The 72,089-nt window shown below is 43.2% G+C and overlaps 2 protein-coding genes across 3 annotated transcripts in view; both read right to left on the reverse strand.

Moving 5' to 3' along the window:
• Positions 1-3,823, reverse strand: part of CLYBL (citramalyl-CoA lyase) — a 197,536-nt gene extending 193,713 nt beyond the window's left edge. Inside the window, exon 1 of one of the 2 annotated variants that reach the window (XM_074562200.1) lies at positions 3,736-3,818. In XM_074562200.1, coding sequence (XP_074418301.1) covers positions 3,736-3,794 — 59 coding nt within the window. In that variant the 5' untranslated portion in view covers positions 3,795-3,818. Of the gene's footprint in view, positions 1-3,735 lie in introns of both variants that reach the window. The other variant, XM_074562209.1, reaches the window with a different exon arrangement.
• A 23,662-nt stretch (positions 3,824-27,485) lies between these two features.
• Positions 27,486-56,085, reverse strand: TM9SF2 (transmembrane 9 superfamily member 2). Its single transcript, XM_074562287.1, has 17 exons — positions 55,756-56,085; positions 51,638-51,705; positions 50,422-50,515; positions 49,694-49,821; positions 45,510-45,639; positions 43,807-43,931; positions 42,807-42,918; positions 40,193-40,272; positions 39,986-40,094; positions 39,730-39,862; positions 39,360-39,479; positions 37,127-37,184; positions 36,312-36,471; positions 34,636-34,787; positions 33,516-33,627; positions 32,745-32,916; positions 27,486-28,675 (listed from the first exon to the last, which is right to left on the reverse strand). The coding sequence occupies exons 1-17, from the start codon at positions 55,885-55,887 to the stop codon at positions 28,608-28,610; spliced, it is 1,953 nt and encodes a 650-aa protein (XP_074418388.1). The 5' UTR covers positions 55,888-56,085; the 3' UTR covers positions 27,486-28,607.
• Between the last annotated feature and the right edge of the window lie 16,004 nt (positions 56,086-72,089).

The raw sequence follows: 72,089 nt of genomic DNA on the forward strand, positions 1-72,089 counted from the left end.
AGTCCCTGAAGATCTGATACAGGGTTATTACTGATTCTGTATTATCTCCTGTGCAGAGGTTCGTCAGGCCTCACCACACCACGAAAATCTGGTGTGCCCATTTTGGTGACAGAGCCACAAGAAGCAGCACTCTGCCGGCAGCTCTTCTCAAGCTCTTGTGTTCATAGCAGACGTGCTGGTGTCTGCACCTTTGGCACGACAGGCTCTATGTGCCCACATGGTATATTCTGTACTCTGCAGCACTCCGCTGAGATGTGAGCTTAACAATGCTGCTTTTGATTGATTTGGTGTGGGCATGTGGGTATACCTCTGCTGGAATACACCATGGAAAAGAAATACACATAAAAAAATCCCTCATACTTGCATGAAGCACTTGGGTAGCTGAGGGCACACAGGTGATCATGCTTACATGTGCTATGCTCTTCTCTCACACTAAAAACATCAAGCAAAGGGCCCTTCATAAAGATCTGTCATCAAGAAAGTTTTTATCATCGATGCTTTACTGCAACATTGTCTTTAAAAGAACATTTGAAGCTCTTAAGAGCAACAACAACAGAAAGAACAGTTGTATTTGTTATTAAAAAACAGCTGGAAGGAGTTCTTTTGAACTTTTTCCAACAAGACAAAAATTTTTCCCAGGCAGCAAAAGCCCAAAAGGCTCTGGAATGTCACAAGTGAGCAAAACCAGCTCTGGATACCGTAGGTTTCGCCTGCTTGCTAACAACACAAATACTCCATCCACATTCTCATGGCAGCACTGCACAGCGGCTTCGCAGGGGCAGCAACATCCTCATGAGGAGAAGATGTCAGCAGCTGGAAAGGCAGCCACACCGCATCGGAGGTACCTGCTGTAATTAGGGTCCCAGCCCAACAGCATGGCAACAAGCACTGTGGGACCCAGGCATCAGGGTCCGGACCCCAGCAGGACCTGTCAACTCCTGCAACAGACCTGGGAGCTGCTAATTAAATCCAACCAACACATGCATCCATTAGTGACATCTGAAGTCATCCCTGTATTTTCCCTCCCCACTGCACCCAGCTACACGGCTGCCCAGTTCCAAGGTGAGCAAGGGCTCCTCATGCCTCAACCGGATGTGGTCTGTGATCGCTTTGATGCCCCAAATTCTGCAGTCTCCACCTGTGTGATGGCCTCTCAGGCTCCACAGCAGCACTGATGACAAGGGGCAGACAGTTCGCACTGCAGGGAGGCCATCACATCTCCTGGGAGTCAAGCGAGCGGGCTGCGGTATTCGGCGGCCACGTCCCATCCCATGGCAGCACCAGCCAAGGAAGCCCCATCTGACCATGGCTGGAAGAGAGCAGCCTCACCGCAGGCATGCGGTCAGCCTTCTCTCCCAGCTCTGAAGGCTGCTATGCACATATAAATGTGATCATCTGATTGCTGTCATGCTGTATAGACTCCTCTTCTCCCCACAGTATAAATATTCGAAATTCCTCATGACCAGAAATACCATAGCATTTGTGATTCGGCACCAATATGGAGGTAAGGTGGGGGTGGGGTTGGGGGGAAGGCATGTATATGTGTGCATTTTCTCCAGAAACAGGCTGTAAAAGTAAGCTGAAGGAGGTAGGCTGGAAAAATGACCCTGAGTGCTATGCAGGACAGTGTTACCGTGGGCAAGAAAGACTGACGTGAATTTTATGAGCTCTTCACACTGCCTCTAGCACAGCACAAACCAGTCCAGCTGTCCCTGAGGTTCCCCTAGAACACCAGCATCAATATTGCGTGTTCACAGTAACAACTATGTTACAGTTATTACCAACTGCATACTCTTGTCAGCCAACTATAAAATATTTACAGTATCATGGTCTCAGCAGAGACTGCAAGAATTTAAAGCTTTAAATATTAAAATGAATTAACACTTGATTGTCTGCTTAATATCAGTACTAAAAAAATTTGCTTGAAAACCTTCCTTAATTCAGCACAGACTCAACAATCAACCATCTGGCAGAAGTAATTCTCTGCCCATGGGTAATATGCGAGCACATACCTGCAGGCGGAAAGCCAGGCATCAAAACCACCCAGATCTCCAGAAGAAAGGTGTGGTGGAGCCCTCATCTTACATAGCCTATGTCACTCAGAGCCTGATCCTGCAAACTGGCCTGCATGGGTATTGAGTATGTACAGCGGAGCCTCTCCTAGCACCCCACCCAAAGTCCATGCCCTGACAACTATTTGGCCACCGGTGGGAAAGCGCCTGGTGATCTTCGTCCCTTTACAAGTGCATGCACGTTGCCTACATAACCCTCCCACAGCAGGGGTATGGGGACACAACACCCCTCTGGTCTCACAAGGGCCTCCCCAAGCCCAGGACAAGGGATGGTGATGGGACTGCTGATGGCCCCACTTCTGCCCACATCATGACCCACGCTTAGCTCCACTGCTCGGCTCCATCCAGGGTGGTTTATCAATGGAGGAGGCAACACAGTATTCCCTTGAAGAAAGGAAGGCCCACGGTGTGGATCCAGCACCCCTTGCCCCCCTGCCCCAATTTCCCCCTGCAGGAGATGGGGCATGGGGGCCATGAGGAGCCTGCTCAGTCAGGGGTTCAGTGCAGGCATTGGAAAGACCCAGGTCACAGAATCAGAGAATGGTTTGGGTTGGAAGGGACCTCAAAGATCATCTAGTTCCAAACCCCCTGCCATGGGCAGGGACACCTCCCACTAGACCAGGCTGCTCAAAGCCCCATCCAGCCTGGCCTTGAACACTTCCAGGCATGGGGCACCCACAACTTCTCTGCGCAACCTGTTCCACTGCCTCAACACCCTCACAGTAAAGAATTTCTTCTTAATATCTAACCTAAATCTTTCCGTTTAAATCTGTTACCCCTTGTCCTACTGTAACAGGCCCTGAGGAAAAGTCTATCCCCATCTTTCTTATAAGCCCCCTTTAGGTACTGGAAGGCCGCTATAAGGTCTCCCCAGAGCCTTCTCTTATCCAGGCTGAACAACCCCAGCTCTCTCAGCCTGTCCTCACAGGAGAGGTTCTCCAGCCCTCTGATCATCTCCATGGCCCTCCTCTGGACCCGCTCCAACAGGTCCATGTCCTTCCTGTGCTGAGGGCTCCAGAGCTGGACGCAGTACTGCAGGTGGGGTCTCACTAGAGCGGAGCAGAGGGGCAGAATCCCCTCCCTCGCCCTGCTGGCCACGGTGCCTTTGATGCAGCCCAGGACACAGTTGACCTTCTGGGCTGCACTCTTCTGATCCCCCCTGGTGCAGCAGCTGTACCAAAGCCGGCAACCGGCCAAGGGCAATTTTGGGGTAAACTGGGAGAAACTCATTTCTATTTTCACGTTCCTCGCGTGCCCGAGCGCGGCCGCCACCAGCGCCCCTCACGGGGAGGCACCGGGCGGGGGCTGCCCGAAGGCGGGGAGGAAAGGCCGGTGCTCGCCCTTCCGAGGCTCACCGGGCTGCTGCCCGGCGCAGCAGCGGCCGACCCCGGCAGCCGCCGCTTCCCCCCGGCGCTGGCGTACGGCGTAGGCGCGCGGGCCCGGCCCGGCCCCCTCAGCCCCTCCCGCCGGGCCCACCCCAGCTCCGCCGCTCCGCCTGCGGGGCTCCTCCCCGCCACCCCCCCGCGGCCCGGGGAAGGGCGGGGGAGCGTGAGACCCTCCGAGCGCCGTTACCAGCGGGGCGGAGGGGGGGGGGCAGGGGCGGCGCCGGGGGTCTGTTGGTCCCGCCCCTCCCCCCCCCCCGCGCGGCACTGGCGTCACTCACAGTCTCCGCCTCCCCAGGCGCAGCCCAGCCCGCCAGGACATCCACGCCGCCGCCGCCATGATCGTCGCCTCGGCTCCGCCCACCGCCGCAGCCCATTGGCTAGCGCGTTCCCCGCCGCCGCGCCCCTCCTTCCCGCCCTGATGATTGGTCAGAAGAGGGGGAAGGAGGCGTGCCCCGCGCCACGCCCGCCACGTGCCCGAGCTGGGCGGGGCGGGGGGAGGAGCGTTGCGTCAGCGGAGGGGACGGGCGCGCGCCCCCCGCTGCCGTTACCGGCCGTTAGGTGGGGCGCGTGCCCGGGGACAGCCGTTGGGCGTCCGTTGCCCCGGGCGGGGAGGCCTCGGTCCGGGTGTCCGTTCCCTTCCCCCGCTGCCCCGGGGCGGGCGCCGCTCCTCCGCCAGGCCCCACCGGGCCAGCGGGCCTGGGCTTGGCTGCCTCAGCCTGCCTGAAACCCGTCCGGGACGGTGCGTGTGAGGGCGTCGGCGGCTCCTCGGCCAAAATCACCCCCGCCGGTGTCGCCTGTTCCCCTTCCCGGGACAGCCGTTGTGGTAGCGCAACTTCAGCCGGCGGGGTGCTGCTGTACGCATTGGTACGGCACAGAGGCGTGGCAAAACTTACTCCGCTGGGATGTGTTTGGTGTGAGGCTGCCGGAGTCGGCACATACCTGGGGAAATGCTCAACCTTAGCGGTGGGCCAGGCCCGCTGCTGCAGCAGAGGGTTTTGGCACAGGCGTCTCCAGCTTCAGGGGCTGGTTCTGGCTGGGTATGCTTCTGCTCTGTGCATCTCTGTGTGGAAATAAGTGCCAGGAAGGGAAATGGCTCGTTCTTTCAAGAGGAGGTTAACGAGTTGTTATGGTTTGAGAAACCCACAACAATTTATTGTCGTTTAGACAATTATTCTATCACCCGATGACCCCTCCCAACATGGGAAGAGGAATCAGGGACAAACAAGGAAACATGAGGGTGGAAATAGAAACAGATTTAATAGAATAAGACTAAAAAATTAACATTAATAATGTTAAAGAACCAATATTGATCCTGATACCAATATAAAATACACAAGGATTACACTCAGCCAATGCTGTCAGCAGGAAGCTGTGCACTCCCAGCAGGGGACAGCAAATGTCGGACAGTGTGAGCGCTATGGCTTTGGGAGGAAGGGAAGGGATCAGGGGTCTGGCACCGGGGCAAGACGTTCTCTGGACCACCATCATCGAGACAGAGAGAGAACTGCTCAGCAAACTTTCTAATTTATATTGAATGTTCATGGTATGAAGTAATCCTGTTGGCCAGCTTGGGCCAAGTGCCCAGGTCTCGCTGCTCCTCGTCTCTGTACCTGGTGAGCTCAAAAACACTGAGACCTTGAATCCCACATACCATAGCTGGCTATAAAGTAAATATTTTCACCAATTCAGACACTGGAGTCTTCTGAAAGTGCAGTTTTCCCAAGCATTAGAAGAGAAATTAGTCCCGTGTCGCTCAAACCAGGACAAGAGTCAAGACCAAAGGTAACATAAGAAGTAGCAGGGGAGGGGGCTGGAGAGAAACTAAATAAAAAAGGAAAGGGTCCTTAAAATGGGGCAGGGCTTCTGCCCATCTTCTTCAGTCCACAGTTAGACTGAGAACATATTTTTCCTTGCTGTGCTGCTCGAATGTGCTGGAGTGGCCACAAAGCATAATCCCAGCAAGCTCCTCCAACAATGTGGATATTCCAGCCAGGTCCTTTCTGAAGGACAGGAACTTGGATTGTGCCACCGGTCTGTCCCGTCATCTCCCATCCCTATCCTCCCACAGCTGCTGAAAAATGTTGCCCATTTTGGACCAAGTCTGGCCATGAGGGAGAGATCCCCGAGACACTCGGTTTCAACAGTTTTATAAAAACAGAAGTATAATAAAACCGCAAACCAACGCCCCAGCTCCTCGGAAGGCCCGGGCTTGATCCATGCAAATCAAGCTCAGGTCCTCATGGAAAAGCTTTTTTATTTTCTGGTGTCGTTCAGTTTTGCCATATAATTTTGTCCTTTCCCTAGTAATGAGCCTAGGGACAAAGGGCCAAGGATGGGGTGAAATCAGTAGCCCAGCTCAAGTGCATCTACACGAATGCACGTAGCATGGACAACAAACAGGATGAGCTGGAAGCCGTTGTGCAGCAGGACAGCTATGATGTAGTCGCCATCATGGAAACACAGTGGGATGACTCTCACGACTGGAATGCTGCGATGAAAAGCTATAAGCTCTTCAGAAGGGACAGGCAAGGAAGGAGAGGCTGGGGTGTGGCTCTGTACATTAGGGAATGTTTTGATTGTATAGAGCTAGAGTCCAGTGATGACAAAGTCGAGTGTTTTTGGGTAAGGATGAAGGGGAAGGGAAATAAGGGAGATGTTGTGCTGGGAGTACGCTACAGACCACCCGGCCAGGATGAGGAGACAGATGAAGTATTCTATAAGCGGCTGGCTGACGTCTCGCAATCGCCAGCCCTTGTTCTGGTTGGGGACTTCAACTTGCCGGGTATCTGCTGGAAATATAACACAGCAGAGAGCAGGCAGGCTAGGAGGTTCCTCGAGTGCATGGAAGATAACTTCCTGACACAACTGGTAGAGGAACCTACCAGGGGAAGTGCCTTGCTAGACCTACTGCTCACAAACAGAGAAGGACTAGTGGGAGATGTGGTGGTCGGAGGTTGTCTTGGGTTTAGTGACCCTGAAATGGTCAAGTTTTCAATTCGCACTGATGTAAGGAGGGGGGTTAGCAAAACCTCCGCCTTGGACTTCCGGAGGGCAAACTTTGACTTGTTCAGGACACTGGTTGTGAGAGTCCCTTGGGAGACAGTCCTGAAGGGCAAAGAGGTCCAGGAAGGCTGGATGCTCTTCAAGAAGGAAATCTTAAAGGCCCAGGAGCAGGCCGTCCCGAAGTGTTGCAAGTCTAAAGGGCGGGGAAAATGGCCAGTCTGGATGAATAAGGAACTTCTGATGGGACTTAGGAATAAAAGGAGGGTTTACCACCTTTGGAAGAAGGGACAGGCAACTCAGGAGGAGTACAGAGATCTCGTTAGGTTATACAGAGAGAAAATTAGGAAGGCAAAAGCCCAGCTGGAGCTCAACTTGGCCACTAACATTAAGGACAACAAAAAAAGTTTTTATAAATACACCAACAAAAAGAGAGCCAGGGGGAGTCTCCATCCCTTACTGGATGTGGGGGGGAAAGATGCAACCAAGGACGAGGAGAAGGCTGAGATACTGAATGCCTTCTTTGCCTCCATCTTCAATAGTCAGACCAGCTATCCCCAGGGTGCTCAGCCTCCTGAGCTGGAAGATAAGGATGGAGAGCAGAACAACCCACCCATAATCCAGGAGGAAGTAGTCAATGATCTGCTTCTGCACCTAGACGTACATAAGTCTATGGGGCCGGATGGGATTCACCCAAGAGTACTCAGGGAGCTGGCGGGAGAGCTCACCAAGCCTCTCTCCATCATTTATCAACAATCCTGGTCAACAGGGCAGGTGCCAGATGACTGGAGGGTGGCTAATGTGACACCCATCTACAAGAAGAGTCGGAAGGAGGATCCGGGGAACTACAGGCCTGTCAGCCTGACCTCGGTACCAGGAAAGATCATGGAGAGGATCATCTTGAGTGAGCTCTCACGGCAAGTGCAGGGCGGCCAAGGGATCAGGGTTGGCCAGCATGGGTTTAGGAAAGGGAGGTCCTGCTTAACCAACCTGATCTCTTTCTATGACCATGTGACCTGCTTTCTGGATGCGGGGAAGGCTGTGGACGTTGTCTGTCTGGACTTTGGTAAGGCCTTTGACACCGTCCCCCACAGCATTCTCCTGGAGAAGCTGGCGAATCATGGCATAGACAAGTGTACTCTTCGCTGGGTTAAAAACTGGCTGGATGGCCGTGCCCAGAGAGTTGTGATTAATGGGGTGAAATCCTCTTGGCGGCCGGTCACCAGTGGTGTCCCTGAGGGCTCAGTTTTGGGGCCAGTTTTGTTTAATATCTTTATCAATGATCTGGATGAGGGGATTGAGTGCACCCTCAGTAAGTTTGCAGATGACACCAAACTAGGTGGGAGTGTTGATCTGCTTGAGGGTAGGAAGGCTCTACAGGGGGACCTGGACAGGCTGGATCGATGGGTCAAGGCCAACAGTATGAGGTTTAATAAGGCCAAGTGCCGGGTCCTGCTTTTCGGTCACAACAACCCCAAGCAACGCTACAGGCTTGGGGAAGAGTGTCTGGAAAGCTGCCCAGCAGAAAAGGACCTGGGGGTGCTGGTGGACGGCCAGCTTAACAGGAGCCAGCAGTGTGCCCAGGTGGCCAAGAAGGCCAACAGCATTCTGGCTAGTATCAGGAATAGCGTGGCCAGCAGGAGTAGGGAAGTGATCGTGCCTCTGTACTCGGCACTGGTGAGGCCTCACCTCAAGTATTGTGTTCAGTTCTGGGCCCCGCTGTGCAAGAGGGACATAGAAGTGCTGGAGCGTGTCCAGAGGAGAGCTACCAGGCTGGTGAGGGGTCTGGAGACCAAGTCATATGAGGAGAGGCTGAGGGAGCTGGGCATGTTTAGCTTGGAGAAGAGGAGGCTGAGGGGAGACCTCATTGCCCTCTACAACTACCTGAAAGGAGGTTGTAGAGAGGTGGGTGTTGGCCTCTTCTCCCAGGTGAATAATGACAGGACCAGAGGAAATGGTCTGAAGTTGCGGCAGGGGAGGCTTAGGTTAGATATTAGGAAGAATTACTTTACTGAAAGAGTGGTCAGGCACTGGAACAGCCTGCCCAGGGAGGTGGTTGAGTCACCATCCCTAGAGGTATTTAAGAAACATCTAGATGTGGCACTTCAGGGCATGCTCTAGTGGCAGAGATTGTAGGTTGTTTGTTTGTGGGTGGGGGGTTTTTTGGGGTTTTTTTTTTGGTGTGTGTTTGGTTGGACTTGATGATCTCAAAGGTCCTTTCCAACCGTGAAGATTCTATGATTCTATGCCCTATTTGATTTTCTTTGTCAGAGGGCCATGTAGAAATTTTCCGGTCTGGCTTAGTGTCGCTGTACTGGGGAAGCAGTGTCAGCGAGTGTGAGTTTCCCCTCCTAGCAAAATGAAATATGCTGTTTTGAAGAGCTGTGCTGAAGCATGAAAGTGACCCGCGCTCAACTCCCCTCCCCTCTGCAATCTTGCGTGCTAGTTGTGGGTGATACCACTTGAATCTGACATAACCTGATAACAAAGAAACATTTCCTGCTATCACCCGTAGCGTGATAGCGTTAACCCTTTTCAGCGTAGGCCTGCTGAACTGTGTGTGGCAGAGGCTCTTCATTCTCCCTCCCATCACTAACGCCTCCCTCCCTTCGCTGTCTCCTCCTGCTACTCTTACCTCCATGGGGAGCTCTTCATCATGAGGGATGAAATGGCAGGAGGTGGTGAAGGAGAGCCTGGGGCTTGGTCTCCTGCCCCTCTCTTACCTCCGTAGGGACAGGGGATTCCCTTCCTGTAACCTCTCTTGCCTTTTCCCTTTATGACTCCAAGACTCCCAGGTGCACAAAATGCTCTCCTTCCCCGCTTTGCTGTGACGAGGCCATCCAGCAGCGGGGAAGAAAAGAGATGCATGGCCGCTGCTGGACACTCTTGGCTGTTGTCTCTCAGTGGCTCCCCATGCCAGCTTGGGGAGGATGAGAGCAGGGGTACAGCCAGGGGCAGATCCCCCCAAAAGGTGGATCTCCCTTGCAGCAACGGCATTTAGTGCTGCAACGTCAGGTGGAGGCAGGACAGTGTGGTGACAGCAGATCAGCTGTCACCACTGTGTGCAGAGCAGCTTGCAGGTTCTGTCAGAAGTCCAAACACCCTTTTGTCAGCACTAGTAGCTGAGCATGGGTTTTGCATAAACCAGTGTTGGAAAGCCTTGGGTAGCCCGGCCTGCTCGTTTCCAAATGACATATGCCCCTTCAACTTGTAAACGACCATAGCAACACAGGGAGGTCAATTAAATCTCATTACCGTCTTTTCCCTTCTGTATTCTGGGAAAAATGCTGTTCATCTGTCTTGCGCTTTTAAAACTGGAAGCCTTTTAAAGATGCTGTGTTTTCCATGAATTGGATTAAGCCAGTGTAACATTTTCCAGGATGTCCTGAAGGTATTTATGAGCCTAACTCCCACTGACATCCTCCAGAGTTAGGCACCCAGGTGCTTATGAGGGTGTGAGTATTATAGCAGCAGTGTCTTTGGGGCTAAGACCCTGGGGCCATATGTACACCAAGAGTATGTGGAAAAAAGGGTCTCTGAGCTCCGCTGGGGCTGGTAGTCAGTATTATGATATCTCTGTCAGTGCTACTGGGTTTTGTGTCCCCTTGCAAAACCTCCTCTGCATAAATGCTTCAGCTGAGCTTGTGGTAACTACACTGGGAATTCATCTGAGAGCACAATCCTGCAACTTCTCAGATAGAAAACAAGTTATGAAGATCAAATGACTCAGAGACTGCGCTGTTGAAAATAATTTTGCAATTTTAACAGACTAGGCAAAATAGTCTAATAAAAGATAACTGCCTACCAGTCTTCCTTCCCTTATTTCAATAAAGCATCACAGCAACCACAGTGCATTTCATGTACACATTTTTTTTAATTGTTGTATTTCAAATACCTTTTCTGCAATGGTGGTCTAATATCTTCTGAGGTGTTGAAAGCATAAGGTTGCTATGAAAGAGCAAACCAAATATTCTGGAAGAATTTGTGGTTGTCATTGGTCTACGCTAATTTTCTAATACTTTAATGATCTCTTAACAGTATTATTAGCAACTAAAGCAGGTATTTTTTCATGAGAAAGGTAAAAGAAGCCATGTAAAATGGAAATACTGTAGAACTATTAATGACCCATCCTGATAAAAATAAATAATCTTTTATTTGAGCCTGTGTGGAGTCAGGGTAGAAAAAAGACCTGTGTTGCTGCCTGAAGCTGTTGCACATCAGTATCCTCTTGACACTCACGTACTTGGATTTTCAAGAGAGAAATGAGCATCGCGACAGCCAAGGAATGATGTGCCTTCCTGTTGGTATTGTGAACACAAAGGGATATCCTCCTCACCTTGTTGTGCAAAAATGGGAAAGAAATAACTGCCGGCACCAATCTCACTGAGATTTCTGTGCCTCTCTCCGAGGGGGACATTCATTTTTGCTGGCCAGCAGTGTTGAAGTGTTTCTGTGGTGAACATACTGCTTTGGGCCCGGTCTCCTATCTGGCCGAGTGTTTGTGGGGGTCTCTGAGCACCTCCACTGCTTCCTGGCTCCCCCTCGGTGAGAGCACTTGGTACCTGGTGGGACCCCTCTCCTACTGTGCCTCCTGTGACACCAAACAGCTCACGGCTTTCCCTCAAGATACATATTCTTATCTTGTACTTTCCAGCTCTAGCTTAACGACACAGAGAAATCGAAGGAGCATTGTCAGTCTTTTATCCAGACTCTGGCTGTTAGCAATGGGCAGTGTCTGGTCTCCCCTACAAACCATTTGTGTTTCCAGGCTTGCATAATGAAGGTGCTAAACCTCTGTTCCCCACCACCAGCACCCCAGGAAGCCCTTGCTGGCCTCCTGCTTGCCCCCTGCCCACGCAGACACCAGCCACGAGAGGCCTCTCACTCCTTCTGGCTCGGGCTGGCACCAGCCCTGCAAGCACAGAGCACACCCCTGCACCCCCAGCCCCTTCTGCAGGGTACACCAAGCCCCTTTTGCAGTGTGCAGCCCCTTGCGGTGCCAGCCATCCATCCCTGGGTCTCCTGCAAGAGCAGGGTTGGAGGATGTGCTCCCTTCCAGTCACTGCCACGTGGCCATCCCTGAGGCTGGTGGGACACTGAAGATCTCTTCGAGCACCTGCAACAGGAGCACACCTGCCAGCTGGTGTCCTGATTCTTGAAGAAGAACACTGCCTTCACCATCTTCGGTTTTATGTGGCCCTCTCATACCCAGCAGCAGCCAGGAGGCCAGCACCTCCACAGCACTGCCATGGATCATCTAGCCATCAAGAAACTGCCTTCAACCTCACAGCACAGTGACATCTCCTAAGGGACCTTGTTGGGACCTTGCTGGCTTTTCTGGAAGAGTTGTGGGGTTGACTTGGCCTAGGCAGTGGGTTAAGGAGATAATAGAAAAGGCGATAAAAAATATAAGTGGTTAAGCAAGGGCAAGGAAAGGAAGAGAAATTATTTTGAGCCAGAAGAAAGGTGGATGGGTGAGGAAGGAGTAGTGGGGTCACCAAGTGCTGAGGACAAGCAGTCAAAGGCTAATAGGGAGGCACACTTGTCCCATATATAGTGCAAGAACTTTTTCAGGATGCTCCATGAGTTCCTGATGGTGCAAGAGCAATGTCCTGTTGGCACATTTGTGTTAGGAGACCTCATGATGGTGCCGCTCATCCCTACCCTAGACCCTGGAATCCCCAGCAGGCACTGGAGCACAGCTTCTAGCTTAGTTTCCTTCAAAAGGTATCCAAATCCTGAACTTCACAGATACTTTGCGAACCAACCCAGGGCACAATAAATGTAGTGATGGATTTCACTTTGAAGCCACACTACTGCTTTGGACCTACTGTTAGTGTAGACACAGCCTGAGACAGCAAACACTTCCTTGGGTCTAGGCTGGACATCACACAAGGTGTGACATCTAAGTCCTTAAGTCCCATGTGAGACATCTGCACCAGGCATCAGATACGTCAGAGGTCTCAGACCCTTCTTGAGCCCCAGCATCTGTTCAAGATGCACCAGGAGCATCTCAGGTAGCACTGGACATCTACAGGCAGGCCACCGAATGGAGCCCATGGTACTGACAGCCTCCTTGCCTGAGACCTCGTATTTCTTACCCGTAGTCTGGAAAGCTGAGATGGACTCTGTGTTCCTGTTCCCATGCCAGGCAGGATGCCCATCCTCCACCGCTGCTGAGGCTGTGAGGTGCATGGTAGCACCTGGCTCCCTGGTGGAGCAGGTGCCAGGGCCATGTGTGCTCAGCCTGATGTTGCCTGGAGTTCCTGGCTGTCTCAGGTGCACCCACCTCCTGGGAGAACTGTCCTGTCCCACTGCTCCACACCAGAGGCAACAGTGTGCCCATGCGCAGGGATGCAGCTGGTCCCAGGGAGCTGCTGGGCTGCTGGGCCAAATTGGATCCTCCTGTAGGGGGAGGAGAGCCCAAGGAAGAGCCCTCACCAAAATGGTATTGATAAGATAGAGATAAGCCAGCAAACACTGAATAGCTTTCATGGGTGAAAAATGAATTTTCCACTGTCTGTTCGTTGCACCATTATGTTTAACTAAATTGCAGTGTAGGTCACAACCCAGCAGTGCATAGTGTTTTAATCCACCATAAATCCATCATCCAGAGCCTATGCATTAGGCGGGATGGAAAGTGGATTTTGGTGAAAATGGATTGAATAGCCCTGGTATATCGAGACAGGATCATTTTGTCAAGAAAAGCTCTCTCTGCTGAAGGGCCGGAAGCACCCCAGCTCCCCTTTCATAACCACCTCAAAAGCACAGCTTGTGCAGCCGCTTTCTCCCCCTGGGGAGGGCAGAGAGCCCCTGATACCACCATCCTATTGAACCAGGGGAAATCCACAGCTTTATGTGTGTGGATCCTTCCCAGGAAGCTCCTCAGGAAATGCAAAGACCCCTTGCCTGTCCCAATCTCCTTGCCAGAGATGCTGCTCAGAGGTTCCTTGTCCAAGTTCAGTTCTCTGCCTTTGAAATCAAACCTTTCCTTTCCCCAAGTGAGCTGTGGGTGAACATCACCAACAGGTGGAACAGGAAAGTCAAAAAAGGGAGAAAGATCTGGAAAAAAAGAAGGGCCAGGTAAAGGGCATAGAAACTACAAGAACAGGTTCAACCATAAATCAAAGAAAATACTCAATAAATGATATCAAGTACGGGAGGCGTGGTTTCAGACATCAGGAGAACATTACACTGAATACTTGTTGCCATCCAATTCAGACGCTGTTACATACTGGGCAGCTCTGGGAGAAGATTACTGAGAAGTGTCTGTGTTGGGTCACTGGTGTCGTGGTTTTGGTACCTCAAACCAGGACAACCGGAATTCAGGCAAGTCAAAATATTTCCATGCTGGGAAGCAGCACACACCCTATGTGCTCTATACACTAGTTAGGAGAAATTAGAAGGGGGAAAAAAAAGGGGAGACAACTGGGAGACAGAGTTTGTAAGAGGGTTTGAAGCAGAGAGATGTGCTTGCCAGTACTCCAGGAGGGAGCAGGTGATCGATCACAAAAAGTGGTGTGGTTTCAGTATTGTTTTTCTTCTTCACTCCTCGTACATCCCCAGGGTTCGTTTGGTGCTATACATTGAGCAGATGTTTTCATGGGACTGAAGCAGGGCTGTTTCCTGAATGTTAGCCGGTCACTTCATGATGAACGACACACGGGAATGGTTCAAGATGCTCTCCCCTACGTGTGTCACCTTGGGCTTGCTAACGTGGTGCGCACTGTGCTGCTGGGGAGGGGGAATCTCAGCCCTGTCCCCCAGAGCGGGGCCTGCCAGCGGTGCCGATGCTGCTCCCGGGGGATGCGGTGCTGTACATGCGCACTGACTCCAGCCTGACGGGGCTCATCCCACTAGACACCTTCCACACTCAAGGGGAGGGACTCCGAGCGATGACGACTCCTTCCTGAACTGCCTTCTGCAGGAGCGTGTCCCTTCCCTGACTACAGGCAAAGCTCGGGAAAAATAACCTTAAACATTCAGCGTGGATACCGGTGAAGGTGGGTGGGCGGGACAATTCCCTACCTTACATGGTGCTGGAGAGCCTCTGCTGCCAGCGCGCCGGTGATTTTATTTAACCAGACGCAGGCCATACTAGAGTTCAGAAGCAGGAATATAACAGACATGGAGCTATTTGGAGCAAATTTATAAAAAAAAAATTAATAAAATCCATCATTCTGGGTTTCCGACATGAAATACTGTCAAGCTGTAGGGGGGAAACGAGGATGCTGGGAGAAAAGTGTGATGCTTTCTTAATGCTGTTATTTTGACAGATTTGGAAACTCGAAACGTTCTGTATATCTTATAGCTGACTATTATGAACACTTGTTGGTATTTATATACTCTACGCTTTTACTTCAGAGTCCTCTCTCCTCGTACATTTGATAGTGTTTTCACCTTGATGGAGGTTCATTAAACTCGCTTTGCTGCAGGATGCTCTGAAAGCCAGCAGATAATCTGCAGGCTGCTGACACCGTAATACCGCGATGGTTGGCACGCCATTAAAATGGATCACAGAAATGTTCATCTATAGAACCTGAACTCAATACGTTGTGTCAGTATACAGTATAGATCCCTTAATCCATAGACTATTATTAACATAGTGGATTAAGGCATTGTTTGGGATCAGAGCATGCTGTATATGTAACAAAACAGTTTAGCTGAGATTAGTATTTATTGAAATTGATTGAAGGATTCATAGATGCTGATAATATCACAGTTGGTATTTGATCGCTAAATGACTGTTTTTTTGCCATACGAGTTCTTGTTAAGACCTGAGAATAAAACGTTCACTTTGTGTGAAAAGGTAAAAACTGAATAACTGACATAAATCTGTTGTTAATTAAAATATTTTAACTCCATACTAATATAAAATATTGTATATAGACAGTTTAAAGTGCACTGTATGAGAACGTGCATGAAAAGGACATTCGGACTTCCAATATAATGACTTCTCAATTTATATTTTTTTTTTAAAAAAGATTTCACAAGCTGTTATACGGATCAGCGTCAATTTAGTCTAACCCAGAGCAAACTGGAAGCCAGATGCATTTTTTCCATAGATTTTTTCTTCTGTTAACAGTCTTTCGGAATTTGTCAGAAGGGGAAGTTTTATTCAACCGTGCGGTAAAGTTGAACTGAGTAAGATAGTGGCAGTTTTACAGACTTATCTTTAATGCAGCAGAAGGTTGTCAACAAGCCTTTTCGGTGACATCTCCACATGAGCACGGCGAGCAGATGATTTGAGGATTACCAGGCTGCTGCCCAGGTCAGCTGGCATCTTCAAAATCTCTTCTGTAGAGGACCAAATCTGCAGCCAGAAGCTGTTTACTGGCTGGAAAGGGGGAGGGAAAGGGGGTTTGTTTAAAAGGCAGAGACCCTCGGGTTGGTTTGTTTGTGTGCCTGCCACAGCTTGCTGTCTTTAAAGCTCGCTCTGTGTACTGGAGAGCTGAACTCTGGTTGACACTTGTTTTCAAGCGAACTAGTAGGCAAAGTAAAATTTCAGTAGCGAAGTGCCAACATGAAAAGAAAAAAATTGTGTATAGACATTATGTGATATTTACTAAAAGGTTAAGTAGAGCAAAGCCATTTTTTTCCACTATGGAATGTGTTTGTACCAAATTTCAGTTATACTGCAAGTCATATTGAAATAATTGCTTCTAATCCCAGTTTTACATTTGCGGTTTGTTTTTTTTTTTAAATCCTGTTGCTGCTAGTCCAGCTCCCTGTTGTACTTTACAGAAGAGTTTGGATATTTCTGAATGGAGCTTCAGGTGCTTCCATATCAAGCAAGTTAAACTCCTTCTGCAAGCGTGACTGTGCAGGAGATTTCTCTTCCACGGACTATCCGTCAGCTGATGGTATCTGTTAGTTTTCAGGTCCGCTTCCTACCTCTGTACAGCCCCTGGACATACGATGCTGTGGTTTGTAAGAAGCTTATGAAACCCCACGCAGGAGGGCACAGCAAATGGAGTCGGCACAAGGCATCCACAGAGGCATCGCTTCAGGAGCAAGCGTGAGTTGCATGTAGGGAAGACTATTGTACTGGTAGGCAATGATGCTTGTGCCCAGGGTAGTGTGGTGGTGACCGGGAAACCTTCAGATTCTGAAAAGTGTCACCTGAATTGGTGTGAAAGAAAAGAAAGACCTTTGGCAGGCTTTCAGTGCAGCTCCAAAAGACCACTTGTGGCCAAAGTGAATCGGCACTGGGAAACCGGAGGGGAAAATCATAGAATCATAGAAGGGTTCAGGTTGGAAGGGACCTTAAAGATCATTTGTTCCACCCCCCTGCCATGGGCAGGGACCCCTCCCACTAGACCAGGCTGCTCAAAGCCCCATCCAGCCTGGCCCTGAACACTTCCAGGGATGGGGCATCCACAACTTCCCTGGGCAACTTGTTCCAGTGCCTCACCACCCTCACAGGGAGAAATTTCTTCCTAAATATCTAGAATAGAGCTGGTGAGATCTGATGAATCAATTTCCCTTCACAGCTCTCTGTGAGGCAACGTTTAAGGAGTGTCCATTTTTTTATCTAATCCTAAACTAAAGGTTTGTACAACTTAGCTTGTATTTCTCCTTAGTTAAAAAGTCTTTTATAACTTAGCCCTGTGGTACTAGCAATTAGGATTAGATTGCTGCTAGCTTCAGAAGTTATGCTCCACTATAATAATAAATGAAAGAAACACTTAAAAAGTCTTAGAGAAGTTAAATCTTGCCTACCTACCTACCACTTTAACAGACTTTCCATCATTTTTTAAATGTTTCTGAAGTCCCTATATAAAAGACCGTACGTAGTGCGTTATCATTTAATGCCAAAAAGGAAAAAAAAAAGTAGAAAAAGAAAACCAGAAAACAGAGCTTTCACTGATTTCCAGTAAGATTGTCTCAACCAGTAAATTTGTTGAGATCAAAAGGTAAGAATATGTGTTCTAAATACAGTGCATACTCTGAATGTTTTATTCTGTTTATAGTCTCTGAAACATCGAGATGCTACTGCTTTCTGTCATGTCAGAAAGCAGCGTATCTCAAAATAAAAGTTTTCAAAAGACCCTTAAACATCCAAAGGCTACTGTCTCACAGCGTTTCAATGAGGTCATTTTCTCATTTTTATAAAGAGAACAAAAGGATTTGGCAACGGTGATAAGATTTCCTGAATGCTTTTGATGTGAGAAACATCAAGTGCGATGATTTTGCTTTCCTCAAGTAACCCGGGTACCTGTGCATCCCAGCAAGACACAGAGACTTCTCATCAGATGAATAGCGGGACATAATGCTGTTATACCCCTGGCCTCAAGCACAGACCGTGACCGCTGGCAGCAGAACCCCCTCAGACTCCACGCAGGTGGTGAAGTGGGCTCTGGCCCCTGGGAAAACCTGCAATCCCCTGCAAATGAACAGGAGTCCTTTGTGTGCCATGTTCTGTCTTGGCTAGGATTTTAAAGACTAAATCTTCGTTTCCTCTCTTTGCGTAAATTAGAATTTGGGGGGGTTTTTTGTGTTTGTATCATTGGGCCGGAGAGGTAAAAAAAGCCAGGCGGCCCCCTCACTGACTCATCTCTGCTCAGGGCCGCAGCAGAATGGAGCCAGGAGCTGGCTGAAGACCCCCGCGTGGACAAGGCAGAGGTAAACGCAGTGCCGGTCCCAGATCCCAAACTGAAGGATCTGCTGACTTTGTCATCCCTGTTGGTCACACCCAACAGGCACACACAGCCCCCCCATCTCAGTAGCCTCAGAGTGACCGATGTCCCAGGAGTATGGTGGAGAGACACTTTCCATTTAACCTTCAGGTTTATGACTGACGTGGCATGAAAAGTAGTGGTTGTCACAGTGATTTTAATGACATGTAAACATTTTCAGCCATCAACTAGACCAGAATCATCAGTTGTTTCACAGAGATGGCCAAAGGGCTATCGCATGGCAGGGAATTTGTTCTCCAACAATTTGGGCTAGTTTTGGATCAGCCAAGGACTGAAAAACTGCCCACCTGAGAGCCCAGCAGTGGAGAGAGACCTACAACTTAAATGCAAGTAGAGGAATGCTAGCAGAGGCAGAAACGTGCCAGCTAGCCACCTCCCGTATCTCACATCTTCTTTACAGGGAAAGAGAGACTTGTGCTTTAAGTAAAGCAACATCAAGACTTGGTTTCAGGTGGATTTGCATCAGCTGTGGTTAGAAATGACCTCCTGCTACCTGCAGGACCTCCTGAACTGCCCGTGACTTGAGAGAAAGGATCATAACAATTGCTTCCAAAGGTCTTTAGTTGAAATCAGCTGGTTTAAGTAGAAGATCTTGGCTAACCTTCCGTGTTTTAACTGAAGTGAGTTCAGGGTGGTCTCACGAACATTTCAGCCTGCAGATCTAGGAGGAATATGTGTCTCTGACATACCACCTTTGGGAGTGAAACCCCCAGCCTGCCCTCACAGGACACAGCCACAACTGGAAGAGGACCCAGATTTCAGACTCCAGGTAAAGCAACATTGGTTTTACCAATTTAACAAATGGTTAAATAGTCTCAAAGACAGAATATTTACCAATATACCTACTGGACTAAAAAAGTGGATTGTCAGACCTGTACTACTCCCTGTGCCAACAATCCAACTGACTATGAAGGAAACTTGGCTAACGAAGTATATCACACTCACAGAATAAGCCCATGGCCCAGTTATGCTTGACAAAAATACTTTTGACAAGGAGGTGTAACTCATTGTTTAGGATCACTGAAATATATGTTATAAGTGTTATTCTTTGGCACTCACCCCAGAGGAGTAGCCGTGCTGCTTATCCACCTGCTGCTGGAGGCACAGAGAATGCGCCGTAGATACAGAAGGGCTGAACATAAGACGTGACAAATTTTGTCATGTTTTTGAATATGTTTGTATCACACAGGAATTCCCTATGTATATGTCACATTAGCCGGGTGTTTCCTATTTATATTTTTAGTTTCACTTTCCTAATTTCAATCCATTCAAAATAACTCTGTCTCAGACCTTGTTTTTCCCCTCGAAAACCCACTGCCATATGGAGCAAACATTAAAATTATTGGATCCAAAGTAAAAACAAAAGCAGCTTAGTGTTAGCGCAAGAGGCTTAAATCGAGACAATTAAACCTAAGTTAAACTGAAAGTAAAAATTACGAATCATTTTGGCCAGTAGATGTGTACCATATACCCCACAGAAAGCCATTATCTATAGTGGAAGCACGGGGTCTTCGAAAAAAGATCGGCATCTTCAGAAATACTCAAATAAACTTCCAAGAGAAAGCTGTGTGCTAAACGTATAAGAAAAATGTCTAGCCGGAGTATTTTTGAGAAGAGACTGCCTTCCAGAGTTTCACCAGGGGAACGCGCACTGCTACCCAACCGAGTGCTTTTCTTTGACTACCATTTTGTGAAGAAGGTCATGGGGTGTTTTCAGGAGGGATGGGACCCAGGATAATCCTTCTGGGGCCCAGCTTTCCTCTGCTGTCTGTTATTTTAACGCTGTGATTTATACTTGGTGCTGCTGTGAGTGACAGCTACTAGGACAGCCACCTCTGTATCTCCCAGATAACGATGGCCGGCCTGATTAACCATCGTGGCGCTGGGTTATTTAGAAGTAGCCTTTAGTTGCTCAGTTTTTAACAGAACAGTTGAAAGTGAGACTGCTACACTTGGTGACCGTAGTATGGCACAGGAAGTTGGGGGAGACACAGCCAGGACAGCTGACCCCAACTGACCAAAGGGCTATTCCATACCATACGACATCATGCTCAGTATATAAAGCTGGGGGAAGGAGGACGAAAGTGAAGGAAATTTGGGGTTATGGCATTTGTCTTCCCTGCTTTCCTGGAGATGGCTGAACACCTGCTGCCGCTGGGAAGCAGTGAATGAACTCCTTGTTTTGCTTTGCTTGCGTGCACAACTTTTGCTCTACCTACTAAACTGTCTTTATCTCAACCCACAAATTTTTCCTCACTTTCACAATTCTGATTCTCTCCCCCATCCCAGCTGGGGGGCAGTGAGTGAGTGCCTGCGTGGTCCTAGTTGCTGGCTGGGGTTAAACCATGACGCGGGAGCAGCAAAGCGCGGGAAACCCTCTCCACGCTGTGGGAGTGGGATGCTTGCTGCCGTTGCCCCCACGGAGGGGCTGAGAGAGAGAGAAGGCAAAACAGGTCCTGAAAGTCTGAAACATCGTCAGATCGCAGCCTCCCAGAAGAGCGGAGCTTGGAGGGACTGAGGGGATGATCTCGGGCTCCTTACTGTCTTCAAGGATCTGTAACTCAGGGTGGCAACAGAGCTGCGTGAGGGGTGCCTGTGAGTGCAGGGTCAGCACTGCACAGTCGTCTTGCCCAAGTTGGGTTATGACAGTACTTTTCTTCTTATACTGTCCTATGTTTTTGATCCCATTAGCAATACCAAACTACTTTAACATCAGCTTCTGCTTCGCAACTTTCCAGAAACACGTAATTCCTTGATATTCCCAATAAATTTACCAAAACCCAACATTCAAATAAATCCTTTCCACCAGTAAAATTATTTTAGTGCAATTTAAGCTTTGCATTAATTTAATGCAATTTAAGCTTTGCATCATGTTAAGTTTTGAAATTATCCCAGTTCCTTCTCCCTTTCATTCCAGCCAAATCAGATTTTCCTTTGGAGCTTAACTGCAGTAGAGGTCTTTTGTTGACTCCTGTAAAGTTTCCGAGAGTGTATTTATTTGTTCTTCCTTTTGGTGTGTCTGGCCCTGACTTTGATGGATTTCTGCTATATACCGCAGTATATACAAACTAGTAGCATTGCAGCTTTCTCCATATTTACTCAGGCCATGAGATTCAACATTGATTCAAAGTGCGAGAGGGAGTCTTTGCTGTCGTCTACTTGCAGCCCTAGAACTCTTAACACTTTCCATGCCATTTCTGTTTCGTATTTATCCCTTTTTTCTTAGGCAGTATTTTCACTGAGGACTCCAAGTCCTGCACAGAGATGGCCCATCTGACCATCTCTGTCTGTAGGGGCTCTGATGTGAATTTGTCCATTTGGACATTGTGCACTGGGACTCCTCTTACAGCACACAGAAGTGTCTTTCTGCATCAAATTACAGGGCAGATGGCTTGCTCAGGTTATTTTACCAGCAATCTGAAGTGTCAGGGATGAGTGGGACAGGAGGCGGTGTCCTGTCCAACAGAACACTGAGATTGCAAGTTCTGTCCCATTCTGTGCATCAAAGGTCTTCACAAACCTCTGTCGGTAAAGCTGTTTAAAAAGAGAGAAAGATAGACATATTAACCCTAAAATAATCCACTGGTCAAGAAAATCTCTGGGGATTTAGAGTCACATTCCTAATCTGCCTAAATTTGTCTGCCTGTCTTGCCCTCTTCAGAAATTCTGTTCTGGATCTGAGATGTCTCTTCCAGCAAAAACCCCCACTTGAAACTGGTAACAGACTGACAGAAAAGAATGGGGTTTAATAAACTAGCATTTTACTGGTGCATTAATCAATTCTCTGGGCTTTGCCCCCCTGGGTCTGGATACTGTCCTTCTCAAAAAGGAAGGAAGCTTCTTTCTTTCCCTCTGCAATTTTTGTCCGGTGTTACTACGGTCACCCTGCTTTCTGGGACAAACAGTAAATTTAAGGCCACCCGCTGCTTCCCTTTGCCTTACCCTCCACCTGCCTTGGGGCTGCACGGATCCAACATTATGCAGCAGAGGAACACGCGTAATGGTGTCATTTAGCTCTCTGGTGCTGTCACTACAGCCTGGAGACAGCAGGACATGGGCGACAGAACAAAACATCCATTTCTTCTCGGCTGTCTCGCTGCAGTGGGCAGAGACGAGCAGTTTCCAGGGGAAGAGTGGTTGGGACTCCTTGGGAGAACCTGCAGAATGAAGCAGAAACCAGGACTGACCTCCGTTGGCTCGTTTTTGTAGCTCCTAAGCAAGGCTGGAGAAGCAGTGTCACAATCCTACTGCTTCTGTATCCTTGGGCCACGAAGGGAGAGAATGGGCTTCCTTGCCAGCCCACCGACTTCCTCAGTATGTCCCAGAGCCAGAGCCACTCATTCCTGGCGCACCCAACAGGTGGGAGCAGAACACAGCCCACCTGGCTTCACCATCCTCCAGCAAATGAGAAGCTGGTCTTCCGCCATGCTGAGGAGAAACAGAGGCTGGATGGTGTAGGTGCATGTGTCAGCCCTCCTGGGAGGCCACCATGTGCGCTGCTCCTTCCTCACACAGTCACACCCCAGTCAGTTTATTCTATGATTTTACATACCTCAACTGAATAGGTAATTGTGGGCAAATCGAAAGAGAGTCAGGGAAAGGTGAGAAAAATATCAGGAAGAATGTTTTTCTCTACTTTAACCATTTCCCCAAAATAGAGAAGAAAATTAAAAATAAGTCTACTGTCTTCTTGACTTGATATGATCAAAGAAAAACAAAAAAAAACTCCCCCAAAACAAACAAACAAACAAAAAACCCAAACAAGCCAAAGTAAACCTCGCACCAGCAGTAGCAAAACAAGGGCCATGCTGAACTGTTCAAAAATAAAGACTCAACACTATTCAAAGTATGAATCCGGGATACGGCCTTTGGCCCGTCTCACTCCGCAGGCTGGCCAGGATTTCAGGATGCTGTGTGGGGCCCCCTCTGCAGCACCCTTTTTTTAGTGAGCCCAGAAAAATTGTTTGAAGGTATCAGAGTGGGTACCTGAGTGAGAAGAGGAACCCGTATATTTGAAATACAGTTCATTTTTGAAGGACCCTTGCTAGCTACGTGCCCCTGCTAGATGCAGGAGACACATTTTTAACATTTAGCATCTTCACAGATAAATTATTTGTATGATAGCTGTTCTTCACTTTGATTTCTGGCTGCCTGCTTCCAGAAGCTTTGAAATTAGCATACATATTTAAAGATATAATGTTAAGGATACCTCCCCCCCACCCCTGCCAAGTAACCTGCTTTGGTAAGTCCTCCTATCATACCCTTAACTCTGCTCCTGCACTTTCTAAGTTTATACGTGCTGTGGCCAGCAGGTGATGCTAAAATACCTCTGAGGGCAGGAAGAATTCACACTGCGTCTTCTTTGACAGTGCCGGAACCCTGCGAAGCAGCCGGAAAGCGCCATCACCCGAATGCGACAGGTTTCATTTGTGATCTCCCGGTTGTATCTGATTTACAAGCAGTTAACTACTCTCATCTCATCAGCAGTGAGTTCCAGATGTTTCAAATAAGAAGAAAGAAAATGCATGGCGGCAGCTATACAGTAATCAACTGATAAATTAAGCCTCTTGGTAGCCCCTGAGGATTTATGCTTTAGTCTGAAGTGCCATACACCTGTGTACGCACATGTACCCAAAGTCAATATATAAGGTAATAGGAGAAATATTTCAGGAGTCAGGTTTATGGAGACAGTTAATAGCGATCTACTTATTTATGTGCCTGGCATACGGAGAAACAGCGGGATACTAAGAATGAAAAATTAAATTAGGGGTGAGTTGTAGGAAACAGATATCTGGGAGAAGGCTAGAACATCTCTGCATGAGTAATCTCCTTTCCCGTAAGAAAATACTTAGTTGTGATGAGCTCCAAGAGCAAGAGTTAGGAGCATTATCAGAAGAGAGAGGAGCTTTTGGAGGAAGAGAAACTGAAAGGAAAAAAGGGATGAAACGCGGAGATGAAACTGCTCTTTGCAGAATATACATCATTCTCTAAATGATGATTAGTAATTAATCCAAGGCAACAATCAGGGATTTGAGAGAGAACTAACCCGGATGAACAGATAATTTCAGAAGCAGTAACTTTCATGAAATATTATGAAGAAGAGATGCAGCTGCCCCCAGAAATGAAGCTGTTGCCCAAACTGGTAAGGCACAGAAAGAGGCCAGCACGTACCTTCATGGCATGAAGTCACGGTCACGTGCATCCCACACCAGCTAAAGCTTATCAAAGTTCTAGCTCATACAATTTGACATTTGGGGCAGCTGGAGCAGAAAAACCTATATCTAACACTGCAGTAACATTAAATCATAACAACAATGGACAATATTTATCAACTATTAAATACAAAACCTTCTACCAGCTGTTAAGGATTTACCATACTTTCATGCGACTTGTTCCTTACCTGTAAAAGTCAAGATCTCCATCAGCTGATTAACAATAATTCACCAAGCGACCTCGGTTTTTATTTATTGTGCGCTGCTAATGTGGTGAGGATTGGCTGCAGCAGCAACCCCTCCCCAGCAATCCCGCAAAGCTTTGCGGAAATACTTGTCCACAATTTCATACTGCCCTGACCGAAGTCAGACACACCAAACCCCCACCATTCTCTTTCAAGGTCTCCCACTCCTCCCCTGCCTTGCCTGAAGTACAGATGTTGTCCAGCCTACTTTTCCTCATTTAGAGATTGGTATTTTTGCTTTTCCAGTATTAGTAAAATGATGTTTCTCATCCACAACATTTCACATTTTTTCTTTGTACGTCGCTTCAAACAGGACTTGATTTGTGTTTCCTGTCCCTTCAAACTGGTTGTTCAGATCAGTATAACTGTGAGCCCCTCAAACGCCTGCCTGAATTCCATCCTGTTCCGCCCTCTCGTCCTCACTTCTCTTCTAAAGTTATTTTTCCTGAAGAAAATACAGGCACCACCCATAACAGGACTAAAGTACCCACTTCAAGCATTTTTCAAGTAATCAGAAACTCCAGTAACCTTCCTTCCACCTCAGTACCCAATAACCAGACATCTCGCCTACCTCTTCTCCCCGCCCTGCACGGGCCAGGCTTTCTCCTCCATCCACAAATACTGATGGACCTGTGTGCGATACCGTCACTCTGACTGTCCCAAACCCCAAAGGGACAGTCGGTGGCATTACAGAAACATGGAGATAGACTTACAGGTTCCACAAGGCTGCCTACACCTTTCTGCTTGGTGCAACATCTGCATCACACCTGTAAGCACACACACATTCCGGGTAGCTGAGTTTTCAAATACAAAAGGATCGCCAGGTAAGGTAATCACTGCTCTTTGCTCTCATGGGAAAGACAGAGGAAAAACGTAAGGAAACCTGTTCTCAAGCAATCCTAGGGCAAAACTGCAAAAAGGGAGAAAGGTAAGGGGCAAGCAGGAGACTGCACTAATGACCTCAGCCTTCCACAGACATCCCTCACTGCCTTTTACCTGAAAATGGCACAAAGCCTATGAAGACATTGTCCATGGCTACCTCACAGCCAACTAATATTTGTGATACGGTTGCAAGACTCCAGCAAAGCAGCTGAGGGCACACGTGATCTGTAGGACGGCAAAAAAAAAATAATCTAAGAACTCTTAGGGCTGTTCAAACACAGCTAAGCATTTCAGAATTTAAGAAGTGAAGCTACCAGGCTAAAGATGGACCAGGCAGCTTGCCAGGAGATACTTACTTGCTGTAAAGCTGATTTTTCATTTTTTCTTTCTTAGAGAAAAACAAATCAAACCATTAACTCCCATATCATGTTTTCAAAACCCGACTTGGACTGAGGATTACTTTCAGACTAAATTTGGCAACGATGGTCACTTTTTTCAGACTCTGAAGAACCAGTTTTTAAATTATTTAGCAGCCACCAAAAAGCTGACACTAGTCTGAAGTATTATATTTTGTCTAAATTTGCTTTGTCTTCATGCAGCTCAGCAATTTATTCCTACCTCTTAACCTTCCTATTAATTTACATTTTCTCAGGTATCTGTGCGATTAATGCATTTTAAGAAAATGTCTCATAGTATAGAAGGATTTTGGAAGGGGCCAGTATTTTTGTCAGCTTAGACAAAACCCCAGGCCTCACAAGAGATCAGAAGAACAGATACAGTACACAGTAGAACATCTGGATGCCCTAACACACACCAGAAGCTTAAATGCAACTTAAACTTTTAAAATTATCTGACGTAATAATGGGTTTCAAGGGAAGGGACAACTTTAGAATAGCTCTTCTGTCAAATCTGTGATGTATTAAACTTTCCGGATTGTCTCAAGTACTGCACACTGAAACCAAACTATTTCAAATTCCAAAACAGCTGCAATTATTACAAGGCAAGGCTGCTTGAAAACTTGTGTATGCAGTAGGCTTGCATTCCACGAGATAATGACACACTGCACAAACTGCCTTTAAAGGTAAAAATAAGATACTTGAGAAGCTGCCATGGCTTCTCAACTAACCTGTAGGAAAAAAAAAAAAAAGAAAGATACCCATCACTTTCAAACCCATATACATACCACGGTGGCTACATCTCACTTCTATTAATCTGATTTTTAAACAGCAGTTGTAAATACATCACAAAAAAAAGAGCTGTTATCATATCACTACACTGAAATTCTTGAGCAGCTATTATATTCATATTTCAGTAACAGACAACTGATTTGTGTTTCTCAAACTAAGCATTCCCATTTGCGTAATAACTACTGATGATTTTGTGCAGTGACTATACATACAGTAGGTGATCACAAACCCAGGGATATTAAGAATATTCAATTTTATACTTTTTAAAACTTAAATCAAGAGCCACACTGCAATTCACTGCATTAGTGAAGAACAAATGCTTACCACACTCACCCTTTTCCTGTTTTGAACGTCAAACATGGAAGATTTATCTGAAATCAGCATTTCCTAGTGACTACACGTGGGGAGGGGCACGAGAACAAACCTGTCTGCAACATCGGAACTGAGCTGTGGCTGGGGACAGGCAGAGCACCAGAGGCCTGTGGTTCATCTGGGCGGGGTTGTGGGGCACAGCAACTGAGGAAATGTCACCTGAAACCTTTTAACATTCCAACTTTTAGGAGCTTAATAATGACAACTTACCATAACTAAAGATATTTTTCTTGGGTTCAATATTCGAGCATCATTAGGTTAAGGTCCTTTAGAAAAGTAAACCGGTAAGAATGAAAATACCCCAACCTTATGAATGGCAATTGGTACATGAAGTTTAATTTTAAACAAAATTTATCAGGCTTGCGAAAACATGCCAAAAGCCAAATTTTGTTACGAGTGTAAAATTACCGAACAAGATATGAACAAAATACTCCATTTTCAAAAAAAGCAAATATAGGTTTAATGCTAGTCATCCAAAAATCGACATTAGTCTCTTAATATAAGGCAAAAATAGTAATTTTCTTTCATTTTTTTAACCTACATTAAGTACAATCAGCAATAGTTGCCATATAGAATATGCATCATCGAGATCTTTTAAGAGCAAGATCAGCAGAGAACGCCGACTCATGCATTATAAGATCTTCTCAACATACTGACAATTCCATAGCCATCTCTGAAAACGTATCTGGGTTAAGGACTGGATTAATGCTGCAGAGTGGTTTTGCTAAATGTGTGTATAATTTAATTCTCATGCGCCACAATCACATTTCCGTGTTATAGCCATGTAGCACAAATAACAATTCTTGCAGATCTAAGGGTGTGTCAATAGACACTAAACCATAGAAAATGCCATAAAATACTCTATGCAAACTTTAAGCATCCATCTTCAATATAATCGTATTTACAAATTTTTATGAACTTATAGTATGTAATGAGCCACTGAAGACATTTTTACAATATTTATTAGATTATGAATTTATAAATTCAAGGACTCAGAGGCACATAGTTTAAAAGGCCAAGAACACCGAAACTAATGAAGTCACAGAAATCAGAATATTTGTGGATGTAACACCAGTAAAAAATAAAAATCACATCCAAACTAAAAGCAACACTTCTCAAGAGTCATCCTTCAAAGTCAGCATAATAAAAAGTTCTCATTTCCCTCAAAGAAAAATAATTCATCCCACCTACCAAGCTAGAAAAACCTATTTACAGCTGTACTTTTATCAGAAGTATCATTAAGTTGAGCAATACAGCCACTTCTATTCTGCCATTAGAATTTAACATTTCTTTTAAAGTATAGTTGTATTTACAAATGCATAAATATTGTAACTCTGATCTTTATTAAGATCTGAATGAAAACAGGCTGTTAAGTCACAATACAAACGTGTTAGTGGAAAAAGTGTTTGGGGCAGCTGCATATTCAGTATCATTCTCAAAGAACAGGAAGCCAATACTTCTGACAAAGCTCAAGTTCATCAACTAGACCAGGTCTTTAAGTAACATTAATGAAGATTAAACCTCTTCTGTGTTAATTCTTTACATTGGTTTCTTCAGTCAACTTTCACCACGCTGTATATTTTGGTTACAAACCAAAAGCATGCAAAGAATCCAATTGTCCCTAAAAAAAAAAAAGAAAAAAGAAAATAAAAAAAGAAATTACACATTAGGAAAACTGACCCAGGAGACATCAATTTCTACCTTTAGCTCATAAATCAGCGGATTGCATATATGTATGTCCTACCTTTAGTCTTCAGTACATCCATCAGATCAGGTAATGGAAAGTTACAGACAGTACCTGTTTTTTTCAGGCATCAACTACTATCTAAGTATCTCATTATTTTCACAATCACAGAGCTGATCACACGGAAGACGCTAGTTTTAAGACATTTCTATGTTATTTCTCTTCCTACATATTTGTACTTTGTTGTTTCATTATTCCACAGTCCAGTTCCTTCATATCACTCCATTTCACCCTGCTTCAGTGACTAGTCACACACACTTTACCTGATCTGCTCAGCTGGTCAGAATATTGTTATTATATTTAATAAACCAATTAGAATGACAGCATCAAAAGGAGTTTGCATGTCTTAGTTACACTTTAAGGTCTTTAGAGCACTACCTTTATTTCTGTGTAAAGCAAGTTAATACAAATTTCAAACCACAGTGTAGTTACTATGCAACTTGTACTCTTATGGAAAAGATGTTACATACCTTTAAAAACAAACACTTCTGAAACATGTAAGGAGTCAAAAGATAAAAGCAAACTTGAACTGAAATTTAAGGACAAAGACTGTTTCTCCCTGATAACTTATAATCCTTTTAGCTGAAGAAAAATAGCTGCATCCCTTGTTCGTGAAACTCCAACAGAAGTTTTTAACAAAAATATTTCTTCGAATGCAAAGGAGTTAATATAGTTGGGCTTTGTTAATCTAACTGGATTACTTCAAAATGCAGCCTCAGTCAGAATGGATTTAACTGCAGCTCAGAACACCTGTTACAGGAACCTTCATTTCCCACAAAAACTAGGACAGAAAAAGAGCCCTGAAAATTATCTGATTTTTGCCTGAGTACCTCTTCTGAAATCATAGCCTTAACTTGTGCAAGAGCCAAGTAAGCTCTTTAAAGGAAAAAAAAAATCACCTTTATTTTAGATCTGATAAGAGGCACAACAGAAGTTGTGCGCTAACTCATTCACTACACAAGCTTGGAAGGAACCATGAATGGTACTACAGTATTTTTTTTTTCCCCCTTCACGCTTGCTAAGCTACTGATGTTTAACTGACTCATTTACTATGATACGTAGCTGTGGTCCCAGCTGTGAATCAAAGATTTGTCATGTAGCTCCCGGTACTTTGCCTGCTGAGTCTGATCAATGACCTGGAATGCAGTATGGATGCAAGTGCCTGAAGCATGTGTTACACTGACATAGCAGCAGGGCACCGTCAAAACCCTTCCTGATACTGACGATTTTTAACAGATGAGTAAGCAGCAGCAGAATAGTTTTGATACAACAATTATGATTTTCTCTTTTTAGCTTTTTTATCATCCTGACACAGGAGTCAGTTGCCTTTAAGAGCAGTCTTTGTTAAATTGCTACTATGCTTTTTCAGTTTAGAAGCTGGAGAACTGCCTGTCCTTTACCCCGCCTCTAACTTTTTCTGTAAAACCTTATCTTGAATCACTTCAGTAAATCTCAGAGAACTGATCATATCTGTCTTTGAATGCATATCAACCTAAACGGACAAAATTACTCTTAAATCTTAAGAAATAGGACTACTCCCTCAAATTAAAGGGTAATTTGCACCTAATCTTGTGGGAAATAAATAAAAAAAAATCGTTAAGCAGACGATGTTTTAAAGTTCTAACCATTTGGTTAACTTCACATGTATTCTTCCCTGATTTCAATATAGAAACTGAGAATTTAAAAAAAACTAAAGCATGCAAACTCTGAAAGCTTAGTTCAAGTTGCACAGCATAACTCACATCTCCACTGTCCCAATTACATAGAAATGACTAACACAGAAAGCACCTGAAGGGGTCTGAGAGTAAAATGCCTCTTCTTTGCATGCTTGTGAACCCACCCTGAAAAGGACTCCCCAGGCTTGCTGGCAGGCGCCGCACAGCCAACTGGTCAGTTGAAAGTGAACGTGTGAGCAAAGGAAAAGGCAGATGCCCTGGACACGTCCTAATGCCTCTAGATGATGTCATGTGACATGACTGACTTGAAAGAATAAGGGCAAAAGATGTAAGTCTTCGCTAAGCTAAGACTCAGCATAGAAAATTTAGCGTAAATCCCCTTTATCTTGAACCTGCACACTCCAGAATTACTGTGGACAATCCAAAGTAAACAGACTGAACAAAGGAGACAGGGTAAACTCAATTCTGGTTTGGGCCCAAACTGTTTACTGTTAAAGGCAGACATGCTGAATATCTGTTGGAAAAGCTAGTGAAACTAAATTAATTGACCTTACACTTATGTAAGGCTTAGTTATTTTTTTCATGCTACTTTTTGCACCCCAGTTAAAATTGATCTGCAAACAGCAGTACGCATTCATTTCTAGTTGAACAACCATGCACTCCTAAATTCTTCAGTTCAATGAGACTATTAGTAAACCCAGATCAGAGGTTAAGAGAAAGGCAGGATGAGAAATAAGACAGAGGGAGAAAGGGAGGCAGAATCTCTGATCTACACATTCAGAATGACTTGCTGACCAGTACACAAAATATGAACAGATGTAGAGATGATATGCAAGTTACAAGATATCCTCAAGCAATGACAAAACACGTTAGACTGACTTAAAAAGGATGAAAGATAAAACTAACCACTTTTGGAACACAGCTTGATCACTTTTCAAAGAGATTATATAATGTACTTAAGTGCCATTCCCTCCTTCTAACAGGCAATGACCCAAGAAACTCCTTGCAGGCTCCTGCTCCTGTTCATCATCATCTGCATTCAGTCGTGGTGCAGAAACAGCTTCAGTATCTCCTAAGCTGCAGTGGTAACATCTTTGAAACTAATATTTGGTTACACTTAAAATTAACACCATTTTCAAATGTCATTCCTTTTCCCACTGGATCTTTTTTGTTCTCCTATGTCAAGTGGAAACGAAAATTCTACTTACAGGGAGATCTGTATTAAAAGCTCCAATGACAAGCCACTTGTGTTCCAGGAGGCCTCAAAATACAGCTTCTACAGCTGTATACGTAAATACGTATCAAAGCCTTTGGAATCATTAAACTTCATCATAAACATGGACCTTGAAATTATTTAAAGCATTGATCAGTTCGAAATAGTTTCAAAAACATTACTCTGTGGGGTAAAGTCCACAAAGACAGATTACATTCTGCTGGAACAGAATTTAGTATTTTTAAGATTTTTGAGGAGCTGGCAATTGCTTCCCTCTTGCACAAGGGTTTGAAAGGAGACCTTGCATTTTCACCAGCATTCTTCCACTCTAAACAAGGGATATGTGTTTCTGACTGAAGATTCCTTCTTAATACTGAAGATGACAAAAGGAAGATTTTTTTGACCTCATCTCACTTATTCAAGAGGAAATTGAAATGCAGCACCTTTGAAAGGAAGCACCTTTTCCAAAAGCTCACAATAAAGATGACAAGGTTCTGACAAGACTGCATCAAAAAGTGGTTAAGAAATTCTGCCTGCTTCCCATGCCACTTCAGTGCAATTGGGAAAGAAGGTAAAGAAATTCTGGAAAAGAACAAATGAAGGAAAAAAAAAAGTATTCTCTGTCAACTTTTACTCCTCTCTCTTCCTTCTTCCTATTCTAAAGCTGCAATTTTTTCCTTCATTAACACTGTAACTTTATGCTTGATTGTGTGTGATTTGAAGTGCGTTTCTCCAAAGACAACTAATTTAAAAATTGAGTTTGTCACATGACTAAATTAGGAATGAAATCTGGAGAAGTATTTATCATGTTTTAAGGTGTCATACTTGATGTTATAGGCCACACCTCTAATTAGCATTAGCTTTGCCTCATCCTCACTTAATCTGTTTCACTAAAATTTGTGATCACAGAGACTTGCAAACATTATGCAACTATCTGGAATAGTCAAAGACATAAAAATTTGTAATCCTGTAGCAAGGTAAGTTTTGCCAAGGATTCTACTATGCAAAGCTAAAGGTAGCCTCATTGAAATTTAAAATTAAGGTTCAATATACTTACCTGTGAAAAGGAAGAAGATCAAAACCATTATCATGGTATAACCAAAATATAAAATAGTGCTAGCTGTTCCTGTGATTTGCAGTTTAGAAAAAAAATAATGTATTGCATATATTAGGAAATAAACTGCAGTGAAGCCACTAGTGAGAAATGAACGCCACTGCCAGTGATAGTCCTAGAAGTGGTGAGAAAGAAAAATACGTATGAGTATTATTCCATGCACCTCTAACGCACTGACCCTATTACTGAACACAGATACTTTTTCTATTACCACTTTATCCAAAAGTGACTTTTTATAGTATTTATCTACAGGAAAAACAGCTATATATAATAAATAGTGCTTTAACTACACCATTCACAATTAGAGATAAGAAACCTAAAGATCAATATCAAATAGGCAAAAAATCTAAAAACCCAAATAAGCCGGACCTACTATAAAAGCCAGCCACAGAGATCTTTTTCCTCAAGCTCGGGCATGTCCAAAATGCACTTTGATTCAACAAAAGTTAACGGATTAGTTTGGTGCCTTCAGAAAACAAGCAGTTAGAATCTAAAGATGAGATATCTGACTTAGTAGTACTTAGCAATATTTACTACAAGTTTTGCCAAAGGTAGCCTGCTTCACTTTTTAAAGACACGGTTTAAGCACATCTCATCTAGTAGCAGTGTTTATGTTGAATTCTAGAATACTTATTTTCAATTACAAAAGCCTTAAAATTTTTGGAAACATTCTTAAAACAATATCAAGTATGAATACTGAAGAATATTTCTTACCTCTGCACATAGATGGAAGTAGCAGAGCAATATTGTAGCCTCAGAACATGTAATAACCAAAATAATGAATACCAGAAACAGGAAGCCAAACATGTAATACATCTGGTGAGACCTATAAAAGGAAGTTTAAAAAAAGATAAAAATTAAGATGGACACTGTGCTAATATTACTTCTTCACATGCAGTAGTATCACCTTCACCTTAAGTATTCCCCTTCCTATTGAAGTACTGTCAGTTGTATAAATTGACTAATTTATTTTCTAACTGAAGAACAGGAGCATTGGCAGCTCAGTCTGAAAACTGTGAGAAAGCAAGCCCAAAGCATGCTGCTGGTTGGGATTTTAGGGAAAGAACTGACTAGACATAACGAGTGAAATTACAGTTCCAGTGAAGTCAGCGTGATCTCTTCCACTGACTTCAGCAGAACTTGGATTTCACCTCACATTTCAATCAAAGGAGCAGAGCTGCAAAATAACAAGTGTCAAACGCTGTAACTGTCTACGTTGGGTAGAGGCACCTATTCAAGGTTCAGAAACAGTTTAACGAGATCCAATAACTAAATTGTGCCAGAAGGAAGACAAATCCCTCACAGTAGATTAGTTTGCCAGTGTGCTATGAGCTCTCATCAGAATTCACTTACACTGGACTAGTCTTTGGCACTTTATTTTTGAAAAGAATTACTCTCTGGTGCTTTTATAAAGATTTCACAAAATTTGTTCTTGATTCTTTTTTCTCACAAGACTAGTAATACTTTTCTAGCAACAACTAAAAAAAAACCCCTCAAGTCAATTTTAATATACTTATTATTTTCAAGTTATATGCCATATGTCAGCTTCAGAGCTACTTCCACATGAAGTCAGAGGAGTAGCATGAGAAAACAAGCTATTTGAATATTGTAGGTCAGCTCTAAATTGCTAAGTGTATCACAGCCGCTTCTCTACACACCTCAACAAGCAAAACAGGCATCATGTGTTTTCTAAATCTCAAAATGGTAAAAAGATGTTAACATTTAAATTTTTATTACCCAAAAATCAGTCAAATGATCTCGAAGAAAAACCTTTCACAACAAAATTACCACCTTTTATGACAGAGAAAATTCAAATAGATCGCGGTTAACTTACCAAATGCTATTGAGAATAAAAAACAACTGTATAAAGATACATCCAAAAGGTAGAATCCCTCCCATGATAATGCCAGGTAATGGCTTTGTATAGAATGATTGCTCAGGAATCTGACGAGGAATTTGATTTGTGCGAACAGGGTGTTCAATAGCCTTTAAACGAAAATAAGAAATTGCTAAATAAATACAATGTCAAACTACAGCACTACCTTTTGGTTTTCTTTTTAAGATGAGTGGTGGCAAAAGTCTACTTTTTGTTTTGAGCATGTGCATACCCAGCTACCACTACATCTGCTTTCACTACCAGCCTACCTAGCAAAGTTTGCTAGGCAAACAAGCTAAAAGACAGCTCTCATTGAAAACATAGCAGCAGGTATTTTGGACTTCTCTTTTTATGATACCTATTTATGATCAGCCTGAGCTGATTTCTCACTTTTCAGCTGGGGGTGGGGAGGTGGGGTGGGGGGAAAGTGGGGTAGCGGTGGTACAGACTCTTGCTTTCCCCTTCTTAAAATCCCTGTATGTTGTTTTTCAGGATTTTCTCCAAGAATCACATTAGGGTAAACTTACAAACTGAGAGGATTCAATCTGGTAATTAAATCCTAACTGAAGATGCATACATAGATTTGCATGGTGTGAGAAAAAAAAAGTTAAGGCAGATAAATGCATACTTTGCCATCTTTTCCCCTTCATAAAGATCACATCAAGAGCATCAATAGATATTTGCTAGGTACTTGCTTTCTGATTTGATTTTAATGTATTCGTGACGCCTGTCACATTGCCTTATAGTTTATCAAATCCTCCTTTCTTAAAGGAACTGCCTCTGTACAACGCAGGGGGCATTGCTGGAATTTCAACACAACTATCAGAAAAAAAAAAACACACCACTGAATTCTGATTAAGAAAAATGGGATAACTAAAATCAACTCGAGAAGTGCCTTCTAAGATACTTAAATATTCTCTGAAGGTATTCCATGAAAGCTACAGAGAACTGGAACCCTGGCTTTGTATACAAGAAAAAACCACAAAAATATATGAGCTTACAGATCTTCAAGTTTGTGGGGCAGAGTAAACCACTTTTTAAGCAAAAAGAGAAGAGCCAATTTAAGAAGGTTTGGTCACCAGTGTCAAAGAGCCCTCATATAAATAAGTAAAACTGATCAGCTTTGGAGTAAATGCCAATTAATGTCTGCCAAGCAGTGATAAGAATTTACCGAATATTTATGCAAAGAGACTTCACAAGAACTCTTGCAATTCGATACTGAAAATATTCTCAGTGTAGAGGGCGTACAGGAACAAAAACCATGGGGGAAAACCAGAAATGCGTAAGTTGCTTTCCTTTATGCTTGACTGGATCAACTATTTTTAGTAATGAAAGACATGCTAATTAAAATAAAAATGCTCAAGTCACTGCTTATTCTGGCGTAGTCACTCAAATACAATGATAATCCTAATCATTGCACAGAAATATCACCACCAACAACCAACTGAATATCAGAGTCTTAGAATATCAAGACTGGATATCTAGTGCAGCTCTAAAGTAACCGAACAGAACCAGAGCTGACAATGCAACTAGCTTCAGTGCTACCTCAGTCACAGTCTATACAGTGAAAAATAAATATGTGTGTATATATGTGTATACACACACTTACAAAACAATTTCTCAAACACACTTACGTTTTTCTTAAAACCAAAATAGGCACCAATAAACGTCAGCGGTACAGATATGCAAAACCAGAGTGCCAAAATAGCAACCAGAGTACCAAACGGAATAGCTGCTGAAGAGCCTTCTCCCCAGAGAATGAGGTTCATGATAAAAAAATCTGCAAATACAATTCTGAAAAATATATAACACACTTAAAGCACAGAAATGATCCTTAATATTTAATAATGTTAACAAAACAATAGCACTGTATTAAGATTTTAGTGTAAATCTCTGTTAAAACCAAATGACACACACAAAATACCAAAACGAAGAGGTCAAACAAGCAATTCTTTGTTAATCTAGTGGGACTGAACTCCAGCAGGAGCTGACGTTCCAACTAAGCAATTTCAAATGTATGCTTGTCTTAACTACACTTCAGGGTAAGACTGCTTGCTGTGATTAAGTAGAAAAATTTATCACAGTGGTTATACGGTAGGTGACACTATGTAAGACCAACTACAGTGTGGTCAGAGAAACAGCCTAGAGAGTAAAAGAAAGCAATGAAAAAGTGTGCCTGTCTAAAACTTACTACTATCATAATGCTCTTTCTTAATCAACCTTTTCATGTGGTGAGAATAAAACAAATGCTTACTAAACAAAAAAAAAATCTAAGGATGATATGCTATTAACATATTCATCTTTGTCAAAGTGCTGTGACAGTCTTGTAGCTTCTGGAAAAAAGGGACAATGTAACAAGATTTACCTGTACAGCTGAAACTTAAAAGTTAGCTATGCACATTAGAGAAGCAATTTAATTCTTTTAATCATGGCAATACCCTCAACTTACCCGGGACAAAGGAATGATGTCAGCAGGACATTTGTTTTCCATTTCTCACCTCCAAATGCTGTATTAAAACATTTGACAGCCATCAAAACATGCATTAAGCTCACAACTATTAATTTTCCAGCCCATTTACCTGTTACACTTAGCTTGCAAATACTCAAATAATGTGCTATCATGACAGTTTAAAACAGTAAACTAAATCTTCAGTAATAAAACTGAATTTCCTCATCACATTGCTTAATCATAGAGCTTCAAAGCAAAGAAAAGCCTCAGACCAAGGTCAAGAAAAGTATCCAACTAAATAAACTGGGTCTCTGACCACTTTATCTGCTAAAAGGAGGAAGCAGATTTGCAGTGCTTTCAAGTCTTTAAAAAACAGTTTAAACCCGGAGTGATTAAAAAATTTAAGCTTTCTAGCACTTAACTGCAGGTTTCAGTAGGAAAAAGTACATAAAAATGTGAAAAGCAAGCTTAACAGTTTTCTTGAAATAATTCTTGTCTAAGAATCTTACAAGGAAGTCAGGACTGACACGCTTACAGGAAGTAGTGATGTTCTCTTGAGTCTTAACAGCATTAAGCAGTTGTGATACCAAAAGACCAAAGATAGCTTTATTAAGAAAATCTTTATGAATTTGCACTATGCTGATAAAAATTCTAGTCAGCATACTTTTAAATGAAAATGTCCTGCTGGAATTCAGTGAAGCTGACAATGTCATCGGAGCACTGCCATAATGACATGCTACTTCAAGAGTCAGAAGTGATTATGGTTAGAGTGATTTTAATTAAGTTTCTACTTCTTCATAAAATCTTTGAAGAACACGGCACGGGTTATTAAGATTAACCGTTTAATTTCAACTCAGGTTTCACTTTTTAAATGCGATGTTGAAAAAAAACACCACAAAACCAACAAGCAACTTTTAAAACTGGATATCCATTTCAGTTGCATTTTGATTTATGTCTCACATTACTTTATTTGTATACTAAAAAGTGAAACATTCATGTTTACATGCTCTATACAGGGTATGGACCACCTCGTGTTATAACAATATCATCTCTGGATCTGTCACTCGCTGTCTTAGTAGTTAAACACAACATTCAGGTATCAACTAAATGATTCCCAATAAGTATAACATGAAATGTAATTATTATTAGCTACATCTCCACCAAAGATACAGGATTCGATTTACCATCAATACACTTCAAAATATCCTTCAAAACACGTAACGTACAACATGATATAAAGAATTCTGTCCTCAATTATGATCTTTGTCCTAAAGTCTCCCTCCATTTAAGGCTAAGTGGCTTGAAGATTAGGAAAAGGAACAGTTCACTACCACATCACTACCATTGTGGAAAAACTCCTTACAAAATACAAACCCTCTTTCCCCACATGAAAATTACAAAATGCTTAGAAGAATGAACTCCAATGCCTACTGCCAGGCTGAAGTTCAGAAAACTCCTTCTCTATCCCTGCGTGTTCAGAACTAAAACAGTCCAAAAGATCCATCTCACTCAGTCGTAAGGAGTCTTTTAGCTTGAGTAAGGTAATTAAAATAAGCTGTATGCAGAACAGCATGTTTCACCTTAAAATAAACCAGAGGGTACAGCAGCAAACCATTTGAGGTTGGTAGGCAGGCCTTGAAACAATAGCTAGCTGGGATCAATGAAGGAAAACAGTATCAACTAACTACAGTCAGGTGTCCAAACACCACTGGGTTAATTTCTACACTACAGAACACCTAATAATTCTTCCCCCTGCACCCCTGCCACTGTCTGATAAGCGCCATTCTTCTGAAGGCCTAGGAACTAACTAAAAAGAGGTGACAAATCTCAGGCATGCAAGAACACAGGTTCATGATTTTTTTGGGGGAAAAAAAGTCACCAAGCAACATCGATGGCCAAAACTAAATGCACATTAACACCGTGCCCCCGCCCCCCAGCTGTAAGAAACAGAAGTACAAAACTGTCTGATGCAATGAGTTTAGTACTAGTAAAATGGAATTTGTGTCCCAATTCCAAAAATACATAGTACCAAGAGCAATTCAGGCATGATCACATCAAAACCAGTGTAACCATATCAGTGCTCTATACGTGTTTTCTGTTGTTAAGGTAAGTGCATTTTTCCAACTTGCCCTGAGGGAAACTACAAAAAGCGTTACAAAATAAAAATCAGTTCCGTGATAATAATTTACTTTAATGAACTTCAGCCTTGTCATTTTAAATAACTTTTACTCACATTTGTAGAATCTGGCAGCAACATAACCAGCTGGAGTTCCAAGCAGTACCCACAAAACTACAGCACAGGTCATTAGAGCTCCCCGGTTAGCAGGTGACAAAAATCCCAGGCAAGCAAAAACTATGAAGCAGAGATGCACAATTTTAGAAAGTAACCATACGTTTGACTTAAAGCCAGTACATCAGTTATCTTAAAAATCTGTGTATACTAAGAGTTGCGTGTCTACTGTATCAGCTCAGCTGTTTCTAACCTTAAGACTTTTTAAGACACTCCTCGGTAAAAACCTAAACTGCTATTTTTACTAGTAGCATGCAATTAGCAGTGGAAAATCATCCGTACTCAACTGACTCCTCCCCACTTTATTACTTACAAAGGGTAACAAAAGTCATTATTAAGATCTGTGTGCCAGAGCCTAGAAAAACAGACAACAGCATTCCTTTTCTTGGGGGCCTGAAAATATCACCATGAACCAGTTTCCAGCCAAATTCTTCCTGAGCATCTTCCTGTAAAGGAAATACACCTGTTTTAATACAGTGGATTGCCACTTAAATAGCCTGTTACAGAAATATGTTTAGCTAAAAAAATTATATTCCAAGTAAATTTTATGAGGTACATTTTAGACTTACAGTGGAATCCATCTGATTGTATCTTGCAATGTCTTTATGCAGTGTCCTCAACATAATCATAGCTACCATTCCAGACAGAAAGAGGACAATCACCAAGGAATTCATAATACTGAATGTAAAAAATAAAACAAATAAAAAAAATTCATCATTCAAATTGCAACGTAAACACTTCAGTACAGTACACTTGAAGACAAGTTTTCTTCTCACCTAAACCACTGAATATGAGTGTGAGGCATGGATTCCAAAATATAATCCCATCTTGATGCCCACCTTATACTTTTTTCTTCCTGAAAGAGTAAACACATCAGTTTCAGAAACAATCGGTATCCAACTTGTAAATTTACAAGTTGATGTTCCTGCAAAGCAATCTTAAGTCTCATGACAAATTGAAAATTTCACGTTGCATGCCTTAAAGGGACTAGTTTAATAGTAGCTACCCACAACAAACCTAAGATTTGACCATAGAATCCAAACCAAAATATTTTCTGAATGTCTTCTTAAAACGTAAAGGCCTATCAATTTAATTGTGCTTCCTCCCTTCAAAAATTACATTAATTCATCAGGAATTCGAATGACTAGCAGCATAATAAAAGAACATGCATTTTCTAGCATATATAAGTCAATGCCACAAACATTGAGAACTAAGCTCTGCTACACAGCCTCCAGCATAAAATTCCACTTTCTAGATAGCCCTCTGTCCAAATTATGCTTTGCTTTCATACAACCTAATTTCAGTACCAACTACCAATCCAGTTACACTCAGCTTATATTGCAAGACAGAGGGGGAGACAATACTATAGAATTTACATTGTTAGTAGAAGGAAACAAATTATTCCTTCAGGCATTTCAATGGATTATACTTACTCAGACTGAACATTCATCGATCAGAAACACTTCAAAAAGAGCATTTGTTTTATTTTGCAGAGTAAACATGAAAAAAGGAACAAACTGTGCTGATCAACATCAAGTTTGCTATTAAACAAAACCACGAATACTAGTATCAACTAATAAAAATGGTTAGATGTCTTCCTGACATGATGTTATTTCAGTAATTTATAACATATAAGAGCAAGAGTGCTTTCCAATAAAGCCAGTTTTTGAAAATATAAAACCAGCAGATTAAAAAATTTAGACAAGATCAAATTATCTAGTTCACTGAGGTAATAAAACTATGTCTCAAAGCAAGCAACAAGTTTCTAAACCAGTATCAACGATTCTAGGATAGAATTGCATTTTTCCCTATACCTACACTGCCTTTTTTCTGTCTTCCTTAGATGACCTGATCTGCCAACCTGATAGAATTTCAGAAGACGACCTCCAAGTGACAAAACATTGTGCACAGGACACACACACACACAGCTGGCTGGGCATGTCATTTTTTTGAAGAGAAACAATACGGTAACATGAAGCTAAGCTTATTCTTAATTACTAACTTCTCACAGGTTTCCAGAAATACTTACTTTTCAGTATACAAATTAACTTCAGCATCATAACTGATATAATTTCCCAAAATTTAATTTTTAGGTAATACACAATATAACCCCTTCTGGGTATTTTTCTCATACTATTTATTTTATTTTGAACTTTACCATGTAATACAGTACATTAGTAGAGTAAAGAACAGTCACGGTAATTCTACAAACACTGCTATAGCAGCTTATAAAAGGGGTTCATGCCTGATAAAGTGTGGCAATGTAATGACATTGTAAAACCAGTGCTTTTGTTATGTGTACTTCTTATGTCAGTGGCAGTGGATCTCACACGCTAACTCAACCCTACCCTTCAACCAACTTTAAAGATCAACTATTACTCTCCATTTCACCACAGCTGAACTGAAACCTGCAGCAGGCTCTAAGTCTAGAATTAAGACGTGAACAGCTTTGACATTACAATGGCCTATCACTTTAAAGACACCACTGACATTGCAATCAGAACAAGAAAAAGGTTAAATAAAAATTTCCTTATTGCTATTTTTTAATCTATTCTTTGCCAAGATTTTGATTATAAAGTCCATAATGACTAGAAAAAAAAAGTAAAGAGTAGACTCCTTCACATCCAGAAGAATCACAGAATTATTGAGGTTGAAAATATGTATTGCTGTGTGTGAGCCATCCCCTCAGCACGTACACAAGGCGTCAAGAAATCCAATTAAGTTATAATCTGCAGCCTTTTTAACAAGTCATTTGCATTTTGACGTCTTAGACCAATAGGGAAACAGTTTGTGAAAGAGTGGGAAACTTTGGGAAACAGTTTGTCCTACAAATTCCATTAAAAAACCCCCACAGAACAACAAAAAACCTCTCTTGCTTGTCACCAGAATGAGACATATTCACATATCAGAGCTCCCTGCCTAATATACTGCTCTGCTTTTAAATACAGAATAGAGGAACAAAGAGTACCAGCTTCCTACTCTTTTGCAGATTTCCATGGAAAGAAGACCTTGGAGAGAAGGAAGCTTTTGCGGCAGGAGAGCAGAAAATTATCAGCTTCAACCTACCCACAACAGTAATTTGCTGAAACACACAATTTCTCAGACTTAAGAGCTTGGATTGAAAAATAATCTACCAGACAACCTAGGTAAACATGGGAAGTACGATTCCTTTAAAAAACACATGCATTTCACATTCAGTGTGTAGGGGGTGGTACAAAAAATTGTAAAGCATGTGGTTAAATCCTAAGCCATCTCTGACACTTCAATTCAGATAAAGTTTGAAAACCACAAGTGTACTATTCTGAGATAGTTTTAGTTATCGATCTTTATAATTCAGATTATTAATGCATGATTTTAAGAGGTAACTACCACAGAGAGCTTAGTACTCACTTGAAAAGAAACTGAGTACGTGTAAGCAATTTTGACTTCTCCACTAGCCTTATTACTTATATCCATAGGTACTCCTGAGCAATCAGGGTTGTCTGGATGAGTGTGCTTGTAACTGCAGGAAGAAAACACACAGAATGAAAACTGCTTCACTGACAACACTCTTAAGGAAGAATTCATTCATCTTACAAAAGCATGAGTTTCATCCAGGATTCTTTCCTTAAATATAAAATTTGTTCTTAATGCCTCATAAATTCCAGAGCTCATAAGGAATGTATAAGCACAGGAATTTTTTGTTATTTGAACTTTTTAAACAAAAGTTATCCCTTCTAAAAAGAAAAATTATAGAGGCACAGTCTCTAAAGCAGAGCACCAAAATTAAAGAAGTCTTGAGTACTGCTAGAAACTCCAAAACACTCAAAAAGTTACTACAACAGAATTACTAACTTCTTTTGGGAAAAAAAAAAACCCTCAACAAACTTTCATCATGATGCTGGACCAATAACGCAACAAGCTCAATTGTACCAAGAATACAGAAGAAAGGAAAGACAAGATGCTAAGAAATAATAAAACAGACATCAGTTGTGCAAAAGCCACATAGACTCCAGAACAACTGATGAGTAGATTTGTGAAATCATGCCATTCAAATCCTGATTGTTGAAGATATCAAATGTTACACTCGGATTACTTTTGCATCAGATGCTGGTAGCCTATTCTGTCACAAGACAAAACGTTCCCCAGTAGGGAAATGAGGGTTGCTTTACCGAACAGGTTTTATTTTATCTTTTTTTTTTTGGCACAAATATGAAACAGCACAAAGATCTGCAGAATTCAGAATAAAATTACGTTAGACTGTCCTACATTACACTACATCAATCAAAACGATAACTAATCTACAGGTCACATATCTGAAAACATTTCTGACTAGCAACAGGTCCGCAGATCAAAGCAAATATCTTGGGACAGACCACTGCTTGATGACAAGTTACTTCCAAGTACTAACCTTTTTGGTTCAAGTTTAGCAGCGACTAGTCTTGCTCCCAGAGCTCCATTTTCCACAACATGGTAATATATTTTTATGTCAACGTGGTTGAAGATATAAAAAGTATCTTTTTCATGAAATTCTGACTGCAATGATAAAAGATTATGTTAAACAACCAAAAAGATAAAGACATCTAAAAGCCTTAGGCAGAGGCTTACATAACAGAATTTTAGACTGCGTACAGTTTTTCTGTCAAGAACTTCTACAAGATGAATGTGGGATTCTAGGAATACAAACACAGTCAAGTCTTCGCATTAAAGTCTTGCATTAAAAAGACAAACTAGAAAAGTTAATGCTAAGAACTGTCTTACTACAGTTGAAAAGTAGAAAAACGTATTTAAATATAAAATGTATTTATAAATATATTTAAAATATTTCAGTAACTCCAGATGTCTCATTGTATTTAATTGAAGCAGCAAACTGAATAGGTAACTTTCATATTAGAAGCATTTCGTGAACAACACCTATTTTAAAATAACGTGTATATTTTTCATAGATTAAACAGAACCTTCCAAGATAAACAATGCAAATAATTGCACCTTGACATTTGAAAACAAAGATGCATAGGGATGAACTGCAAGCAGCAGCCAAGAATGCTGAATACAAATCTCAGGTGAAGGGAAACATCAGCTTGGAACTTAGTCAGTCAAAGATGTTGTTCGATCACAAGCATCATGTCTAATGTAATTCATTTAGTACTTCTTCACAGTTCTATCCCCATCCCTTTCTACAAAAGCAGCCTAATTATAAGAATAGTTATATAAACAAAGTGTTCCTCTACAGTCCCTTCAGTTATTCCTTCAAAGGTTATTTTCCTCTATTAAAAACAAGTATTTAAACAATAATAAAAGAATATTGCCAGATTACGTATTTGCTAATAAATGCATTCATTCATATGGAGCCTCCGCAACCAATTCATTATGGAGGCAAGGAAACAAAATTAGAAACTGCAGAAGCTGTCGTCTTTGGTAAGATCCATTAAGTAAAACCAACCATCTCGATAAAACCAAAAACCTATTCCAGGTTTTCAGTGACCTCTCCACGGAAAAGGTCTGCGGTAATCTAAAGACATCCTGGACTTTCTATTGCATTCTTATCTCTATAATGCTTACAGTGCATCTATTTGTACCTCCACCAGTCAATCCAATAGATCTGTCTCTCACAGGAGAAGCTTTGTTCACTCAGTAATCTTATATTTTGCTTTCTTCCATTAGCCCACAGGTTTTTACAGAAAGCAGTCCTTCAAGAAGTATTAATTTCCACGCAGAGATACAAACGTGTCTATGCAAACCTGCTTCCACAAAAACATTTCTATCCCACAAAAATGTAAAGTCCAAGCCTTCAAATCTTTAGACTTCTCTAAACAATGAAGGATGACATGCTTTTCTTCTCCTTCACCCTTTACATGTAGTAAATGCTATGCAAGTTCATCTCTCCATCTTTTAGAGCCCTTCTGTATTATGCAAGAGAAGAGACCGTTCTTAGGCTTAGATGAGGCTTACAAATTGTTGTACTTGCAGAGATACCAAAACACTTACCTAGATTTAGGCAACAAGGGTTTGTAAGATAGTGAGGACTCACCATAGAAACATGACATAGGAGAAATGCCAGTCTTTAACTTAGTAAAAAGAGGATATTAAAAAAAAATAATTGCATAAACATACATTAATAACACAGGCATCTTTTGGACGGCCATCTTCTGTAATATAACAGCCAATAGGAAAACCAGGATTGCAGAACCTCTGGCCATCTTCAACATCGTAACACCAGGTCACAGGCATGTTGTCCACAATCCTGTAAATGGCATAGCGACATTTCACAATTTTTTTCAAAATACAGCATAATGGAAACAAAACCAGATTAATATTCATCTAACTTTGCTACATTCATTATTGGAAGATTAACTACAAGTATAATACTTCTCTCAGATCTTGCACTGATTGCCAATACAATTTCCCAGTGAGATACAAGCATGTAGCTCTTCAACTGAAACTATCTTTTTCAAAAAAAAAAAAAATGAAAAAAATCAATCTATCTCTTCAGAAGGTTGCTTGGAAATAGGAGGCTTACTCTGTGACCACCAAAAAATTCAATTTACTGGACTGGTTCTGAAGTCCCTTTACAAATATAGCCCAATACATAAATCTCTCCCACTCCAAAGTCATAACAATTTAACATTTCATTATTTTGTCTTTAAAAATGGCCAAAATCATCCACTTGATAATTTCAAGTTTAAGACAAAACACAAAAAAGTTTGCTTACACACACACACTATTAATTCTCCAGCTTCCTCATTGCTCTTCCATTGCAAAATACATTTTTCTTGTAAATCTTTAAACTTTTATTTTGCATTAAAGCTAAAGTGCAAGAGTTTTTTTGAAGGGAGCTATTTAAGTGAATTCCTGACCACTGACCTGAGAGCATGGCATATTTTAACTCCATGGTTTACACGAGCAAAAAATTTTAAGCCACCACATATTTAGGAAAGTAATCACTTCCAAACCTCCCTCCACTGTCTACCTGCTGCTTTTATATTATTGCCTCAAAAGATTTATACTCATATTACCTAGAAGACCTGAGCCCAGTAGGTTTATAGTTCAATTTCAATGAAAAATTTATGGAGGAACCCCACACTGCCATGAGGAGTTGCAGAAAATTATAAGACAGTAAGATAGAAACAGTATCCAACATGCTACAAGCAGTACAAATATCAAACTGGAAAAATATACTTTTAAACATAAAAAAGATACCCAACATGGTGACCTCTGTAAAAGGAACTACTAAAAAACCCAAAACATGTTTCTTTATGTTATGTTTTAACTAGCTGAAAGATAAATCCCAAAAGAAAGTCATTTGAAGAAGACTTAAAATCCAGTATCTGCCCTTAGGGCAACATTAATTGCTCCAAACTATGTTTTTAAAGGTCTATTAATAAACTTCACACAAAACAGATGAGACAACTGCCACTTTTTGTGCATCACTAGACCAAAAAAAGGACATCCCACTGAAAGTTAACACCACACATTTTTGGTAAAACTTATCAAGCTACTGAATACCCTTTACAATTAAATGTCTCATCATTATAACCACTAGGCTATTAATGTTAACAGATACCTGATAATACCTCATTAGGTACTTTGAAATACCTAATTAAACATGGGAATTATGACTTCAGGCCACAAAAACAAAGCATTATTTAGTCTGTTACATACTGTAACAGTCTCTAAAGTAGCACTATTTTTTAAAGCACATCAACAGATGGGGGTAAAAATAGCAGTACATGCCGCCTTTGTTCACACAACAGAGATCTGCATCATCCCTACCATTAGCTACCAGGCAGAAATGAGTAGCAATGTTCTTGGCTCATATTGACACAGTGGAAGAGGTGAAGACAGGCCCTCCAGAAATGCAGTTCCCAGGTTTTCAGGAGATTCCAAAGACTATCACAGTTGCAAAGCAGCAGCAGCACCAACCAAATCCTACTCACTTCCCCATGCTACTATGGAGTACAATTAAGTTGCTAATCAGGAGCTATTCCAGATGCAGATTCATTACACTTGGACATTATTTGGAATTTGACCTCCATAACAGATGCTAGAGATACCTCTTGGTTTTGTTAGTATTTTAATTTGCTAATCGAAACCAGGTAAACCTATTGGAAATCAGTGTGGTTGGGCTAAAGGCTTTCCCTTGCATCTTCTGCAGCAAAGACATACTGAGCTGCCCTCAAGCAGCAATGCTGGAACAAATTGATAGTTTAAGCAGCAAATCATTTTTCACAGTTAATCTTCAAGTTTAAAATGACTCTAAGAGATTATACATGTGTGGCAAATATGCTATACAACAGTGTTCTTATATGTCGCTCAAGAACATCTGGTGATGAACATTGTCAGCCAAGATATCAGTATAGCTGTTGAGTCCAATTCAGTATGTCAATTCCTAATCTTATTAAGTGGCTTTTAAAACCTTAAAAGTACTTTGCACCATCTGTGCTCCCCAGGAATTTTATGACAAATTGAAGCTGGATAATAAGCCTCTATTAAATCCTCACTTATGCTACCTTGCTGATCCTCGTACAACATACCCCTGTACCATACTCCTGGACCACGCATCATTCATCACAGAAATCCAGCCACTTCCACTTCGTGAAGCTGTGACTGAGGAGAACTACCATTACCATACAGACATAAACAGGGAGTCTTCATGCCACTGGTTCTAGAGTTTTAGGACAGTGGGCCCAACAAAAAAAAAAAAAGTAGAAGTGCTATTAAAAGAACTAAGAGTATAAGAAGTACCCTAAATTTAAAGGGAAGTTTCCACACTGAAAAACAGAACTACATCTTACTAAAATCTGAACAATCCTACCAAGTTAGCTGTACAGGCTAAAAAATATACTTAAATACACTAAGTATATTTGTAAAACAATTTAATCTAAGAGGAAAAAAAGCCTGTCTAAAGTACTTTCCCACGTGATGAGTTTTACACAGTTCTGTTTCAGTTTCTGTCAGCTTAAATTTTGGGCCTTCCTAGAAAAAAAATTTAATTTCTGACAAAGAGTGACAGGATCATAGGCTTGGGAAACTATTCTTCATTTATGCACCAAAACATATACAAACTTTTAAAACTGAAGCTTTATGCCAGACCAACATGCATCAGTGAAATTACAAGTGGTGTAAATATTATTGCAGTATTTAATAGGAATATAACCAAATCCAGCATGTTTGAAGCTCTCCTTGTTTCAGCATTAGGCATATACACTTCAAATCCCTGCAAAATTAGCTGTACCTTTCAGGGTTTCTTTATTACTTCCTGGTTCACCTACATGAACATATGGCTATTGCCTGTGAACCCTTCTGAGCTATCTATCAACTTCCACCTATGCTAATTTTCAAGAGGGTCCCAGAAGCATGAGTGAGCCATAGTTTATCCCTAAAAAGGGATATTCCATATTGGTTCCCAAGAGCAGTAGGAAATGCACTCACTGCCTTTCCAGCACAGGTAGCTGTTTCAAAACTGAAGAAATGGAATCTGACATTACAGAAAAACATTTAACGACACTGACAACATTCAACATTTCACCGACATTTTTACTAATACATCCAGAAAGTTTTAATCTAATTAGACAAAGACCAAAACATTTGTTTCCATGAAGCAGGGAGCACATATCTGTAATCACGTGGGTTAATTACGCTCATGTATTACTTGCAAAGACATGCCACAGGAACTCAGACAACTTCATGCCCAAGTTGTTCCTTCTACCCTTGCTGTTAGCACAACGCACCAACACACAAAGCACTATACAAACACCGATAGCATGGCTGGGTATTTCAAATGTCAAGACGGAGCCTGCCGATAAACATTTCACAGCTCTTGGATGTGGGTGTGGAGCATGGCTACATCCAAACTGAAAATCAGCATGAGAGTCAGCATACAAGTTCAGACTTGCCCTGTCCTTAATGCCCATCAGAAGAGGACTTCAATGTCCAAGCCGAAACAGAGCCCTATCATGCTCCAAGACAACTCAGATGGTTACCAAGGGACTCAGAGAATAGGAAAGGACTAAGTGTCTATGTGCTCCTGAAAATTATTTCATTAATTAATTTTCATTGGCCACCTTTTACTTCCATATCCTTTAAGAGAAACAAACTTTGCATAAAACTCTCTCAGAAATGTTCATCCCATCTCCTGGACACAACATCTGAAGGGGACTGCAAAGGCTTTCGAGGAAAAGATTCAGCGTAAATACCTAGTGTTCAATCTGCATTAACTTGCAAATACAAAATAAATGAAATTAAATTATCACCAACATACTAGACTAGCCAATCTATGAATTTTGATATCAACTTACCAATGATGCTGATAATTCAGTAGCATACTTTTTTTCAAGAAGTCTAATTTCTGTTTATCTTCTGGCTTTGTGGTATCATATGTTTTTGTACAAACAGTTTTACATGTCTCCTTATTTTTGAATGTGAACTAAGAAAAACAAAAGACATATGAACAAAAAGGTAGTAACAAACTTTGTGTAATTTCACTATTTAACAAGTTTCCCCTATACATTTATAATTGCCTATACTGATACAATAAAAGCACCAAAGAAATTACCAAGAAAATGTATATCAATCCTCCAGAGGAGGTTTTTATATTAGTCTGTGCTATAAAATTCTCCTGTGATCATTGTAGGAGGCCTACACTAAGAGCTCCTTGTTACTGATTAAAACCTGTTTTCTGTAATGATCTACCAGACAACACATTTGACCTCACAGCAGCAGTGCTGTTCCAGGCAGATTCAATTGATAACTTTCTCTTCTACTACGTGTTTTGGAGAAGGCAAGAGCTTCAGTCACCAGAAAAGACAAGCTGGCTAATACCATTTCTAATTGTTCCATTTTACAGCTGCAATATTTTCAGATCTGGTTCCAAGAAATAAGGGTACTCAATTCCCTCTAACAAGGGTACAGCTGAGGAGCAAGAATCAGGTTTTGGCAGGTTCCAGAGAGAAGACAACCTCCACAGCATTCCTTTGGTTACATTTGAAAATGCATATTACTGAACACCCTTTGTCAGAGAACAAACCCTGTAAGGAGACGGTTCTATCCTCTCTCCAAACAATACTTGGCCAAGGTTTTCAGAGGGACGCTTCTTTCCTTCCGCTTGACAAAAATCAAACCTGAATCAGAGAAAAGATATAAAAGTTAATCAAATATTCTCAGCTGCAAATATCAGACTTCAAACAGTGCTCCCAAATCAACACCTTCATCACAAGGAAAGGAACCATATAGCATTCCTTCTAGACAACAGTTTCTTCCTTGAACCTGCAAAGCAAAGTGTGAAAATCACAGTCTCATTTTGAAAAAAAAAAAAAAAAAACCCAAACCCACCAACAATCAAATCTCTTCCTCAGCTATTTCAGAACTCAGTTTATACTAAACATGGTAGTATAACAGTTTCCTTAAATAATTAGAAGTTTCTTATTTGCACAGGAATTTTAGCTAGAAATTAAACCTTCTCATAGAGTTTCATGGCAGCCCTGAGAGAAAAGCATGCAGGCCAGATTCTTGCGACAGGCGGACAGGGAAGGGGATAATGAAAGAAAAAAAAAATACACACACACATAGACAGCTCCTTTGCAGTAAGCACTATTAAACAGGTTATTGCAGCTTTATTCACCAATACATTTAATAGAACATACTCCAAGTTTTTTTAAACCTCATTTCAAGTACATCACCTTTGTGTTCATTAAAACATAGACATAACTAGTGCCTAACTTCTTCAATACTAACAGTCAAAACATTCTCTGACACAACAACTTTACATAGTTGTACCAGGCACTGATATGTCTTGTGCTGCTCCCAAGCTGTGTACCAAGAAAACATTTAACACCTCATTAAGATAATTGATAGGAAATTCACACCTCGTTACCACTTCAACTCATCTGGCTATAGGCTACTTAAGGCAGCAGCGACACTTTGATCTCCAAAATGACAACTAACACAAAAGAGTAAATATTATATGTATACATACACACATTTCAGCCTTTAGTTACTCTAAAGCAATGCTCCGACCTCCATGAGGGCCTATGAATCCATGCACTACTTCTAAAGTATGCGCAAAGACAACCAAGAAGAAAGAAGCAATGCGTGCACCCATCTGCTTGTTGGAAATTCTGTATTTGTAAACTTACATTATCAAAATAATAGACATTCCTCACTGGCAAACTGTTGTAGCACGAGGCAGATAATACTTTAAGATAAGTTAAATTCATCTGATACGAACAGCATAATATACTCACGCAGTATATTCGTAGGGAAGGACAGACTCTACAGAGTCAAGTCTGTTCACAAACAGCTCGATTGCAGACTGAAAAAGTGGAGATAATAAGCAGTTATATTAAAGCACTTCATCAATTCTGACAGATATATAAAAATAGGTTTATGTGAATACGGTAAAGGGAAGACGAAAATACAAGATTTGTGTAATTCTACATCTTGAAACACAGAACCTTGTGTAATGAACTGTATCTGTGAGAGCATACATAAAACACTATCTAACCATCACAAAAACAGCAACCACATTACAAAACCACTTTAAGGCTAACATAACCATACAAACTACAAGGCAGCAAGAAATCAAGCACAAAAATAATACAATTATCACAGGTGCGAGTGTGATAGAGCCATATTAGTCATCACCACAACTTTTGTGTAATGGAAGTCTTAAAAGAACATGAATAGAAGTATGGATGAGATCAGTACTTCTCCCTACAATTAAGCTGGTCCACAATTTTGTTTAGGTAGCAACTGAAAACTGAACTATGAGGATGTAAACAATGTATTCAGACTGATACACTATTTGAAGTATGAACAGCAGCCCTTTCCAAAGAGAAGGCAAGGATATCCACGTTTACTTCTTATAAAAGGTTATCAATAACTCTAGCAACTCTTGAGCAAGAACCTGAAATTCAATCTGCTGTGGTTTCAGACTAGTTTGGTCTATACGTGTTAATTACAGATGGGGTAGCCCACTGCTATGGAAAGGGAGAGGCCTCTCACTCTTCCCTCAGTCTCAAAATCCCTTCCCTTATTTTAATCCCACAGTCCCAATACAATGCATTCCAACTGTTTAACTCGTGTGCTGGTTTTGGCAGTTATCTGGTTGCACAGTGAAGCAATTAAACTGGCTAAAAGACTTACCCCATTATTTTTTTTTTAAGAGGAGTTTTTAGCAGCATAGCAAGTTGAACTCACTTGCACTTACTGTGCAGTCAGACAAGAGCTGGAGACAACAAAAGGAAGGTGAGTGCTTTCAGGGACAAGACCTCCCCCTTTCAAGAGCAAGCCACGTATTTTCTCACCATGAATCAACAGGAGAGCTTTTCCTCCCTATGAAAATTCACTCATGTTTAGCCAAACCCAAGAAATTCTGGAAGGGAACAAAAAAAAGTAGGAAAAAAAAAAGATGGAATTGTTCACATGCATCTGTAGCTCAGATACTTCAGTCAGGTACTGTGTTCTACTGATACACTGTAGTTGTCCATGTGCAATTCAGGATGCAATTCCATGAGAGGTAGGCAGCTGTGAGCTGTTAGGTTCACTCACTAAGTGAAAACACACCTTACCACTCCTCTTTCCTCTGCCCGAAGCCATGCAGACCTGCTGCTTACCTCTGGGTAGTGCACACTTGTTATAATTCTGTAAGCTGCTTCAACTCACTAAGAGCAAAATAACTAGTCTTGCAAAAAGTTGGATAGTTTCTTGCCATGTTAATAAGCTCAAAAAAGGATTTAACAGGTAACATAGCTGGGATGATGCAGAGGACAGGAACACATTGCCCTGAGGAAGACAAGAATGAAATCTCTCACTTCCAGCAGCAAAGAATTAGATTGCCTCAGCTGGTCACAGAACCAACACCTTAGATTAGCTATTTTTCATCGGAGAAGGCGATTTACTTGAATGCTTCAGTTTTCCATAAGAAGTATATGCATTACTGCAGATCAGCATCTTTGATAAATGATTTCCCATACAATGCCAAGTCCCCTTTGGAGCCATCAGTATTTTTTTAAATTGAGTAGGGATTCCTAATGTTTGGGCAAGAGTTACTATTTAAGTCTGCACAAATCACATTCCATTTCTGATGATATTCCAACCAGAAAAGTAGCCAAACTGAGTTTGCCCAAGCCCAAGATAGCCTGGAGAAAGGGAGAAAGTCGTAAGTCTCATCATTCTTGTGATGCTAGCTATTTGCCCCACTAACAACATCCCATCCCACCAACAGAGGACAGGAGATCCACAAAGATTCTAAGAGACAAATATTAACATTTAGAGATCTGGTCTCTGGATCTAAATCCTCAAGGCAGGGGAAGACTCAATATTTTTACTGATATTATAATCAACAGTGACAATTTTAAGAGCTCCACAAGAACATGTAAAAAGTTAAGATTGTCCAGGGAAGCTTAGTTTTACCCACTTACGTATATATTATGATATACCAATTATCTGATTACATATTGTTTCTCCTCACCAGGGACCAGACTACATTCAGTTGCAGGCTATATGGAGAGAATTAGATGTGAAGAGTGATTTAGACTTTTCCATATGTCTGTGTCTCACTTAGTACGTAAGCTGGCTGGCGTGAGGTAGAGAAATGTAAGAGGTGGCTAATTTCAGAAAGAGATTTTTGCAATAATACACCTGTTGAGGTTATCCTAAAATCTTCAGCTAGGCATTGGTGGTAGATTCACATTACCTAAGCACCTCACTTCACATTTACAAAATGATAAATTCTCAGGATAAGGAGAAAAACATTTTGTACATATTATATGAGGGGGAAAAAAAATAATACAGAGACAGCTGAGGAAGGTCACCCCGTTAAGTGTCTCAGGTTGGTTACAAAAGACAGTAGGCAACCTCATTTACTTGATTTTAAAAAAATAAATACTCTTTCTGCCACAATCCTGGCTTAAAACAGCAATAATTCAAACATAGCAATGGCTTTCAGGGATGTTGTGAAAACTACAAACAGCAACTTGAAAGTCTTAGCCTGTATTTGAAGAAAAAAAAAATTCCTTAACAGAGTAGTGCAGCACTGTAAGAGGTCACCCAGGGAGGTGATGGATGCTCCACGCTTGGATGTTCTCAAGGTTTGCTTAAATAAAAGGTAGAGCTGAACCCATCTAGTGTTGGCAACAGTTGTGCTTCAAGCACAAGGCTGGGCTATGTGACTTCCTGAGGTCGCTTCCAAACACCATTTCTATGATCCTATAAAAGAACGTCCACAGAATTTTTTACTACTACAACAGAAGCGGCAGGGAAACAAGAGTGAAAAAATCCACAGCTATGTGTTAGGTGCAAAATCTGGCTGGTCTGAATGGAACAATACACTTAAGAAAGAAGGGAAAAGACATTTATAGCAACTATGCCTTCATCACACGCTGGGCTTATTACTTGCTCTACTGATTCACGACAGCAAACGGATAAAGTCAGCGCAAGGTATTTACCAAAAGCATGCAATTTCAACAGACTGTAAATCTGAAGAATCATAGACCAGTGTTTCACGTAACACAGAAGCCAAGAGATCATGAAGTGTGAGACAGCCACTTTCAAGAGCAATAAGGCAATGGATCATAAAAGCTGTTAATTGATCTTGAACTTTCTCATTCAAGTCTCAAGGCACAGTCTGGCATAATTTCCATCACAGCAGCAGCAAGGAACTTCTACAGCTCACCCACAAAAGCAAAGACTATTTTAGGCACAGATGCCCGACCAGCCAACGTCCTCACTGATATATAATTTAGTTACGTAAACTTTGCTCATATAGGCGTGAAAATAAGTTTAAGCTTCAATTCTTGCAACCAGGAAGACACAGGGAGAAAGGTTTGCCTTGATTTTCTATCTGCCTGCAGCCACCAGCTGCTCGCTCCTGCCAAGAACCACACACACACCCCTGCCACGACCTGTCACTGCGATCCTCACTTTCTGCAGCTTTCCAAACAGTACTTAAAAGGGCCCGAGAGACCAGCGGCGGGGGCTTCCCACTTCCACACCGTGACCGTAACCTACGGGAAGAGCCGAGAGCCCTTCCCTCCCCTGCGAAGGACCGCTCACCCCCGACGACGGGCATTGACACACGCTCCAAGTCCCTGCAGCGACAGCCCCCGGGGTACGTTGGAAGCAGCCATCAAACCCTCCGGGAAAAAAAGCAACGAACAACCCACCCCACAAACTCCACCGCAGACGGATAAAAACTCGGGCCACGCAGCGGCGGGCGGCGCCGAGGCCTTCCCCCTTCCCCTCAGGGCGGCGGGGCCCGGTGACCCCTCAGGGTCCGCCGCTGCCCCGGCAGGCCCCGGTTCCCCACCTCAGGGTCTCCCCCCTCAGGGTCCGCCCCAGTTGCCCCCTCTCTCAGGCCCACCTTGCACTCGGGCTTCTCCTGGTCAGCGTCGCAGAAGTTGACGGGGGCCAGGCCCGGCAGGTAGAAGGCGGCGGCGGGGGGGTGCGCGGCGGCCACCAGCGCCGCGGCGATGAGGAGCCTCCGCAGAACCATGGCGGGGCGGGGGGGGGAGGGGGAGCGCGCGGAGGAACGGCGGGGCGGGGGCGCGCAGCGGCCTGAGGGGGGAGGGTCCCTGGCGCCTCTCTCGCCCGTCGGCGGCGGCTCCGTCTCCCCCCCTCCCGGCCCGGACGGCGACCGCCACTTCCGGCTTCTCGCGCGCGCGCGCGCGACACGTCACCCCCGCGCGGAGCCGTCTGACGAAGGCGAGGGGGCGGGACCGGCGCACGCTACGAGGCGGGACGGGACGGGCCCAGCGCCGTTCGCTTCCGGTGTAGTGCCCCCCCCTCGCCCGGCCCATTGTTGCCATGACAGCGCGGCGCCCGCCGCCCACTGCAGCCGGCCCGGCCCTCCCCACCGCCACTGCCACCGCCACCTGCCCAGGCCTACCCCACCGCCACCGGCCTTCCCCGGGAGCTGAGGAACGACGCGGGGAACGTCCGCGGGCGGTGGGAGCGGCGCCCGCCTGGGGGGTCCCAACGAGGCCTGGCCCTGCTCCCGGTCAGGCCGCGCAGGCTTGGTGGCTGCTCAGCCGTACTTGCTGTTTTTTAAATATATTTTGTCCTTTTTTTTTTTTTTTTTAAATTCTCAAGGGTTTCACTGTGGACAACTCTCAACGGTTTTAGGACTGAACTTGAGGCGACACCAACCGCCGGCTCAGCGGAGCCGGGGCGAGACAGACAGACATACAGATACACAGTTGTTGGCGGTGGTGGACATCTGTTACAGCTCAATGTTCAGAACAACCTGAATCCACGTTCTCCCCGTGTCACTGCTGTCTGCTGAAAAAAAAATCCTCACCAAAAAAACCCAACCCCCATAAAAGGGGCAGGCATGAAAAGTCTGTTTTGATAATGTAGAAAAGGACATTGCTCAGATTCTCATTTTACCTTTCCCTACTTCCTAATATTTTCCATCAGTTTGGGTTTGCGCAGCTTCAGAAACTCCAAAAAAACAGCCTCTAATGAAAAACTGTATGTATAAACGTTGCGGTATTTCCACTAATTTCCTCGGTTGTCACATCTTTGATTTCTTTTCTTCTATTTATTACAGGGTTCAGGGGATACACCCGTCGCTGACGCAATCCTGTGTATAGCCAGGGTCTTTAGGCAGCAAAGCTATTGACAGTAAAGTCAGTAAGGAATGAGTGGCAGGGCTGTCCAAAGGGATGTCTGGTCTGTGTCCTGCAATGTGATGTAGCGGTGCTTGAGAAAGCAATAAATGAGATACCTGGCTACGGCGGCAGGGTGGAGCTCTAGGTGGGTTAATTCACACAGCATCTGACCAGATACAGGGTTGAGTACCTAAGCACCTAGGGCACATAATGTAGTCCTTAGGTAAGGTTATTTTAATACATTTTTATATATTTTCTACATTACATAAGCCATTCTTAGTTTTAGATGGATACATGCGAATTTATGATGTTACATACATTAGATATTTTTGAACTCTATATATCTAAAATCTAAGTTGCTCATCTACCTTTCTCATTCCTAGGTCTAAGTCCTACTTGTCTCATCCTGTAGATATCCTAAGAGCACAATTATAAGATCAAGCCTTGTGACAAGCGCAGCTGGAGAAGAAATCCCAGTTCCCTCTTTTTATTTAAAATTACTCGTGGTTAGGGTAATCAGGTTGTAAATGACCCAAGTTCAGTTTCTCTTCTGCCACGAGGGAGTTCAAACATATCTCCTCTTTCCCAGGTTAATATTCCAAGCAAATTACTTTTGTGGGCCTAATTCCATTCCTTCACATGAGAGAATATTTAAAAGCCTTTGCCCATTTAATCCTCATCTTCCTTGAGAACGCTCCAAAAGCTGTGCGATGAGTAGGAGTTGCGGTGTGCTTTGTGATCTGTTTAAATCCCTCGTCTTGCTCTGCTGTCGTGACTACAAAACCTGCTGACTCAGAGCAATTTTAAGGAGTGCTCTGCCAGTTGGTGCAAAGAGCATTTCAGTGGATGTGATGCTGAATGCTATGATCCTCTCTGCTCTACAAAGGTGATGTGGAAAAAACAGTTTGTAGGCTCTGTTATTAATTCCATATAGCAACTCTTTTGGAGCAGCTGTAACCATGGGTTATAATCCCAGGAATGGCCATGGTCCTTGAGATCCAATTTCAGCCTGGGCAAACCCCCTCTTCTCTAATTTAATGAGAACTTCAGTGGGAATTTGCTTGATAATTTCTCATCTTAAATTCCCCTGCTACGGGTTTTACAGCCATAGGTTACAATTCAGGGGGTGTGGTTTTAGTAGCAGAAGAACAAGTATCACAGGTTTTATCATCAGAAATTCCAAGGTTACGCAAGGCTGTGAAATAAAAACAGGAAAAAGTACTGTTTCAGAGATTAATGAACCAACAGAAGCCAAAGGGAAAGAACAGCCTGGGTTTTTTTCATGAGAAATTCCTGTGATAAGAAAATACAAAGACAAGAATATAGAGTGGTCAGAAACTGCTGGGAAAATGTGTGTCACTCCTTGAAAAACATTACTGCTCTTTTTGTTACCAGAGACTGTTGTGAATAACTTTTGCTATTATCGTGGTGGTTCTCACCTTTTGCTGCTTACGTCTGGGCCATGAGGGGTGCCTCTTCCTTTGGGGGATTCACAGCTCTCATAATTTAGCTCTTTATTTCAGAAAGAAACTCTTAAAAGTCCCTTGTATCCTATACCTCAGTGGCTAGTGCTTTCTCCCAGCATAGTCTCTCCCCTGCCCGAGGACACTGAAACCCGCTTTTCTCACTGTAGTGCCTTAGCAGCCAAGCTGTGTGGCTGTTCCACTCCCTGTGAAATAAATACTCCCTGCTGTGGAGGGTGCGAGCACACAGTTGTTTCCCCCCACTACAGGTTACAGTCACGGGTTACAATTCAGTGGGCATGATTTTTAGTACCATAAGAGCAGAATAATAGTCTGCTGCATAATGTTTAGGGTGCTAACTGGATACAACTAACATTCTGCACTGAAACGGTTGGAACAGGCTGCCCTAGGAAGTGGTTGAGTCACCGTCCCTGGAGTGTGACATGGTTAGCAGTGGACTTGGCAGCGTTAGGTTCACGGTTGGACTTGATGACCTTGAAGGCGTTTTCCAACCTAAATGATTCTATGATGCACTTTAATGCGAATAGTCATTTCAACATTATTTTTTTAAAGATGTTTAGTATAAACTATGTGTTTGTGGCCTGAAACCCAAATCCCCTTCTTGCAGATGAGTTCCCCCAACAACCAAAATCCAGAGTTTTTTAAATGAGTGCGCTCTTTTTCTCCCCCGACACAACTGGCACTAATAAATTCATGACAAATTTCATATTTGGGGGAAATCCCCTGCGGTTAAGTAGCCCCTAGACTGGTAGTTTTTTCGTTTTTCTAGAAAGCCAGAAGTATGGATGAAGACCTCATCAGGTGAAAGTGAAGGATTATGGTTTGCAAAGACTGATGCTACTTTGCCATGAGGAGATTTGAGCAATGCAGTCCTGCTAAGCCTCAGGTACTTCTGCGAGTGATCGCAAGACAATTTTTAGGGAGCTTTGAGCCTGAAAACGGAGGGCGCTGCCTGCCTCCTTGGTGAGATGACAGCAGAGCAGGGCTTCGGCTCTGTCCCTGAAGTGGAAATTGAGCACATCAAGTGCCCTAGTCCTTTTGTGGACCCAAAGCTTCCGTGGCAATAGCCACATGTCATTGACCACGTTACCCGTGGGACTGGTGGGAGTGGACACATGGCATAAGCAGCCCTGAGCCCACGCAGATGGACGGCAGCATTGTCTGCAAGGCTCCAGGGCAGATCCCGATAGTTTTCGTCCCTCTTTCCCAAGGCACAGTCCTCTGGCGGATTGGCCTCCTGCAGCTCAGGACCATTGCAGCCGCCGTGCTGCAACCTGTGAATACTCTGCAGGGCTTGGTGATGTGTGAAGTGTTTCTCCTTTGTGTCAAAGTAGATCTGCAGTGTTCCAGGAAAAGCATATCTTCTTGAACAGCAGCCAGTTCACTACCTAAGTAAACAGTGCAGTGTTCGGACTAGTCACACATGTAGAAACTCATCTGGTTGTGCCATTTTTGTATTTATTTGGTTTAATGACTTGCAAGTCTGTTTGGTTTTGGGGCTTTTTTTTTTTAATCTTTGTTCGAGAATTAGATTCAGCACCTCCCGTGACTTTATGACCAGCTTCAAATTAATATTTAACACAAATCGTTTCAGGGTTTTGGTATACTATAGAGGCCTATGTCCTTTTCCCCACTATATCATACGGTGCTAGAAATGTGCAATCAGTCTGCTACCTGACTCGCTAAATTAAAGAGAGAGATGACTGACTGAATAAAATAGGCAAAGAAGAGCTCTGTCAGGTAAAAAAGGCAACTGAATTTCATCTCAAAAGAAAATGCTGAGACGATTATACAGCCATCACTGTATATTTAAGGCTAAATTCAGCTCGGCTGACTTCTTTACCGAGGCAATGGGGCAGAGCCTTAGGAGAAATGAATGTGCCAAGAGGGATGTGGCAACGCCTTGCAGCAAACACAAACCAGAATCCTCCAGGAGGGAGACGGGGCACGTGGCACCAGCTAGTGCAGTCTGAGGACTAATGGCCTTGGGAGCAGCTGCATTTATGACTCTCTTCCACAGTTACAGCTAAGGTTTCTGTGAGGTCCCTGGTGAACTGTAAACCAGCGCAAAAGAAAGTGTGGGGAGATGGCTGCCTGCCTGGCCCACGTCTCCCAGGTTTGGAGTGGGTCTGGTTCAGGCTGCACCAATTAGTTTGTTCTGCCCTCAGTGTGTAATAATATAATTGCTGTTCACATTAGTACCGATTATAGGGACTGGGAAGAAACAAACCTTTATACAGGAGAAAGTAGAATATGTTTGTGAATAAAACAAAAGGGAATGCTTTCTTTTTATAGCTCTATGAGCCCCAAATCAATTGAGCTGGTAACTTGTTCAGCAGTCAGCACGGTCAGTAATTAATAGTTTCACTGTAGTTCTAAGCTTAAATATTACTCTTGGTGATCACTGTTTTATATCAACTGGGAAAGAAAGAATCTGTTTGGTTGTTTTTTTTCCCTTCAAGAAGAGATTGTTCGGGATCTTTGAGAAGAGTTAAATTACATTTTGGAAAAAAAAAAAAAGGAAGAAGAATAACGTTGTGTAATAACCTATATTGAACTGATTCTAGCTTATAAGTGAGAACATGCACACAGACACCATCTGGTTATTAGCAGTTAATCTGTGGTGATATTTCTCAAGTATTCTGTCCTTGCCCTGTATCTTTCTGTGCATGATGTATTTAACGCATGCAATCAGCCGCATTCATTGACAAAGGTCTTTACCCAAGTCCAGTTCCTGGTGGTGAAATTTGCACTCTTGTAAAGCAAATCACGTTTATGAAATTCAGATTATGGGAAGCCTTCTGGAACAACGCAGCAAAGGCTGAAGAGCTGATCTGGGATGCGGCTGCTAGACAAGAGCCATGAAGGTACTGAGGCAGTTAAATCCTTTTGAGACTTCTATTTTTCCATTAATTTCAATTGGGAATTATGTGCCAAATTAGGAGCCGAGTGTTCAGGTACATTGAGTTTGTACTGTGCTTCTTGGGTCTTAATTTCAGTCCTTGAATGGTACAATGGGTATTTTTTGACTCATAGAAGGAGTATTTGTCATAATGATTTCCCCCCACCAGTACTACAGGCAATGCTCTACCAGATGTCTGTCACTGCCTGGTATTCAGGTCTCTAATAAGGGCTATAGAGCACTGTTTAGAAAGGGAGTTTCTCAATAATCCCTTGAGTTCCTGAAATGTTATGCCCTGAAGTATGAGGAAGGTTGTCTGTCGTAACCTTTTATCCTGTTTATCAATGTGATCTAACTGCAAACTGTGACTGTTCCCCTTAAAGGCTTAAGCTAAAAAGGCTTAAGCCTTTTTAGATTTAAAAATATTTTTGTCTCAGATATGAAATAGTGAAATTACCTTGATAAAAAAAATGAAGAATTATGTAAGAAAAATCTTTTTATTTGTTTCAAATCTGGAGCTTTTAAACTACTCCCAGTGTTGAAAAAAGGGGTAGATGGCAGAGCCCGGTTTCCCTACCCTGCATCACCATGATTCTCATGATTGCTTCTTACGCTAACCCATCTGAGAGAAAAATCTCAGCGCTGGTGTCAGTCAAGCTCTGAGGTACATTTCTATCAAAATAACATAATCCTGAGCTGGTGAAAAGCTGTCCTCTAATACACAGGATTTTCAAATCGCAGAGAAAGTAGGATTGGCACGATAGAAATAGATCTGTGGGAAAGATAGAAATAGATCTGTGGGAGCCACCAGCTAAAATGATGTATAAGTTGTCCTATATTGCACTGAGCATCAGGATGGTACCCTTGTCAGATGCTACAGAAACAGCTACAAGTCGCCTTTGTCCCATTGAGTGGCTGCAGTGGTGACAGCTCTATGGCACTGGTGTGGTACCTGATGAGGCTGGTGGCACCATGGGCATCCTCCCTGGGATGCCAGCAGTGGGAAGGCGGTCCTGCAGCCGGGCCACGCTTCAGCTGAGCGTTCAACGTTTGGAGCGCTTACTAGCAAATCCTAGTCTACGTGTCCGATTCCTGCCTCTCGCGCCAGGGTCAGAGCAAGCAGTGCCTGGCAGGAGACGGGTGAAAAGATGGTGAAAGAAGCAGCTATCAGCTGGTGACTTGTGCTGAGAGGTGGCGGGTGAGTAACCTTGCTCCATTTTATGGTAGTGCTTCACCTGCAAGTGCCCGCTGTGAGTGAAATTGCCTGGACTGGTGCTGTCCTTTTATCAATTTCACTCTCAGCAGGCTCCCCAGGTGAAGCATTTCATTGCAGGAGCCGGACTCTGCTCTCTCCTTGACAGCCTGAAACGGAAAGTTGGGAAAGTTGGGAAAGGAGGTAATAAATGGTCAGAGAAAAGCAAAAGCAGGACAGAGAGCAGCGAGAAGCAGGATGTGTGTTAAACAGTAACGGTAATTCAGTGCACCCAAGCCCTCTAATTCTGGGGGAATTTGACACTGAAAGGAGCTTTACTCAGTTCTTTTAAACTTTACACTTAGAAGTAAAAGAACTTTACAATTAGAAGTGAAAAGTTGTGGTGAATAATATTACATATAAAATACTATGTAAGATGATGTGGGTAAAGCTAAAAGATAATTTTCTTGATCTTCAGCCTAACAGAGGATTAAGTGGCTTTTCTGGGAGAAATCCCGGCAAAAATTCTTTTTTTCCCTGTTTTTCTAAAGTCTATATTTCAGATTTATATGCCTTGAATTTTGTGGGAGTTGTTTTTTTTTTGTGTTGCCCTTTCTTAAGACAACCTGCATGTGACTTTCAGTGTTGCTGGGCGCCTGATGCCACTTCCCTTGACTTCAGAGAGAAATTCAGCATCCAAGATGAGAACTGCGCAAAATCAGTAATCGCACCTGAACGCCTGACTGCCTGTTCCTGGTGAAATAAGCCCATTGATTCAGGCACTGGAATGTCGACACAGCTTTAAAGTTCTCAGACCCGTCACTTTCCAGACAGTTACATCCTAGGGCTTATGGAGAGTGGGGGACAGCACAGAGCCAAAGAATTGAACTGGTTCCCAGCTCCTAGGGGAATTGCTTGCATGGAGAGTAGGAGGCCGACTGCAGAGCCGCAAGCATCCTGCTCCAGCCATGGCGAGCTGATACCTTGAACCAGGTCTCTGTGTGCAGCAGGGGACATGGGGAAATGATGCCTATACGTCCTGTAGGATACATCCCACAACAGCAGAAACTCTGTCCTAGATACGTGTTCGGGAGGCGACCGCACTGTGTAGCCTGTCCCTGAAGTTTTGGGTATAAAAAGCAGCTTTTTGTTTCGGTGAGGTGAGGCATATGGAGCTGTACCTGGCGGCTTGCGGTTTGCTGCCGGTTAATGTGGGAAAACTGGCTGAAAGTCTGCTGCTGGAGGAAGGCGATCTGGGTGGAAAAGATCACAAATCAGCAGAGCTCTCGAGTTTCAGGAGAGGAGGGAGTGGAAGCAATGGACTAATGAACTTAAACCAGAAGATTTCAGCCCGCTCAAAAAATTGGTAAATGCAGTCTTGTGGAAAGGAATTTTAATGGGAAAGGGAGCCCAGGAGAACTGTCGGCTCCTAAAAGAGGCACCGAAGATGCGATGAAAAACCACCCTGATGCAGGAGGCTTGCAGCAAGAATGGGGGGAGGCCAGTGTGGCCACCTAGGAAGATGACCTCATAGCCAAAAAGATGGTGTAAAAGGTGGCTTGCAGGTGGTACAAGCAAACCTTCTAACGCTGTCCCATATGACACTGTCATGGACAAACTAGGGACATATGGTCTTCATTAAACTACTGTAAAGTGGGAAAAAAGGAGGCAAGGGATCAGGCAAACGTGTGGAAGACAGAAGAGGAATAAAGAGGTGTGTAGAGGGAAGAAGGCACAATATGGGGTAATTTTTCCCCCTCTGCGAATAACAAAAAAGGTCCAAAATAAAAAACCCAACACAGTATTACACATCTAGCGTTGTAGTTTCATGCAAATGCCTTGGTCTTCACAGCAATGGTGTGTGACTGTAAATAGAACCTGATTTGCCAGATCAGTAAATACAAACCTGCCCTGTGCCGAAAAAAAATATTAAGATCCTTTGCATGAAGTTTTTTGTTTTCTCAAATGAGGGAGAAAAGCGAGCAAACCTGCTGCAACCCCTCCCATAATGAAGTTCCCTTTTATATTCTAGAGGGTAGAGTCTCTAAGTACCCAAATTTGAATGATTAAAAAAAATCAAGAGGTGCATTTTTCTAATGGGTAGACTACAAGAGGTAGTTTTGCCAGCTCACACCCCGAAACTGGTTTAATTATTTGCCCTCATTTGCAATTAAACATCTTTCTTAGGTGTCCCTGTTGCCCTTTACAAAGGGACTTGTTAGGAGTGCTTAGATAATTTAGGAAAAGGAGTGCACCAGGAGTTGGGGGTCTTCCTATTGATTTTTGTATAAGTTCTCCACTGAGATGTTTTTTTAAAGCATTACTTCACATGCCTTAAAAATTTTTGTCAGTATGTCCCAATCAGTAGCAGGATGGACGTTAGTCTAAAACTTAAATTACCGATCAATGGGGTTAGGGTGTAAAAAGTTGATGTAAAACATCAGCTAGGAGAATTACTATCTCTGTTATTCTGTGTTATAAATTCATTGTAAACTAGAGGAATGCTGGAAATTTCAAATTACATTCTGATTTATGTCTTCTATATCTCACCAAAGATAATAAGATTATGTAGATTACAGATAAACACAAAATTGCCACTTTAATTTACGCTTGGTGGGAGAAAGTTGATCAGATGTGAAAAAAATCCATGCATGTTATTTACGTAGAAAAGAGACTGAAATGCTTGGGAAGCTCTGGTGAGAAGACGATGGTTCTCTCGGTGACCTTTTCTCTCTGGAAATTGCAGTACATTCCCTGGGAGGATCACTTGCCATGCTATACATGATCACTGCACGGACAAGCAGGAGCGGAAAATAGAGGCTATAGTGAAAAGAATCTCACCTGACATGTGAGTTTGCTAACAAGGCAAATCTCAGGCTACTTACAATGAAAATCATCCATAAATACTCCTGTGTGGCGGGTAGGTCTGCAAAGGTTACTTTGCACTGCTCAAAAGGTGTTCATTTGTCGTTCTCGGGTTTGGATGAGCAGGAATACAGGGCAGCAGCACTGAGAAAATGGAAAGGTAACACAACCCAAAATCTGCCAGGGCCAAGGTTTTTGCAAGTCACCTTTTTTTTTTTTTTTTTTTTTTTTTTTTTTCTCCCGGTTAGGCGGTCTCCTAAGTAGTATGACTTTGTAATGTGCAAAACACTTGTAGTCCTAAATTAAAATAATAGAAAATCTAAGTGTGGAAAAGGGTGATTGCTATTTTGACATTAGACGATGATGTGGCTGTATTTGCAGATACTCAGACTGGGTGCACTGGCCAGTATAGTGTACGTGGATGTTTGCCAGTGCTGTTTCAGCATGAATCTATACTGTTCCTCCTTCATATAGAGGAGTTAGTGTAGAGTGGTAGGCTGGCAGGCTGGCAGTGCATATGACAATACAGTCTATGGATTTATATGGACTGTAGAGCCTCCTAGTGCTGTATTTGTGTTTGGAGCACGTTGTGTGCTCCAGAAGTTTTGCAAGCCAAAAAAAAAAAAAAAAAAAAAAAAAAAGAGCAATCTGTGGAGGCTTGGCCTGCCAAGAATGGTGGATCTGGAAGCAATTAGAGACAATCAACAGCTGAGTCTGCTAGTGCTTCGGCACCTTCAGTGCTGTGGGAAAGGCTTCATAAAGGACATAATTATATCGGTGTGATCTGGGTGAATGGAAAATACATGCAGCTGAATATGCAACCCGTGCATCCAGTGCTCTGAGTTGGGTGACATGTTTGGATTGCAGAAAGTTATGGGTCTACTCATGTATGTAGTAGTGTATTGTTGTTTGCAACTTCTCTGAAGTTTCATCTATGCTAGTGAAGTAGGCCAGTACCTACAATGTTAATTTTTAGGTAAAGAGATGATAGAATCACAGAAATGTTGGTTGGATGGGACCCTGGAGATCACCCCACTTGAAGCAGGACTACCACCAATGTTATACCGTTAGGTCAGCTGTGCCTTTATCCAGCCAAGTTGTGAAAAGCCTCCAAGGAAGGAGCTGCCACCACCTCTCTGGAGCACCTGGTGGAGATAGTTTTCCTAATGGTCAACCTGAACCTCCCCATCTGCCGTGTGTGGCCGTACCTCCATGTTATATCCTCTGCCACCACCAAGAAGAGTTTGGCTCTGTCATCTTTGTACCTGCTCTTCAGGCAGTCGCAGGCTGTTGTTCCATCACCTTTTCGACTCCTCTTCACTGGGCAAAACAAGCCCAGCTCCCTCCACGTCTCTCACCACATCTGCACTCTAGACCCTGGACCATGGTGGCAGTCCTTACCCAGACCTGTCCAGTTTTTCCACATCCCCCTTGAAGCAGGGGGTCCCAAAAGAGGATGCTGTACTCCACCTGCAGACTTACCAGTGCCATGCAGATGTCCAGCTCTATCTGCTGGCCACCCTCCACCCAACACTGCTGCACCTGCAATTTGCAGTTATTTGCAATGAGACCATACTGTAGTCTCATATTCCTCTTGTCACCCACCATAGCCCCCAGGTCCTTTTCAGTAGACCTCTTACTTCCCAGTTTGGGATTATTCTGTCCCAGCAGCAGAACTTTTCATGTCTCCTTGTTGAACTTCATGGGATTTCTGCTGGGCGCACTCCTTAGCTTTTCAAGGTCTATTTATTGATGCTCTACCATTTGTCTTGTCAGCTACTCCCTTAGTTTAGTAGCACCCACAGATTTGTCTGAGGATGATGCATTTACAGATTTGCATTCTGCCTGGTCTCATTCAGGTCTTTGATGACTGAAGATCTGGCGCCAGTATCTACCCCTGGGGCACTCTGCTTGCTACTAGGTACCAAATGGGCATCAAGATGTTGACCACTGGCCTTTGAGCCCTGTGGTCCAACAAATTTTCAAATCACCTGACAGTAAAACAGGCATCGGACCATCCAACAGACACTTTGGTCCAGACTTCCTCAGCTCCCAAATGCAGGTGTCATGCAACAACCTGCCACTCACTCAAGGCTCCTTATCATTTCAGCTTGCTTTCTGATACTTAGGACAAGATGCACAAAGAGGCCAATGTTGCTGCTGTGGTAAGGGTACGTGGTTCTTGGGGCTCTTCTTGTAATTTTTCACATTTTTCACAATATACCAGTGGCACAGTAACATAGCTCCAGGAACTACCAGCTCTTTCAATTGCTCACAGCCCCCAGTAGTCCCTCGGCCCCTATCTCTATGACACTATGTGCCTTGATCTTGCAGGGACCCTGAAAACTTCTCTTCTTCTTGACTTTCTTGATTTCCCACACCCGCCTTTGTGTTTCTTAAGCCTCTCACATCCATCTTCATTCATTTCTCTTCTATCCAGATTTTTTTTTTCCTGAACGGTGCCCACCTCTGCTGGCAAGCCAGCCCTGTCCCTCTCTCTGTCACCAGCACAGAGCATTAGTGCTGGAGGTCCCAGGCAAGAGCAGCTCCTGTGGGTGGGGAAGCGCCTGCAGGAGGGCATGGCCATGGCCCGCTGCCCTCTCTCCTGCTCTTTGCTCCCTCACCGAGCCAAATAACGAAGCATTTGTTCCTGACAAGCAGATGGGGATGAATTGGCAAGGAGCCCGGATTCCTTATAACTTAATCTCTGTCTACTCAGCTGTAAGTAAAGAGAGTTTTGTCTCAAAAGAACGTGATTCCTTTGGCTTTGCCACCAAATATTTGCTCACTGACATCTTTTTTTCCCATACTGTTATCCCAAGAGAAGAAATGGAGAGTTAGTTTTCCAGCTACTGAGAAAAATTATCTGCGGGCAAGGGAGGATGGATGAGAGGCCATTCACTAAAAGGCAGATTACTTCTGATGAGGATATTGTGCCACTTACAAGCTTTTATCTCTCTATAAAATGCTGTGCTGCCTCAAGTATTGTAATAGAATGAATTCAAGGCGTAGGGAAGTGTGGTCTTCCATTTACTCCAAGGAAATTGTGCTGAGACAGATAAGCTGAGGAATTCCTGTAGAGAAATTATTACAAAGTCTCATGGTAGGCTACTCCTCTGAGGAGCTTTGGAGACTATTTAGAATTTTTACTGCATTGGAAAGCCTGTTTTGTTGAGAACGGACAAAAAATGAAATGGGTAATAAGCTGACAAGTAACATCATATTTCAACATGTAAGAAGTCACAACCATATTCCTTTACCTAGAATATGGCAACAAAGCTTTAACCATCCATAACATTTTTCTTTGTCAAAGAGCAAATGTGCATTTAATTTTTCTCCCTTGACCATCTTTTTCAATTCTTACAGCACTGCGAAAAGGGATGGACACAGCTGGGAAGTAGCCTGAGATCCACACAGGGACACGAGGTGCCTTCCCTCTTCTCCACTTGCCCACTATTTTGAATAAATTGCCGAGTGAAGGGGTAAGCATTGGCAGCAGTGAGTAGTTGGCAGGTGTGGAGATAGTATTACCTGGCATCAAGCTGAGGCCGAAGTCAGGGACGCAGACTATGAACATATCGGATATTTCTGATACGTCCTGAAAGTTTCCCAGCCCCCCAGCAAAGGCAAGACTTTCCATTTTACCTTCATGGTAGAATTAAACCCTCCACTGCTGGAACAGGGGAGCTCCTGATGGACCCATCCTGGGTGATCAAAAGGAGCCAGGCTTTGAACTCCTGAGTTTTACCCATGTTGGCTGCACCAAGAGCCTGGTTTATCCGAACACCCAGACAGGAGTGATATCATCTAGTCAGGAGTTGGAGGAAGGGATGGGGGGCAGGACTGCGTGGGGCACGGCGGGCTGGCAGGAGCACGGGAGGAGCTGGCTGCGTTCCTGGGGCTGTGTGCTTTTCCTTATTGTGTGGTAGCAACCTCTAATGTAAATTATCCTCCTGCCCCAGGGCTGAGAGCAAGGAGCACCTGACGTGGCACTGGCAAAGCGAAGGATCTGGTGCAGAAAACCAGCGCTGCAGGTAGGCAGGCAGTGAAGAACCAACCACAGAGGGCACCCACAATCTCTTGCTAGTGCTAAGTTGGGGCTATATTTAGACTATTCGGTTAATGAGTAAAAGATATATGAGAAAATAGCTGCTATTTCTGTGTGCACAGTGACGGCACTTGGCGGCACTTCAGAGGCCAAGAAGCCGTGCCTAAGGTGACCCCCAAAAGACCATTTTCCTGTCTACGTTCCTGCTCCCATGCTGCTCTCTGTGGCCCCATCATAAAGCGGCGAGCCATCCCCCTGCTTCAACCACACCGGTGCCCGTTCCGAGCGGAGCAGCTGTGCGTGTCCATCCCCTGCCACTGAACAAAAGGCTGCCAACCCACTCCGGACCTCGGGTCGGGCCGCCCAGGACAGTTGCCGAACGCTCCCTCACTGCCTGTTGATAAGCTTTGGTGCTTTGCAATTCCCCTTTCCAATTACCGGCCCTGCTCCTGGTGCTGTCTGGGCTTGGCGTGTGTGGGACTGTGGGGCTCGGGGAGGGAGGAGACGGGAGAAGCGGTGGGGCAGAGCAGGGACATCAGTTGGAGGGCATCATCTCACCTTTTGCAGAAGTCCTTGGAGGTGCCTGCACGGCTGAGGATGGAGTCATCCGAACGAACCACGTGGAAGTGGTCCTTATGCGAGGAAAAATCTTTTTAAGTATTAGGAGAGGGACTCAGCCAGTACCCGGGTGAAGGATGTTGTGGCATGTCCATCACTAGAGAACAGGTGAGAGAAATATCCTTCTGAAATGGATTGGGTATAATTGACTGGTTTGGGGGCATGGAAATGGGGAGCCTGAGCCCTGCTACCCTTTTTTTCTTTGGCTGCATTGCTACCTTGGTAAAAGAAGCCTGGGGGGACCATCCATATAAATCTAAAGACACAGTGGTTAAATACCAACACCACTATTCTAGGTCTTGTGGGCTTGATGCTTTCCCTTATCACAGGCACATTCCCATTTCTGTAACATCCCCCTAAAGTTCTCTGAAGCTCCAGAAGTGGCCTCCTGTGACTCTTGAGTCAACAAGCAGCGATCCTGCAGGCATCGGCCAGCTGCCAGCTCACTGGCACGAGGCAGGGTGCCCAGCGGGGTGTCTGGTGGAAATCCCGGCTGGCATAAGGCTGTCGTCCTCCTCTCGCCTCCTCCTGATGCAGGCAGGGCACTGTCGAGTGCCAGGCATCCCTATGGTACATTTTGTACCCAAGACAGCTTTGCAAGTAGGACAAATTATGGTAAAGCTTGTGTAGCCAGAATTGCTCGCCAGGGATGGATGAGCAACCTGAGGACTGCAGAGGGCAAAAAGTGGGGAGCTAGAATCTTCATTTTCCCTCTTGCCTAAATTCCCACTTCCTGGGAGCGGGACTCCTAACTCAGGGTGGCACTGAGGTTTTATTGGTGTGAGACTGGAATCCGTCTCAGCCTGCCACTGCAGGGACTGCGCTCCGCAATTAGCTCGGAAAAGAGGTCTCCAGAGGGACAAAGGATTTCTCACGGCGAGAAAGAGCTCTCTATTAAAGTGTCAGCTCGAAAGCAAACCTTATCTGAGTTCAGAACAAAGAGGCTGCTGGCTGGGTTACGATTTTTGATATTTTAAAGAGCTCCTTTTCTGAAAATAAGATTTTTTAAATAAAAACATCAGAATGAACGTGAGCAAATCGTGAAGATCCAGTCTCGGCCTTGAAAGGAAAGAGGTAACAAGCATGGCCCAGCAACTATCCTAAAACCCCTGTGGCAAGCAATAATCTTGAAAAAGCCAGTGCAAGCTATGTTTTCAATTTATAAATTAAATGTATTTAAAATTTATGAACTTTGACTGCATGAGTAACTACTTCATTAGACTTTAAGGCTGCATGTTTCCTTGGCTTTTTTCACGGTAAAGTAAAACACATTTCTAATAAACATGGAAAGAGATTCCAAGCTAGAGTCACTACTTTTATGTAAAGGACCCTCCAGACTCATTAAAAAAGTTTACCACCTAAATAAAGCAAGCACATTGTAATTCTTGAACTCATAAAGTTGGTAATATATACAGAATATTAGCCTACTCTTACATGTACACCGCTTGGTATAGATGAACGACATACAGTAAGGGGTTTACTATAAGGAAATTAGCATATAAAACTATGTTTTGGTAGGTCTTAGGCTGAAACATGAACTTGAGGAACAAGAGGACGCAAGTCGGGCGCTGCTCTGATTTACTGAATAAGCATGGCTATTTATATGCAGATCCTGAGGAGAAGGCTCTCTGGTGCTTTGACACCAAAGCTTTAGCTGGAACTGAGACTGCCCCGTTTTTTCTCCTAGTTTATATCAACCGTTCAGACCCCTTTGATAGCCAGCGGTGGGGACGTGGGTGGAGGCATGGTGGTGCCCGCACCATGCATTGGCCCACAAAATGAAAGAGCTGGCACCGTGCACTTTCCCTGCCCAGCACTGGTGGAGTACAGCATCCTCTTTTGGGACCCCTGCTGCAAGGGGGATGTGGAAAAAACTGGAGAGGGCTGTCATCATGGCCCAGGGCCTAGAATGCAAGTATGGTGTGAGAGATGTGGAAGGAGTTGGGCTTGTATTGCCTGGTGAAGAGGAGCCCAAA

This window comes from Larus michahellis, chromosome 1 (assembly GCF_964199755.1).
Source record: "Larus michahellis chromosome 1, bLarMic1.1, whole genome shotgun sequence".
Classification (NCBI taxonomy): Eukaryota; Metazoa; Chordata; class Aves; order Charadriiformes; family Laridae; genus Larus; species Larus michahellis.

Bases quoted from the DNA above. Each gene is read 5' to 3' on its own strand.
- TM9SF2 (XM_074562287.1), bottom strand. From the start codon at position 55,887: ATGGTTCTGCGGAGGCTCCTCATCGCCGCGGCGCTGGTGGCCGCCGCG. The intron at 49,822-50,421 runs GTTTGTTCTCTG...TGTTTTTCTTAG, and splicing joins TAGAACCGTCTCCTTACAGG to TTCACATTCAAAAATAAGGA. The intron at 40,273-42,806 runs GTGAGTACTAAG...TTACTCTTTCAG, and splicing joins CGTACTCAGTTTCTTTTCAA to GAAGAAAAAAGTATAAGGTG.